This window comes from Lepidochelys olivacea (assembly GCF_965140295.1).
Source record: "Lepidochelys olivacea isolate rLepOli2 genome assembly, chromosome: 12".
NCBI lineage: Eukaryota > Metazoa > Chordata > Testudines > Cheloniidae > Lepidochelys > Lepidochelys olivacea.
In genome coordinates this window covers 34,680,495-34,752,583 of record NC_140422.1, presented here as the reverse complement: position 1 = coordinate 34,752,583, position 72,089 = coordinate 34,680,495, and the positions used below count along the sequence as shown (strand labels likewise).

General features: G+C 42.5%; 1 protein-coding gene across 2 annotated transcripts; it reads left to right on the top strand.

Annotated features, from left to right (window-relative positions):
- Positions 1-40,845: 40,845 nt before the first annotated feature.
- On the top strand, positions 40,846-70,236 carry KCNG4 (potassium voltage-gated channel modifier subfamily G member 4). 2 transcript variants are annotated; one of them, XM_084644595.1, is made up of 3 exons: positions 40,846-40,913; positions 42,841-43,649; positions 69,265-70,236. In XM_084644595.1, the coding sequence occupies exons 2-3, from the start codon at positions 42,900-42,902 to the stop codon at positions 70,048-70,050; spliced, it is 1,536 nt and encodes a 511-aa protein (XP_084500721.1). In that variant the 5' UTR covers positions 40,846-40,913; positions 42,841-42,899; the 3' UTR covers positions 70,051-70,236. The 2 variants fall into 2 exon arrangements, with proteins under 2 accessions (XP_084500721.1, XP_084500720.1); XM_084644594.1 differs by lacking the exon at positions 40,846-40,913 and adding an exon at positions 41,667-42,005.
- Positions 70,237-72,089: the final 1,853 nt, after the last annotated feature.

Below are 72,089 nucleotides of genomic sequence, written 5' to 3'. Positions count from 1 at the left end.
GAGCCCCTACTGCATGAGCTAAAAGCCACATGACTCTTAGCTAAAGCTGTGACACACTCATTAATCTCTAGCTGGGCAAGGCGCCACTAGAGGGAGACAGAGCGCCACACCAAGCAAGCATGGATTACACATATGTAACCCCCTGGGGTTTAGAGAGCATGGCGCTAAAGTTACACATACAGATTACATGAAAGCAAATTTTATATAATTGGGGCTCCTAGGGGCTACTGCAATACAAATGTACACCTAGGAATGTCTTCCTGACCCATTTATCATGGGAGATGTAGTTCCTGAGGAGGGATTTCAATATGGACAGGCTGGCAGCCTCACAAGACCATGTCCAGGAAGTTATTCCATGCATTAGAGGTGGCATGGGGAACCGAAAAACAATGGCTGTGGAAGAAGCAGACAAAATTGCCCTCATTGGCAGAGAAGAGGAGATGGAAAGCGATATAAGAGGAGATTTGGTAAGCAGGTGGGGAGAGAATTGAGCAGGAGTGTGCTATAATGACACATATTTACAGATTTCCACAGGAGACCGCTTCCTTGCTTTCATGAGCAAAGCACTTTCTTGTACATTTCAAGTCCCCAGATATTCCAGCCCAAGAAAGAGTGAAGTCTGGAAGTCAAACCTACAAATAATATGGCAATATTAAACCAGAAGCAGGGCACTAGTTATCAATGGCTGGAAATGTGGTTTTTTAGTTCCAGAGGCTCCAGTGTGTGCAGGCTTCCCACTTTTCATTAACATTTGGGAGAATTCATGCTGATTCCAGCATGATTAGAAGAGGAAACTAGTAAATGTAACTAGGATTATGAGATTATTGTCTGGATTTAGCTGTCCAGAGAATTACTGCAACCTTGCATTTTCATGAAATACACAGGCTGGCATTGGGAACTTAGATAACTGAACAGCACAGATGTCACAGCTATAGTATATTGTTCAGGAATATTTTCCCCTAGGTTTGTTTATCATAAAAAACAATATGACTGAGATGATCTAGGGCCCACATGGCCTGGTTCTCATGAGCTCTGATATGCTTCAATATGGTCATGAGCTTTGCCACTTGCACATGGTTTTAAGCCCCAAATCCTTGGTGATTTGGAATATAGATGTTTCCGGCTCACAAATCACACCTAATTCATAGAACTGTCTCCAAAAGCCACTGAAGGCAGTGCAGTCCTGTTGACCTCAATGCATTTTGTATCACACTCTTAGTCGTTTCATCTTTTCAAACACTAGAAAGCAAATCCAGAAAGGAGAATTTTGCAAATACTGTTCCTCTGTGACATAGATCCAATCCTTAATACATTTTATACTGCATTACCATCCCTCAAACGGTCTCTGCTCCTTTTGTGTGAGTGTGAAATGTAAGGGTCTTGTTTCAGTTCTCACTATAGATCGGTCAATGTCAAGTTCCCAACCTGGTTGCTGTTATTTAAAACCATAATGAACAATTATGACCATACGCTACCTCTTGCTCTCATAATAAGATCAGATGGCTCGGACATATCAGAAATGACACTTGTATAAACACTATATAATTCCTAATTCTAATCCCAGGACAGCACAGTTTCAGCCATACCAAGATGCAACTGCTAATACAAATATCAATTACAGATTCTCCAGGAAGAAACTAGACATCATGAAAAAAAAAAACAAAAAAACTTTACGTACATTCTCAGCCACTGCCAGCCACCTTTTGTCTTAACTACCTGTTATTAGCACTGGATAACATAGACCACAGAATCTTGATAATAATAATTGGCCCTTTTCTTTTTACAGAGCACTTTATTTAATTAGCTAATTAATTAGTAGAGGTAAGAAGTTCATATCTCATTTCTCAATGTAGAGCACAAGGAGTTATGTTCAAACTGTTTCTTAGACAACTGGAATCTTTAGAAAACAAGAAGCATCTTCATTTCATGACACATGACTGAATAACCTCAGCTAACCCAATCTGGGTTAAATGTGATCAAACTGTATTGTTATATAGATCAAACTGGTTACTAGGATCAGCTATTGTGAAGAAAGGATACTGCAAACGGCCTTACCTATTATTTCCTTATACTCATGTAGGGCTTGACTTTGCAAGGTGCTGTGTGATTCCCAGAAGTGCCTTGTACCCTCTGTCTCCAGGGATTTACCTGAAGGTGTGTCTACACTGCAGCTGAAAGTGAGTCTCCCATCCTGGGCAGACAGTCTTGCACTAGCTCAGCTCAAGTTAGCATGCTGAGGCCTAGGAGACAGCTTGGGCTCTCAAGCCCACCTGTCTCCCCGAGTCTGAGCTTGGGTGGCTAGCCTGAGTCGCCACCAGAGCTATAGTGTCCACACTGCTATTTTTTAGCCCACTAGCCCGGCTCAAGCTAGTGTGAGTCTGTCTACTTGGGCTGGGAGCCACACTCCCAGCTGCAGTGTAGACATATGCCACTTTATGCTGCTCATGATGTGGAAATGGACAACTGAGGAGGCTTTCTGTGTACCCTAGCTAGGGTAGAGCTAATATCAGGGATTTTCAGCAGCCCAACTCCAAGCCGCAATATAGGAGTGTTGTGAGTGTACAAACCCCACACAGGAGAGGACGGGGTTAAGGAGCTGCTCTGGGCCCAAGCAGCTCCACGCCATGCACAGGCTGGAGGAGGAGCTTAACAGGGGTGCAGCATAGTTACTGGAGGGGAGCAGACCAAAGCTCTGCAGAAGGAGCCCTGTGAGAGGCCCAGCTGCCGGGACCCGTGACTATTGCTGGTCTGTCCGACCTGCTGGGGGAACAGGACTCTGGACATCTGCAAGGTTAGAGAGCTCATTTATTTTGTTTATATGTCTTCGCCATTTCCTCTTGAGTGGGGAGGCTGGTCAGCAGAGATGTAGGGAGGCAGTCGCGTAGCGCTCCAGGGGACAGGACTCCGCTACCTACCTTTGGGCCCTGAATCAGAACCCAGGGGAAAAGGTGGGCCTGGGTTCCCCTACTCACCCCCTGTTGGGGCTGGAGGCAAAAAGTCTGATACTAGACACTCAAGACTAGGAAGACCCCATATCTTAGAAAATCTGACTCTGGGACTTTGGCCAGGTGAAGCCTGAAGCCCCCTGCTGGGCAGCAGAACGTGACATACCCTGGCAGGAGTGGACGTAGCTTTTGGCCCAGCTGGAGGGCTGAGCCGCAGAAGGGGACAGACCGCTGCAGCACTGGGGCAGCTATAAGCAGGGGGCGCCAAGACAGGCAAGCGCCTGTCTTGCCCTCATCTGACCACTAGGGCGTGCCCATGTGAAGCAGACCCCTTCTCAAGGAGGCAGACGGGGGCGTGTTGAGGACATGGCCAGGGTACACTGTGGCTAGTCTCTGCTTCTCAATGCCCATGAGGCCTCTGGGAAGTGTCATTTACACTGTGCTCTTGTCAGACCCCATAATACAGCAAAGCCAAAGTCACCTTAAAGCCACCTCTGCCTTTCCTTCCATTTCTGCCCCAGGCTGGGCTGCTGAAAATCAGGTGGTATTAGTTTTGCTGAGTGCCTTCAAGGATCAAGGCCTGAGAGCAGTGATTCATGGGACAAATGTGCCCCTCCAGCTATGCAGCAAGGAGTCTGAAATTCCACTGCTCATTTCTCCCTTCTCCTGAGACTCTTTCGCTCTAGGATAATATATGACCCTTTTTCCGATTTATTTTTCGGCTTTTAATTTCTAAGACAATGAGCTCCTGCTCTCATTGAAGTTGATGGTAAAACTCCCATTGACTTCCCTGGCATCAGGATCAAGTCTGAAGACCACAAATTCATCCTAAACTGCCCCCCTTCTTAATTTCTAATAAATCCCTTCCATTATGCTGAATTAGATCATGGGAAAGAAAGCATTAATATTCCTGGAGATAAGAAACAAACTGCACTTAGATAAGGCAACCTCTATTCATTATATCTTCACAAGCAATGATGATGGGTTTATAAGATGCAGGCTTGATTTGTTTTTGCCTATTTACATATTTCAGATAAACTGTGAGAGGCTGGAGATGCAGATTATTAGAGTAATGAGAAAAAGCCTGATGCAACAGAGCCGACGCCGAACATGGACTGAAGAATATTATATAACGATGACACGTTTCCAAAATGCAAGCTCTCTAGATGAAGAGAGGCCTGAATTTGTGCAGATGACCTCACCGCCTGACTTAATTCCCACAGATCCAGTGTATTTTATTATTTACAGGGGAAGCACTGAACTAGATTCCTTCCAAATTGCATGCTGAGATAGCGATTAGCTGTAGGAAATGCTGCTGCATGTAAGAGTCTCAATAATTGGGTTTGTGAGCTTTTGTTTGTTTTTTTGTTGGTGACTAGCTGAGATGTGGAACTCATTCTCATCCACCTATTTCGGGGAATCAAAAAATGTTTAACCTCTGTTTGTCCCGAACTACAGTAATCTGTCACGAGCAAGCACTTGTATAGCAACATTTCCTTAAATGCTGTTTCCAAATCATAGATACTTACCCTCAAAGTACAGAGAGAAAAGTGCATTTTTGATACTCAAGTATGTGCAGAGATGGTTTGGACAACTGTCAACACGGACTAACAGCCAACCACAGTTAAAGCTGTATCTATGTAGTTATCCGGTGGCAAACTACCCCGTGCAACAATAATTAAGTCATTGCATGAATCTGCATTTCTAACGTAGTAGGTCTATAGTCAGTCCTAGCATGTGCAGTTAAAGTAATGGTCCATGAGTTCTCTGTATACACGTGGTTGGGCTGCATCTTTGCTTTGCCCTTAATTAGAATGGCTCGACAAGAAGTCGGGTATTCTCTCAACCATTAGAATTAGGTAGAAGTGAACAAACAATCTGTAACCATTTCTTTGATTAATGTAACCTTTTTTCCTGTTTGCAAGAACTGATTGCTGCTTTCCTGAATGTGTTTGTTATTCCTAATTGTTTGTCATGTCATTTGTCTGAGTAAATTACAGCCTCTGGATTGTGTGGAAATAAATCACTATGATTATTCATTATGTGAGATTAGTCACATACGACACATGGTATTCTGTTCTCTGACTGAACATTGTTTCTGTTCCTTGATTGGATGAATAAAACTTCCATTTATCCAGCAACTAGTGAATATCAATGTTCACTCTCAATTATGGGTTTTCCTACAAATAACAGTAGCTCCACAAACAATTGTGCAGAAGAAATGCACGTCTGAATGTGCAGAGATAATGAACAAAGATAAATTAATCCCACCAGTTTGAACCTTGAGTTGGATTTTACAATTATGTTCACTTTTCTTCCCGTTAATCAGCCAGCTCTTTTACTGAGAGGTTTTCATGTTGAGATCTTTAATTCTGGCCTATGAAATTTAGCCACTGGTTTTACTCAGCCCAATTTGCCCAGAAATCTCTGGATAATATGTAGCTCTTTCCTCAGTTACTGTTCCTGGCAGGTAAAAAGACCTACAATCTTTCTATTACTTCTGTAATTTCAACAAACTTTGTAAATCTCTAGACACAAAGGGGAAGAGGCTCAGAGCATAAGGTAGGAAGATCATATTAATAATTTACATCTGTACCATGTGAGATACATAAATCTCTGAGGGATCAATTCTGTGCCTAGCTATGGCTTAGCCTATGTCTACACTAGGACTTTAGGTCGAATTTAGCAGTGTTAAATCAATGTAAACCTGCACCCGTCCACACGATGAAGCCCTTTATTTCGACTTAAAGGGCTCTTAAAATCGATTTCCTTACTCCACCCCTGACAAGTGGATTAGCGCTTAAATCGACATTGCTGGCTCGAATTTGGGGTACTGTGGACACAATTCGATGGTATTGGCCTCCGGGAGCTATCCCAGAATGCTCCATTGTGACCGCTCTGGACAGCACTCTCAACTCAGATGCACTGGCCAGGTAGACAGGAAGAGAACCGCGAACTTTTGAATCTCATTTCCTGTTTGGCCAGTGTGGCAAGCTGCAGGTGACCATGCAGAGCTCATCAGCACAGGTGACCATGATGGAGTCCCAGAATCGCAAAAGAGCTCCAGCATGGACCGAACGGGAGGTACGGGATCTGATCGCTGTTTGGGGAGAGGAATCCGTGCTATCAGAACTCCGTTCCAGTTTTCAAAATGCCAAAACCTCTGTCAAAATCTCCCAGGGCATGAAGGACAGAGGCCATAACAGGGACCCGAAGCAGTGCCGTGTGAAACTGAAGGAGCTGAGGCAAGCCTACCAGAAAACCAGAGAGGCGAACGGCCGCTCCAGGTCAGAGACCCAAACATGCTTCTATGATGAGCTGCATGCCATTTTAGGGGGTTCAGCCACCACTACCCCAGCCGTGTTATTTGACTCCTTCAATGGAGATGGAGGCAACACGGAAGCAGGTTTTGGGGACGAAGAAGATGATGATGATGGTGATGATGAGGTTGTACATAGCTCACAGCAAGCAAGCGGAGAAACCGGTTTTCCCGACAGCCAGGAACTGTTTCTCACCCTGGACCTGGAGCCAGTACCCCCTGAACCCCCCCAAGGCTGCTTCCTGGACCCGGCAGGTGGAGAAGGGACCTCTGGTGAGTGTACCTTTTAAAATACTATGGTTTAAAAGCAAGCATGTGAAAGGATTACTTTGCCCTGGCATTCGCGGCTCTCCTGGATGTACTCCCAAAGCCTTTGCAAAAGGTTTCTGGGGAGGGCAGCCTTATTGCGTCCTTCATGGTAGGACACTTTACCACTCCAGACCAGTAACACGTACTCGGGAATCATTGAACAACAAAGCATTGCAGTGTATGTTTGCTGGCGTTCAAACAACATCCGTTCTTTCTCTCTCTGTGTTATCCTCAGGAGAGTGAGATATAATTCATGGTCACCTGGTTGAAATAGAGTGCTTTTCTTCAGGGGACACTCAGAGGAGCCCGTTCCTGCTGGGCTGTTTGCCTGTGGCTAAACAGAAATGTTCCCCGCTGTTAGTCACGGGGAGGGGGGAGGGTTGAGGGGGTAGCCATGCGGTGGGGGGAGGCAAAATGCAACCTTGTAATGAAAGCACATGTGCTATGTATGTAATGTTAACAGCAAGGTTTACCCTGAAAGAGTGTAACCACTGTTTTATAAAATGTGTCTTTTTAAATACCACTGTCCCTTTTTTTTTCTCCACCAGCTGCATGTGTTTCAATGATCACAGGATCTTCTCCTTCCCAGAGGCTAGTGAAGCTTAGAAAGAAAAAAAAAACGCACTCGCGATGAAATGTTCTCCGAGCTCATGCTGTCCTCCCGCACTGACAGAGCACAGACGAATGCATGGAGGCAAATAATGTCAGAGTGCAGAAAAGCACAAAATGACCGGGAGGAGAGGTGGTGGGCTGAAGAGAGTAAGTGGCGGGCTGAAGACAGAGCTGAAGCTCAAATGTGGTGGCAGCGTGATGAGAGGAGGCAGGATTCAATGCTGAGGCTGCTGCAGGACCAAACCAGTATGCTCCAGTGTATGGCTGAGCTGCAGCAAAGGCAGCTGGAGCACAGACTGCCACTACAGCCCCTGTGTAACCAACCGCCCTCCTCCCCAAGTTCCATAGCCTCCACACCCAGATGCCCAAGAACGCGGTGGGGAGGCCACCGGCCAACCAGCCACTCCGCCACAGAGGATTGCCCAAAAAAAAAGAAGGCTGGCATTCAATAAATTTTAAAGTTGTAAACTTTTAAAGTGCTGTGTGGCATTTTCCTTCCTCCTCCACCACCCCTCCTGGGCTACCTTGGTAGTCATCCCCCTATTTGTGTGATGAATGAATAAAGAATGCATGAATGTGAAGCAACAATGACCTTATTGCCTCTGCAAGCGGTGATCGAAGGGAGGAGGGGAGGGTGGTTAGCTTACAGGGAAGTAGAGTGAACTAAGGGGCGGGCGGTTTGATCAAGGAGAAACAAACAGAAGTTCACACCGTAGCCTGGACAGTCATGAAACTGGTTTTCAAAGCTTCTCTGATGCGTACCGTGCCCTCCTGTGCTCTTCTAACTGCCCTGGTGTCTGTAACCAGCAGCCAGGCGATTTGCCTCAACCTCCCACCCCGCCATAAACGTCTCCCCCTTACTCTCACAGATATTGTGGAGCACACAGCAAGCAGTAATAACAGTGGGAATATTGGTTTCGCTGAGGTCTAAGCGAGTCAGTAAACTGCGCCAGCGCGCCTTTAAACATCCAAATGCACATTCTTCCACCATTCTGCACTTGCTCAGCCTGTAGTTGAACAGCTCCTGACTACTGTCCAGGCTGCCTGTGTACGGCTTCATGAGCCATGGCATTAAGGGGTAGGCTGGGTCCCCAAGGATGCATATAGGCATTTCAACATCCCCAACAGTTATTTTCTGGTCTGGGAAGAAAGTCCCTTCCTGCAGCTTTTGAAACAGACCAGAGTTCCTGAAGATGTGAACGTCATGTACCTTTCCCAGCCATCGCACGTTGATGTTGGTGAAATGTCCCTTGTGATCCACCAGAGCTTGCAGCACTATTGAAAAGTACCCCTTGCGGTTTATGTACTCGGCGGCTTGGTGCTCCGGTGCCAAGATAGGGATATGGGTTCCGTCTATGGCCCCACCACAGTTAGGGAATCCCATTGCAGCAAAGCCATCCACTATGACCTGCACATTTCCCAGGGTCACTACCCTTGATATCAGCAGATCTTTGATTGCGTGGGCTACTTGCATCACAGCAGCCCCAACAGTAGATTTGCCCACTCCAAATTGATTCCCAACTGACCGGTAGCTGTCTGGCGTTGCAAGCTTCCACAGGGCTATCGCCACTCGCTTCTCAGCTGTGAGGGCTGCTCTCATCTTGGTATTCATGCGCCTCAGGGCAGGGGAAAGCAAGTCACAAAGTTCCATGAAAGTGCCCTTATGCATGCGAAAGTTTCGCAGCCACTGGGAATCGTCCCAGACCTGCAACACTATGTGGTCCCACCAGTCTGTGCTTGTTTCCCGAGCCCAGAATCAGCGTTTCACAGCATGAACCTGCCCCATTAGCACCATGATGCATGCATTGGCAGGGCCCATGCTTTCAGAGAAATCTGTGTCCATGTCCTGATCACTCACGTGACCGCGCTGACATCGCCTCCTCACCCGGTATTGCTTTGCCAGGTTCTGGTGCTGCATATACTGCTGGATAATGAGTGTGGTGTTTAATGTGCTCCTAATTGCCAAAGTGAGCTGAGCGGCCTCCATGCTTGCCTTGGTATGGCGTCTGCACAGAAAAAAGGCGCGGAACGATTGTCTGCCGTTGCTCTGACGGAGGTAGGGGCGACTGACGACATGGCTTACAGAGTTGGCTTCAGGGAGCTAAAATCAATAAAGGGGGTTTCTTTACATCAAGAAGTATTTCAGGCAGGACTTCACGGAGGGTTCCAATAAGAAATGGTGCACCTAAGTTATTGTTCTTATTGGAACAAGGAGGTTAGTCTGGCCTCTGGTTGATACATGGCTAGATTTACCTCGCTGCACCTTCTCTGTGAGTGTCTACAGTGTGACCTAGAGAAATGAGTCCCCTAGACAGGGGAGGGGGGGAAGCAAATGAGTACAAAACAAATCTGGTCTATTTCTTGTTTAGATCCACTCCATCTATCTTTTACATCTTTGGCTGGCAACAGACGGTGCAGAAGGACTGCATGCCATCCACATCTCATGGCTGCTCGGCAGAAGATGGTACAATACGACTGCTAGCCATCCTCATCTCTTGCCTGCCCGGCAGAAGATGGTACAGTACGACTGCTAGCAATCCGTATCGCCTGCCTGCTCACCATAAGACGGTTCAATAGGACTGATTGCAGGACTAAAGAGAATGACCTGGTCAAGTTACTCCAAATTTAGTCCCTGCGCCCATGGCTGCCCAGGCGCTCCTGGCCGATGCGGCCAAGAGCACCTCGGACATGACGATGACGGCTACCAGTCATATTGCACCGTTTGCTGCCACAAGGCAAGGGGTTGCTGCTACTGTGTAGCAATGCTGTGCCGCGTCTGCCAGCACCCAGAACCACCCGCGACAATGTTTTAGCCCCATCAGGCATTGGGATCTCAACCCAGAATTCCAATGGGAAGCGGAGACTGCGGGAACTGTGGGATAGCTACCCACAGTGCAACGCTCCGGAAGTCGACTCTAGCCTCGGTACTGTGGAAGCACTCCGCCGAGTTAATGCACTTAGAGCATTTTCTGTGGGGACACACACACTCGAATATATAAAACCAATTTCTAAAAAACCGACTTCTATAAATTTGACCTTATTCCATAGTGTAGACATACCCTTAGACATCACTACACAAAGGAGAAGGATATAAGAGAAGAAGCCATAAATTCAGATGAGAGTAAGCTAGATGGAACATCCCTTTCATCACTGCACTACAATTACTGCTTTTCTCTCCCCTTCAGTGAACTCTGGCCACACAATCAATTTCTGTCTGAACCCTGGAGAAGTCTGAGCATTCCCTGCCTCCGGTGATAAAGGTCTTTTGTGCAGCTGCAGGAGAAAAAAACGGACCAACAGAATGTTGCATGTCTCTAATCTTGCAAATCAGGTCCAATAATCATCTTAGCTGTTCTGCAGATCTATTTTTAATGAATGCTCCCTCTACCCCCACCTGATTTCTGACTCCAGATGTGAAGCTCTTGGCTAATACTGTACTTTGCCTAGGATTTTATAATCCAGCTTTAAGTGAGATATTTCTCTCTAGTTCTTACATAACCAAGGGGACCTTCTTTATTTACCCTCTGTGACCAAGTCTTTTCTACGTTCAGGGCATAGAAGCCATATTCAAAACCCATTCACTGTGTATCAACATGTATCCATTGCTAAAATATATTAAATTCTGACAAGCAGCCTCTTCATATGTAGTGATTTTCTGCAATTAATCCTCCAATCAAAACATCACTAAATGTAATTTGTCCATATTATAAAAAAATATGTTAATAATTAAACCCCCCATGCCTGATTTAACTTCTCAGGATATGGACTATGTTGCATTTAAATGGACATTTGCATGTGTCATTTAACACTGTGTCCACTCTTTGAGTATATGCCTGTATAGGTAGATATTTCAGAGCATTGGAGGTTAATCTGCTAGAATCACCATTGTATTTAGATCCTATACCCACATCTTATAATTTCTCTGCATTCTTTCTATCAGCCTCAGGAAATATCTCTAACTGCAGTGGTTTATAAAGCTCAATGCTGAATAGCCAGAGTCATCCTTGTTCTTAATAGTTATGACTCTCAACCGCAACACAGCTAATGGCATGGAAAGTTTGGTTTCATAGATTCCAAGAACGGAAGGGACTATTGTGATCATCCAGTCTCACCTCCTCTATAACACAGGTCATAGATCTTCCCCAAAATAATTCCTAAAGCAGATCTTTCAGGAAAACATCCAATCTGGATTTTAAAATGGTCAATTACGGAGAATCCACCACAACCCTTGGTAAATTGCGCTACTGGTTAATTACACTGACTGTTAAAAATTTACACCTTATTTCCAGTCTGAATTTGTCTAGCTTCAACTACCAGTCATTGGATTGTGTTATACCTTTCTCTGCTAGATTGAAGAGCCCATTATTAAATATTTGTTACCCTTTCAAGTACATACAGACCGTAATCAACTCACCTCTTAACACTCTCTTTGTTAAGCTAAAGAGATCGAGCTCTTTGAGTCTATCACGATAAGGTCTGTTTTCTAGTCCCTCATTTATTCTCTTGGCTCTTCTCCCAATTTAACAATATTCTTCTTGAATAGTGGACGCCAGAACTGGACACAGGATTCCAGCAGCAGTTGCACCAATGCCAAATACAGAGGTCAAATAACCCCTCTTCTCTTACGTGAGAGTCCCCTGTTTATGCGTCCCGAGATTGAATTAGCCCTTTTGGCCCCAACATCTCACTGGGAGCTCATTTTCAGCTGATTCGCCATTATGACCCCCAAGACTTTTTCAGAGTCACTGCTTCACAACATAGAGTCCTCCCGTTGTAGAAGTATGGCCTACCTTCTTTGCTCCTAAATATACACATTTAGCAATATTAAACCACATATTGCTTTCTTGTTTGAAAATGGAAGCCATTTTCTTTGAAGAACTATTCAGGATGTTTAAATGCTTATGGCAGTAACTTTTCAAAAAATTTGGAAAGTGAACTGAAAAAATTGAAATTAATCCAACTACACACAGAGAGAAAGCAAGAGAGAGAGTTCGTGCACAGTCTTGCACTTTGTATCTGGGGGACAATGAGGATTCTCTCTGTCAGCATCGACTTACCCATGCCTAGAGATGAGCTGAAGTGCTGCAAAGTTTGTTTATTAAAATAAGTTGTAAGTATGTGTGAAAGTTGCCGTAGTTTATCCACAGGACTCATACAGCACAGACAATAGCAGTGTCATCTTTCATGGTCTCCTGCAATGGTGTCTCAACCTGGACTTGAAGAGAGGATCTCTGAGATTGGCTGGGCCCATCCTCCTTGATCCTCATACCGTCCACTCCTTCTCTGTTGAAGTTGCTCACAAGGGTGTCAGTTTTGACATGGTTTACTCTCTTATATGGACAACAAAGGCTAGATCCTAGTTTAAGGGCACTGATCACTTTGGGGTAACAGGGGTGAGGTGGAACCTCTGAAGGAATAATTGTTTCAGGGACTTTGGCGGTGGTAGAGCTCCACCCCCACTCTTTCAGAGTGAGCAGTGGTTGCTCCCTCTCATCCTCCTCCATTTCCCCATCCTCACTGGAACAGCTAGCACAGCCAGTGCATTCCCTGCACTTCCCACCTGGACTGCAATTGGCCCCTGACACAGCACCACATGGAAAAGAGGAGAGAAGTCTCCTGGAGCCATCTTCTCCTCCCACTTGCACAGGGCCAGGTAAGAGCTGGCTGCCAGACAGGACTGGAGTGAGCGTGGTAACATTTTTTACAGTCCATGGGCCAAATAAAAATGAGAGACCTTGAAGAGAAATGCCTCATTGCCCCCAACCAAACCCCAGTCACCTCTGGAGTTACATTTTCCTTCTTACCTCTTTGCTTTTACTTCCTCTTTTCCTATGGAGTCGATGGTTCAGGCTGTCTGTCATGTTGAATATTAATATGACTATAGTTGGTCCATCCTCAGGCAGCAATTTCTGAAGGTAACAACACTTTTCCGGAATCATATGCTTTGTGGGAACCAGTTACGCAGCTACATCACCATTAAAAGAATCAACATCACAATGAGCTAACAAGAATTCTCTATTCCAAATACAGGGATATAGTACAAAATACAGAATGGGTTGGGGCCAGAGTTATCTATTTACCTAGGTATATAAATTGTCCCTTCACCATAGTATCTGAGTGCCTCACCCATATTGAAGATTTTATCATCACAATATGCCTCAGAGTTAAGAGAGTACAATTACCTCAGTTTTACAGGTGGAGAACTGAAATATAAAGAGGTTATGTGACTTGCCCATGGCGACACGAGATGTTCATATCTGAGCGAGAAACTGAACCAAGATCTCTATGTAAGAGAGATAGCCACAACACCATCCTGGGATTAGTTTTTATTAACTTCAAATAATTATTTTTCTAGACTCCATGGTCCTAGCTGGGAGGTTCCTTCCTGTGCTTTATTTGTGTTTTATTTACAATTATTGCATTTTAATTATTGTAAATTACCCAGAAGATACAGCGCACACATAGATATGTATATGATACCATAGCCTGGTACTTTCTGATAAATGCTAGCTTCTTCATGGTAACTATAATACAGGCTTTGGTCTTGGCTCAGCTCTAAAATTTGGAGGTTTATTTTTCTTTTAGTCTCCAAGTTGTGGGTTCTTTTTTTTTTTTGGTTGGTTAATTTTGAAAGGTCAATTCAAATGTTATTTGGTTTAATGCCATTGGAACACGTGCTGGAACAAACAATAACGAAATGTAGCAGGAGATTATGGATCTGCGATTAGTGTTTGCATATCCTGCCTGGCTTGGGAAGTGCTAAAGGCAGATGCCGTGACACCTGTTGTTATGGTGCTGTCTGAACATGGTCTCACATGCCATCTCCTTTGTCACTGTACAGCAATCCCGAATAGACTGAACCACTACAGTGCTGTAATCTGATTTAAAAAGAGAAATTGTCGCAAACATCTGCTGCAGTGCTGTCTAGTTTGTCCTCATCCAATTGCTAGATGGCACTGAGCTCCATCACTCTGCAACAACTTGGAAGTTTCCTCCTCCAGGCCCTTTATAAAGATCCCTAAGAGTAATAATATTGTAGACTAACTGTGCCTCACAATGGGACTGACACCAGATCATACCAAGGTATTTGAGAATATGGCCCGGGTTAGCATAACATGTTCTGAGAGAGAGAGAATCTTAGCAATGGAATCACTTCATAACCAGCACAGCCCCGCTTGTGAAAGAGCACAGAGATGAGAGAGGGTCACACTGGAAGAATAGTGGGGTGTGGGGGTGAGATGAATGATGTTTGGCAGGTGGAACCAGAACGGTTGGGGAGGAAACAGCTCATAAATCTGTGGTATTGTGCAGATATAAAAGGATGTGTACGTACCTTCTTCAAGCTCTTTATCAAGAAAAAAATGGTAATTTCTAGCATTTTTTAAATTATTATTTAAAGTGAAACTTAACAGAATTAAAGCATATTTTTTCTAGTAAAGAGATACAGTTAACAATACTGTGTCATTGTTTTTATGTAATGTTCATTTTCTAAGGCTGTCCGTCCCAGAGAAGTGTAGAACACTCATCATCAGCATTTTCTGTGTGCTTTGGATTGCATGGTTATAAATGTAACGGATTTGGAGAGGGCATGGTATTTCAAAACTCTGACAGTCACATTGTAACCACTGGTAGAACTCTGAGTTATAGTGTAAATTTGCATTTTAGGGTATAGAAGCTCACAAAAGATCCTTTGTGGTTAGGGGGCAAATGGTTTTGTCCAGGTATGGCTTTAGTAGAGGCGAGTCCAAGCTGAAAAGTTCAAAGCTGGATCTGAATGTCCCCCATATTTGAACACCACCGGGATCAGCTGGTTGCAATACAGTAGGCAGTAATTCTTTGGTTGTTTTTGTTGTTTTAAGCAGTTTTCACACACTGTACATTAAACAGAACACACACACACACACAGAGATGTAGGGACATATAATGATTCACTTGCCTTAATGGCCTGGCTTCTGTGTTGATTGTACTGTACGAACCATAATATTAAATCCCATTTGACAAAATTTCAGGTGTATAAAGCTAACGACTTTAGGATTTCAACAGATAGTTCTCAGTGTACAATCAGAGGCTTGCTTCTCTCTCAAAAGTTATGTAAGTAACCTGCTAAGTAAAGTTATGTAATTTTAGTGAGATATTGGTCTGCTAGTGTGTAGGAAGAAATAAAATACATGTCAGAAAATCCCAGCATCCATGCAGTTTTACTCACTGAGGAAACCAGTACAATCCTTAGTTTACACAGAGCATGTCAATAAATGTCAGTTATGGACTGACCTATAACAAAGAGCAGTTTGATTGCAATGCCCAGTGCATGCTTGGTTTGTTTGTCTGCTTGGATTTTTGCTTTCTCTCTACCCTCTGTGGACATGGAAGAAGAAAAGGCAGCACACAAAAAAAATCTTGAGGATTGGTTTAAGGGTGAATGGTCACTGCTCTGCTGAAATAATAAAACAGTAACTGGTTAACCGTGATCAAGAATTGGTTGGGGGCAGGGGGGATTTTTCACGTTAGTTTTTTTAGGGCCAGATTCTCATTTACAGTAAAGCCCCTTTACACCACTCTGGCTGTTACCTTAAGGCCCATTCACACTGTGAGATCAGTGTAAGAGTGGCTTTGTGTCAATGAGATCCAGACCTTTCAAACAATAGGAGTTTTCATATCCCAGAACTCAGCTTCCTATTTCACCAGTCTCTCCAAATTCTAACATGTGATGAGGCTTCAGAAGGAATGGGATAGCATGTAGATATCTAGACAAAGGTACTGGAACAGCCTTTTCCTCTACAGAAGTGACTGGCGGTACCCTCGAGACAGGATACCTCTTTCTTCCTTCTTTTATCCAGGAAAGCTACCATGAGGTAGATGTTAACAGACCTGCGGTGCAACTGACTATTCACTGTAAGGTTCTAGGGTGAAATCTTGGCTCAGTGGCAAAACAATCATTTACTTAAGTGGGGCTAGGATTTCACCTCAGTGCATTGCTTTGCAAGCGTGGAGCTATACCACTTGTCCTGTAGACTGTTTGACAGAAAGGTACTATTACCGTTATACAGGATGCAAAATATGGGCCATAAAAGCATGATCCTTCTAAACAAGGAGACAAGAAATTTGGCCATCGTGGTAAAATAGATTGAGTTTATCTGGGTAGGAACTTTTTCTCCTAGTTACATAACAGTCCAGCAAACATTTTGCCACACGGTGTTTCTTAACTACTTACTTGTCACAATGACTATCGGTCTGTGTCTTTTGTCTTATACTTTGATTGTAAGCTCACTGGAACATGGAACATCTCTTTGTTACTTGTCTGCACAGCGCCAAGCACAAAGGGGTCTTGGTGAATGATCAGGGCTCCTAGGTACAACCTATATATAATATATAATAATAACACTGCAAAGTGATGTGGGGTATGGGGTGAAAAGCACACTGAAGAACAGTCATTGTAAATAAGTGTCAACTATATTGGGAAAAAAAACCCCAGCCATCATCAAATTCACAGCAAGGATGTGGACATTGACATATTGGGCCCAGTACAATGTCCTGAGAGTCAAAATGGTTGCACAGCAGCTGTTTAGTACTGGACAGGATCAGACCTATCGTTCCTTAAAGAAGCTAAATGAAAATGTTCCCCTCTGGCAACATTTGATATACATGCTCAAACGCACTCTCCTCCCCAAGCCCAGCTCACGTGCTGTTGCACAATGGTGCAGTTTGGCTGCTCTCTTTCCTCAGTGAACCAGGATGGCCTTAGTAAAATTGCAGCCTTAAGCAAACTTCAGAATATAGTTGTCTCCCCTGCTCCCTCCGTTTCAGTCAATCTACTTTTTAATGACCTTTTAATTGGGTTATTTTTCCTAATGCTATAGCATTACGTTTTCTCTTAGGCAATAACATATATCTGAACTGGATTTGTCTCCTTTGCACTGGTCCTTCAGCCTCTGTCTTCTCTGATTTCTTCTTCAGTGTTTCTTTCTTTCTACCATGTATCTAGGAGGTCTCTTTTCCACTCGCTTCTGCAATGTAAGTCGCCCCTCATCCTCCTTTCTCTGTCTTTGTCTCTTCCTCCCTCTCAGTCCTTCCCTCTGTTCCTCTCTCTCTTTTGCTGCAGCTAGGAAAGCCTGGCACATATCAGGGACTGGTAGGGTTCTAGATAGAGGAGGAATAAAAGCAGCAGGGGAGTTTGACTGGGGGCTGGCGAGGGCAAGGAGCCAGGAGAAATGAAACATATCTCAAGTAACAACGCCACTGAGAAACACAACTAAAATTAAGGCTGGGATAATCAAAGGGGCCTATGCGAAGTAAGGGTCCAAATCTCATTGTGATTACATGGGAATTATAAGCCTAACTCCTTTAGACACTTTTGAATTTGGCTCAACGCCTGCAGTCCTTGCTCAGGCAAAGGTCCCATTGTTTCCTACTGGGAGTTTTGCTGGTGTGGGCACTGAAGGAAGCATCAGGCTCCATTTCTGCAAATTACAGAAGAATTAATTATGCCAGGCTGATGGATACAGATCAGTTTAGAAACTAACCCCCAAACCCCTCTTATACCTTCTCTTCTGGTGTGTTTGAAGCAGCTGGCATGGTGCTCGTAGCCAGGAGAATAAATGGCGTGGGCCTGACAAAAAGCAGGCATTTGATTAAATTAAAAAGAATTTTCCACTGAGAGAGGTAACAAATTAAATAGCCAGCTGGGATATTAAATAATTAGCCCTTTTATGATGGTATGGCTTGGCATCCCTGGCTTACTCGTTAGGAGCTGAAACCTGCAAGTTACTGAATACGTTAATCCTGATCCAGCAACTGGACCATATTCTGATCTCAGTATGTCCTGAGTAGCTCCCTAGGAGTCACTCTAGATCTACACCATCATGACTGAAACCAGTATTCTGCTCACAGAATGTATAGTCTGAGCTTATTACTTTGCAGCTGTTAATTTTAAACCTGAGGCAATAAAATTACGGTAAATCAGAGAAAAGACTGAACATGAATTTAAAATAAGACGATTTTAGCAATGCCCACAAGAAATTTTCTATTTAAGTGTCATTAAACGTTTCAGGGGGCTATAAACTCTGGGGTAAACATTTGCTTGGAGTAGAAACTTGTTTGAAGAAGCTTTCAGTTCTGGAACGATGTTCTACTTACTATTTTTTCACAAAAATTGATGAGAGACTGTAGAGATGCCCTGCTTCTTCCAAGGGAACCATCTTTGCACGATAAGGCTTCAATTAAAGTTGTTGCTGCTAAAGAAAACCAAAACCAAACCCCAGAGGCATAAAATTCAACTTGTCTTGCAGAGGAGGGTCTTGGTTACAGCAATTCAGTGTTGTTCAATGGAATTCAGTCTTTAGGGCCCTGATTCAACAACATACATGCTTAACTTTAATAGTATTGTCAACCTTTGCAATGTTGGTGCAAGTCTCACGATATTTGGTTCTTTTCTTGACGTTCCAAGTCCTGGAGGCAATTAATTTATGTGAGAATCTCAGTTTTCATTAAATATAAAAGTGAATTTCTACGCTTTAGGGTTGCAGAGAAAAGCTGAAAACATGACCGGAATGGACCATAAAGGCAAGAAAGAAGCAGGCGAATAAAAGTATTGCCAATTTAAAAAAAAAAAATCTCATGAGTTTTGAGTCAATCCCATGACTTTGGGTGGTGGTGGTGTTGACTCATATTTTTTAATGTTCCTTGTTGGAAATACTTCTTTAAACACGTTTTTAAATCCAAGTGAAGTGAATTGGACTTCAGCATGTGCTTAAAGTGAAGCACATACTTAATTTGCTAAATTAGGGCACAGGGTAGAAAATCTCCATATTAAATTTTAGCGCCCTGGATCTCCAGATTGCTCCATTTTTGTTCTTTCATTGCACCAGAATTCAAAATAGAAAATAACATTTGCAAATCAGAAAGGATTAAAAGCATTAGGTGATTTTTAGTCTTTATTTCAAGCTTTAAAAAGGAGATTGCAAACAACAGGGGATAAAGACTCAATACAACCAAAAATATTCATTTTTTCTTTTCATTGGCAATGTGTTCTACTCACTTAATGGCCATATAAAACCAAGCATTAACCATAAATGTTTTAAGACAGTGCAAATGTGATGCTGAAAAGCAGTGCCGGGGGTAGCCATCTTGCCCAGTATATTCATATGGCAGATGTTTAATTTATTAGGAGAACGTGACATAAAAGATCAAGGGAGAACCATGCTAAGTGCTGATGCTGGTTGCTTGCAGTGCCTGTGTATGCTGCCTCAAAAATATTTGTGTAGTGAAGCTGCAGACAACAGGGAAAGTGTTATTCATGTTTGAGTAAGAAAGACGCTATATAAAAATAGGGAAGGGCTGAATTCTGACCACTCTGACATTAGGGTCACATGGATTGGCGCCTCACACTGAGAGAAGTCTCACTGAAATACATCGGAACTACTCACAAAGCAAGGCACTCCTCAGTGTGAGTAAACGGGGGCAGGATGAGTGCCATACATTCTACTGTGCGCATTGGGTATGGTTCTGAATCGGCATTCTTTTTCCTTCACATTAGACCTGTTTTCCTTCTCCCTTGCTACAAGCTTCTGTAGCTTCCACAGACTCACCACTGATGTATGTTATTATTTAACACATAACACATCTCTATTGCTTCTCATCCTCAAGGCACTTTCCAAATATGAATCAATTAATCCTTACAGCCCATCCGTGCTGCTATTCTCATTGACCAGATGAAGAACCCGAGGAAAAGTGACAGTGAGTGAATGGCAGGTCCAGACTGAAACTTCTTGGTTCCATACTCAGCCCACTAGATTATGCTGATTTCTCTACACCTGCACCGTACTCTTGGCCCAGAGAGTGAGCTGTAAACTTTGTTCGACTGGCTTTGTGTTGCTCATCTTGCAGGTTTCTCCCATTGATTTACCTCCAGTAAAATTGGGACATGTGAGAGAGGAATCAGGCCCATAGATTTGTGCATATACAATGAGTTATTTAAACAGGGTTGAATTCTGCTCTTGGTTACACTGGTGCATATCCAGAGTAAACACCTTGACTTTGATGGAGTAGCTATAGCTTTACACCACTGTAAATAAGAGCAGAATTTGGCCCAAAGCTTTTACCTTTTCACTTGCTTGAAATATAAGAACCAGACTGCCTTGGATGTAGGCTACAAAAGGAAACCCCTCTCCTGGATTGATTCATCAGAAAGCTAACATACAGCTAATGTAATATTTATTACTCTATTAAAGGAGATGGAAGATTCCAGTGAACGCTGTAGCACGTGTACATCACACAGCTGATATCAGCATTGTCTTTTTCCTTTTTGTTGACTCCATCTCATTTCTTATTGATGGCCACCCATTCCATATGTTACTGAAATTGGAGTGGCTGAATCTAATACTCCTTACCACAGGCATTGTGTATGTTGAGTAGATGGCCATTCCTATAGCCTTGCATGCACATCTACCTTATGTGCGTGGTGGAAACTGCACTGAAGCGAAAGCTATTGGGATCTTTATCGGGTATCTGATATTTTGCTGGAAGAAGGTCAGGCTATTTCTGGCTGCCATGTGTGCCGCATTTCATCACCTGATATGGGGAGAAAATTGTGAAAAAGAAATTGAAACGGTCACGATCCACCAGACAAGGGGAAGGATGAAAGCCACCAGCTTTGACAGGTCAGGCTACAGCTACATGTTTTGACATATAATAGTTAAGGACATTTCTTTCAGACTTTGGCAGGGAGTGGACTGGGCACATTTTGCTCAGAGCTAGGTTGTATAATTTGCTATGGCAAGAGGAACTGATGTTATAAAAGTTGCAACCAATTAACAAACAGGAAAAAATACAAGAAACTTGCTAGCACTCTCTGAACCTAACTGGGTGGGTGAAACATTTGAGCTCCAAGAGCATCTGATGAAATAATATGTGCCAGACAAGGAATCCTCTGTCAGGGTTTTAGTTCATTGGTGCGTATAGTCAAATGCAGGCTTACAGCGAAATTCTGCCCTGACTTTCACCCCATGCCACCCATTGAAATAAAAAGAGAGAAAGACTAGAGGATCAATTCTGTCGTGACTTAGCTTGTCCCCTTCTGCATAGCCAACAGTTTTGAACAGGATAGTTTTGAGGTGTCTGCTTATAGGGCACCTTGCAACTAGGGTTGAATCAGTATATTCTATGACTTCTTACGCATCTCTCTATCTTCATACGTAATGCTACAAATACCTCTCCCATACTGCCCAGGAGAGTTGCTGGAAGCAGGGGCACTTTCACACGAGGCAGGATAATTTCCACACCTGAGGCATTGCATTGTGTATAGAGCTATAAGGACCAGCTAAACTTGCTGCTGCATTGTTTGTGTCTTCTTGTGCATGCTGGGGGAAAAAAACGATTGTAGTCTGCTCTGGTTCCGGGAGACCTGAGCTAATGACCCCACCTCAACTTTTAACCAATAACTTCAGGGTGTAGGAAAGTGGACATTCATTCTTCTTACCTGTTTTCTCCTACCACCTGGCCTTTTTGACTTAACTTACACCTATTATTATATAGCTCAATAATAGATTGAGTTTCTCCAGCAAATGGTCTTCTATTCTAAATGTTATCCTTTCATTAATATGTACTGTTGGAAGAACCTGATCATTCCAGTGAGAGAGAATCATTTTCTCTACAATCCTCCACAAACGTGCTTTCATGGAGCCTACCTCATTTCTTGTTGTGTCAAGAGGTTTCATATAGTGTAGTTCTGTGACACAGTAACATTAGAGTGCAATAATATCATCATTTCTATCAGGCACATTAGTCCAGAATCTTTTTAATTAACCTCAAAGGACTATAACATGTGTTCCTAAGTGCTCTGGTGTACATCTACACAAATTATTACTCATATTAAACCACGATTTATCATTCCTGCAGGCTTCTACTGTCGTTAATTCATAATGACCTTCACTGTGTACATTTTGAACTAGAATCTTTAGCTACATTATAGTTAGAAGTTAGCAAATCATTGTATTTCACTTCTAAGCCGGTGGAATCTAAATCTTGCTCTGATGCTCATTTTAAATTATGTTGAATTTTAGTGTTTAAATCTAGAAATCAGCTTTAAATGATTCATCCCTTATGTTGTCTTCCATATAAATATTTGGCATTAAATGTCAGTTGGTGTCCGTAAGGCATGGCAAGAGTTCTTTTGTAAATGTTTCCAGAAATATTCATAGCATACATTCTCAATAGGACCTAAATCAGTAATTTTATAAAGAGCTGAGAGTAATTAGCCATTGGAACAATTTACCAAGGGACCTGGTAGATTCTCCCTCACTGACAATTTTTACATCAAGATTGGGTGTTTTTCCAAAAGATCTGCTCTAGGAATTATTTTGGGGAAGTTCTATGGCCTGCACTATGCCGGTGAGACTAGATGATCATGGTAGTCCCTTCTGGCCTTAGAATCAATGAATTATTCACAGTCCAGCATATTTTTGTTTATCACTTTTTGTTACAGCGGTATTGTAGTTATGTCTAGCCTTAATAGCCTTGGTCTATAATACAACCTAGTCCACATAGTACATGCTCAGCATATTATTGGGTTGCTGAAACTGTCATAAAGAAACAAAACAAAAAACAAATATAATTCTCTCCTGGGCCTCAATACTGTTCCAAATCAGTGGCAAAACTTCTGTTACTTCAATCATGCAGAATCAGAACCTGGTTGATTATTATTATTATTTGTATTATTGTAATGCCGAGAAGCCTCAACCAAGCTTGTTGCGTTAGGTGCTGTACAAACACAGGACAAGAGCCAGTTCCTGCGCCAAAGAGTTTGCAATAGAAGATGCCCTGGTATCCTTTAAAATAATAATAAAAAATGTAACGGTGGAGCTGTAAATAGTATAATTACACACTACTATTGAATGATTTCCATATTCCCTTTAGGCGTAGAGGATTCTGGGAGTGAGCTTTCCTCTCTGGGTAAAAAGCAACCCTATTCCCCTAAGCAAAATCTTGTCAGACAGTGGGGGATGTATAGGATCTACTAAATTAGTGGTATCTGCACCAATGCAGAAATTGATTTAATATGCTGCATTACTTTTTTTAATTTTATTTTTTTAGATAGCTGCTGTCACTCATGTAGATTGTGAGGAATCCAGAGGTCTTTGGGACATCCTATGACAAATGAATAGTTACTAGGCCTACCTGCTACTTATTCCTTTGTGCAACCCTTCCTGATATCAATAACCTAAGACCTAAAATTAGCAGTTGGCTTTACTGTAATGAAAATCTGTGCGTGAGCACGCACAATTTGTGAATTGGCTAAAAGGCTGTTGAACAGGAATCAGATTTCCTCTTGTTCTGTGCCTTTGAGATACCTCGGTTATGGTATAGGAGGTATAGCTTTCATGCAGGTATTTTATTCTGCTCTATTACATCCCCGTTATTTTACCATGAGAATCTAAGAAAGAGGAGAAACAGAAAAGTAAACAGCTAATATTTTAGCATGGAAACATATCACAGTATTATACAGTATACACTTTGCATCTATCATCATTTTACAGAGATCTATCAGTTCTTTCTTTGGTCTTGCATAGGTTCACTATTTTTTCTGAATTTATTAAAAGAAAATACATGGATAGACATAATGAGAATGAATGGCAATTTTTTAACAGGAAGAGTAAGTAATCACTGGAGAAAACTATCAAAGGAAGTGGTGGATTCTCCATTGCTTGAAGCCTTGAAATCAAGAGTAGATGCCTTTCTGGAAGATTTGCTCTAGCCAAACACAAATTATTGGGTTCAATGCAAGAAAAATTGGCAGAAATTCTATGGCTTGTGTCACGCAGGAGTGTGCAGTGTTGTTGTAGCCGTGCTGGTCCCAGGAGAGAGACAAGGTAGGTGAGCTAATACCTTTTATTGGACCAACTTCTGTTGGTGGAAGGTACAAACTTTCGAGCTGCCCAGAGCTCTTCTTCAAGTCTGGGGAAGGAAATCAGAGAGTCTGTCAGACTAGATAGGCTAATGGTCTCTTCTGGCCTTATATGTACACCTGTGCACATACACACACTTTACCATTGACTTCTATGGAAGCAAGATTAGGCTTCATATGTAATTCTTAAAAATATAAGGAGTTGTTCAAGAATCAAGCAGCATGAACATTCTCTACTGTATTTTGTTATGCTTAATGCTGGTGCGTTTTCCCGTGCCATGTATTTACAAATATTTCAGTTCTAGTAAGGCCAAGTATTTTGTAACAAGGAGATGTTAGCTGAACCCCGTTAGCTCTACAGAAGATTGTTAAGAGGCAGTCAGGTGAATGGCATAATACTGTATCAAATTTAGTTGTAACGCTTAGAATGAGTACCTAATCCATGTGATCTCAGAAACTTTGGTAACAGTTTCCTGTAGCTATATTGAATTGCGAATGAATGCATGAGTATCAGTTGTTCTTTCTGGCCATTGTAAGAAATGCTCTTATATTTAATTACGGCAGAGACCTGACAGCTGGATGTGTCAAACACAGAGCCAGTATTAGCTTCCTCTGCTTATTGAAAACACCGCATCCCTGGTGTCCAGAAAATGAGTGAAGAGAGGAGCGCCTCCAAAGTACAATAAGAGTTACCAGAGATTAACAAAAAGTAACCTGAAGACAGCTTGCTTTCAGGTAAAGATAGGCCTGAACCAAGTGCTTTTAATATCTATTGATGTCATCACAGACTGTGTGGAGCTCTCTTAAGTACTTAAAGACTGCCAGAAATTCTGTATTCCTTTTCTCTTTTATTATTTTTTTTCTTTTAAAAAGCTAGGGTAACAAAATGCAAAAAACTGGCATTACAGCACCATTAAGGTTGAGAAATGAAGTACCCAAAGTCAAATCATTCAAAAGTCGAAGGCTTCTAATTATTAATTATTATTATTATTATCTGTACTGTAGTAATGCCTAGAGGCCCCAATTAGAAAGGGTCCGCATTGTTGCCCGCTTATAAAATATAGGTGATGGAGTTATCCAGGTGATAAAATGCAGAGAAATTTGGTAAACTGCATTTATCAGTCAGCCTTGACCATTTCACCTACACTTTCCCCACTATTGGGTTGCTGCTGGAACAGCTTCTAACATTCTAAATCTCTGAGCACATCAAAGAGAATGAACCTACTCCCAAAAAGTTTGCTTCTTTCTTCCCAGATCATGGACTCCCAGCTAAGGTAACAACAGCCCGTGGTGCAGCATGGAGAGTGTTGAGGCCTGGAATACTGAGCTGTCAGAAGTCTATCATATTTCAACCCTACATGGCTAGAATTGAAGCTTGATACAAATTTAGAAAAGGAGATTAGCAAGCTTTCCAGTGGGATACACAACAGCAGATTTCCTTTTAGCCCTGAGGGTGCTGAGACAGCAGATTATACAACTGAATTTTTATACAGAGGCTATTTTAGACAAGCACTTTTAGATTTTAAAACTTTGTTTTATTTCTTCTTTCCTTCAATGGTCTGGATAGTTTGCTTTCTGTCTTTAGAGATGGATGGATGCATGTAACAAAAAATATTACTAATAAAATTTTTAGAAACTTTCTAAGCATTTGCAAAATATTATTTTCTGTTAAAAAGTTGTATATGCAGTAGATGATGATGTGACACAGTACAGAGGTGCTACTGGGACTCATTTGTGGGGACCTGCACAATTTCCTTTTGCTTTTACTCTGTGCAAACTCACACCCATAAAATAACATAACTGCCCTGTTCTTGATGGGACTGATCCAAAACGCATTGAAGTCAATGGGAGCCTTTTTACTGATATTAATGGGCTTTGAATCAGGCCATAGATATTTATTTTTAAAATTGTATTTGTTTATATGTACCTATATCTATCTCCCCAACACATACTGTGCATAGATGGATAGATAGAGAGAGAGAGAGCGAGAGAGCTAGAGATAGATAGATAGATACAGATATAGATATAGCTATTATAAAAATAGTTGCAGACATTAACTCAGACCTGGGTAATGGAGATCACCCCAAATTAAACAGTGTCATCTCATTCTGTAGTTATTAAAATCTAGTGGCCATCTTGCTAAACACATCTGCAAATGCTGAACCCAGTCTTCTACAGCCTAAGAAATATTTCTTAGAAAGAAATTTCTTTTTGTCCATCTCCATTCAAACATAATCCTTAACGACTTGTAGGTGTCCTACATCCTGTTGTATTGGATTCCTCTACGCTCTGTAAGAAGGAAAGAATTACAACATGCATGAAAAACTAAACAAGCAGATGCATGCTCAGTCTATTTTACTGGAGCAGGTGAGATTGTAATGCTACTCAAATGGTTATTACACTTGTCACGCTTCAGAGCAACTGCACCTGTATTCCCCCTTCATGGTCTCTCAAGGGCACCCACTCTAGGCTCACCCATCATGTCCTTTGGGAAGAGACCTGTGTCTCTGTCCGTTCTCACCGGGGTTTTTTCAGGCTGCACAGTTCCCTCCCAACACTTGATATTCCCAGCAGGCTAATCTGACTCATCAGGTCAGCATCTGTGCTTTGCTTTCTCTCCAAAGGCTATGAACAGTGTAATTGCCAGCAGCTATAAGTTACCACACAGCTGGGCAATAAAATGGCAGATGAAATTTAATGTTGATAAATGCAAAGTAATGCACATTGGAAAACATAATCCCAACTAAATATACAAAATGATGGGGTCTAAATTAGCTGTTACCACTCAAAAGGAGATCGTAGAGTCATTGTGGATAGTTCTTTGACAACATCTGTGCAATGTGTAGCAGTGGTCAAGAAAGCGAACCGAATGTCAGGAAGCATTAGGAAAGGGATAGATAAGAAGATAGTAAATATCATAATGCCCTATATAAATCCATGGTACGCTCACACCTTGAATACTGTGGGCAGTTCTGGTCATTCCATCTAAACAAGAGACATTAGAATTGGAAAATGTACAAAGAAGCGTAACAAAAATGATTAGGGGTCTGGTACAGCTTGCATATGAGGAGAGATGAAAAAGTCTGAGACTGTTCAGCTTGGAAAAGAGACGACTAAGGGGGGAATACGATAGAAGTCTATAAAATCAAGAATGGTGCGGAGAAAGTGAATAAGAAAGTGTTATTTACCCCTTCACTTAACACAAGAATCAAGGGTCTCCCAATGAAATTAATAGTCAGCAGGTTTAAAACAAACAAAAGGAAGTACTTCTTCACACAACACATAGTCAACCTGTAGAATTTGTTGCCAGGAGATGTGAAGGCCAAAAGTATAACTGGATTCAAAAAAGACATAGTTAAGTTCATAGAGGATACATCAATGGCTATTAGCCAAGATGGTCAAGGACACAACTCCATGCTCTAGCTGTCCCTATGTCTCTGACTGCCAGAGGATGACAGGGGATGGATCACTGAAAAATTGATCTGTTCTGGTCAGTCCCTCTAAAGCAACTGGTCCTGGCCACTGTTGGAAGACGGGATACTGGGCTAGATGGACCCTCTTTGGCCATTCTTATGTTCTGATGAATATTCAAGAGTTGGGAACTGTTACATGCATGGCAGGCATTAGCACAACATGCTCATTTCGGCAGGAGGGAGGTGATTTTCAACTTTTACTAAAGGGCAGTCCTTCCAAAAGGGATAAAAGAGCAATTCCTTAATATGAGATGCTATCAGATGACTTTTCCCTCTTCTTTAACATGTGACCTATCCATGCGAAAGGGAGAAGGAAGAAGGGAGTTTCATTAAAATATTTTACAGGGGAAAATTCAAATGTTAAAAATCCCTCTATCAAGTTATTGAAAGTTCCAAAATAAGCCTGAGCTTTGGTGAATGAAACATATTCTTCCTAGTTGTTATCGTAAAACCTTCCCCCTGGATGTAGGAATGTATGAGTGTGTGTGCGTGTGCACAGGGGGATCAGAGGAATATTTCTTCATCTCCCTCCCCCCCCCAAATGCAAATGTTATTGTGTATTTTAATGTCAGTTTAATATAAGAAGTACAGGGTCACATTATACAGTGACACATTTTCTTTACATACCCAACTAAACATGTTTGTCTCCCTCCCATTGCAAGGTTAATTAACTGTAAAAGGGGCAAAAAAAGTTTTTAAACCTTCACGATCGGCTTGGGGATTTTGCTTACCATTTAATCCCTTCCACTCGCTGTTTCTCATGCTATTTTTCTCTCCCCTCCCACCTCATTTTACACTTTCATTCTGCAAAAAGTCAGCAGCATGAGAAAGCAGGCCCCACTCATGACTTTGGGGATCAAATAAATGAAAGCAGAAGGTTTCAGACAGGCTCTACTTTCTAAGCTCAGTCTAAACCCAGGAAAAGAAAGATGCTACCGAGTTCGCTCCTCTTATATTTCCTCCTGATTAAGGCATTCACTCCAGCTGAGCTCAGCCTTCTTTCACCCAGGGTTGGGTGCTTGGCCATCTTTTCAAAGAAGGCATACACCTGTGATAGACCTTCTGTTCAGGGAGAGAGCATTAACCCTTTCTTTGACAGCCACTACAGCCTACCACTAACCAATATTGTTCCCTCATATCTATTTCCCTTTATTCTGACCTTATTATTCATTTTGTTTTATTTTCCTTTGATTCTTTCCTTCTGATCTTTTCTTTGATCCTCTTTCTCATTTGTCTCCCAACTGCTGCTTTCCCTTCATTTCCCCCCATCTCTTCTCCTGTACCCGTTTCCAGCTCACTTATCTTTCAATCAAATTCAGTTTCCATTTTCTCTCTGCCTGGCTGCCTCATGCCTTTCCTTGCGGTGTCATCTTCTCCATCTCTCATCTACTTATCTCCCCTCACCACACATGCTGTCAGACACACATGGGGGCTGTCTCTGAAGCTTGATAATGACAAGCCTTTGAACTGCTTCTTTTCTGAGCACGACAGCTCAGAAACCTGTCATTTTCAAACTACTTTAGACTCTGTATGGTTTTTTTTTTGTTTTTCAGCAGTGGTGCATAGTGGTACGTGGACACAGACAATCTGTCCTCCTATCCTGGTTAAACCACTTTTGCCTCCACAGACAGAGGGCATTCTGTTGCATTCTGGCTCTTTGTCAAACCCAACTGCCCTAGACGTGATATTTCAGACATAAACACCTCAATTCTGGCCTTCGCCATGCTCCCCTATGTTGTCAGGCCTGTAATAATGGAGCCACAAAATCTTTGAAACCCTTGAACATCCCTGGCTTTAGGAGGGCTCCCAGCTGGTGTTAAACTAGCACTAGGCTTCCCCCCACCCCAGCTTGCATTCTCTGGAAAAGGGGGTGTGGCAAGAGTGGATGGCTCCAGGTTTGCAGTGGGGCAACCCAATGAAATGTGTGTTCCAAGCCCGAATACAGCTAGCAGTTGTGCGGATTCCAAAAGCTTCAGTGGAGCAATAAGATCACAAGCGATGGACACAAATTGAATACGCAGCCAGACCATGTTAAGGACCTAGCTACAGACTGATCCAAGTGGTGCTCAGTCTGCAAAGAGGCTACGTCCCTTTTGGATTTGCCATGATGATGCACAAAAGTGAGCTGAATTTAGCCATCCACAGCTCAGAGTCAGGGCCAAAAACTTTGTAACCTAACGTCAGGTGCTGAAAATGATTTCTACAATATTCATAATTAATTACTGGCACCTTCATCCTTCAAGTACTTCAGTTTAGTTGGACGTAGAACCAAAAGCAGTCTGTCACGCATCACTTTCACCCTGTTCTGCAAAGGAATCTTACCAATAGTTAACCACAGTATTTAACCATTTGGAGATCTTTCTTCGGAAGGCTTGATTTCTCCAGAAATAAAACTATGGAGTCAGATCCCCAGCAGGTGTAGTCCATGAAGTCAATGGACTATGCTGATTTACCACAGGTGAGGGGCTGGCTCACGATATCTAAATTGACTTCTATTTGGTATAACCAAGTCATAAAAGAGCAACAAGAAACCATTCTGCTTAGGACACCGGCTCACGTATTGACTGATATATTTGATGGCTACCTGATTTTCTGAATTACATCCTAAACCAAAAATATCCCCACCACAACTCTTCAAAAATGGTTTAGGCTACAGGTTTGTGCTACAGTAAAACGTTCTAGAAAGCTCAGGTTCTATAACCTGCATGGATCTGGAACCAATCAGCCATAACAAGTATGCAAAAGGCTGGAGCTCATTAAAGTTAAAGCAACTGCTTGGTTCATGTTTTATTTCACAAAGGGCAGTTTGGTTATTAGGATCCATTATGGCCTGCTCTTTGGATACTTATTTGTTCTGCCACACAGATATGATCTGACATTTGCTTTGTGATAATCTCCATTTATGCTACATACTATCTAGAGATGTGAGTGCGAATAACCCTCAACTGCCTGAAAATGATTTAAAACAGCAGCACAATGACTATGAAAACCGAAACATAACCCCTGCCATCTAGATATATTATTAAAACCAGAGCAACATAGTCAAGGTGAAAGATATAGATACACAAGCCAACAAAATAAGGATCTAGTTTAACCTTGTTGGTATTACTTTCAAATACAAAATCATGACAGTAAAGAAAGAATAGTTCATTCCTTCCATTTCCAGTCATGTGGACAAGGCTGAATTAACATATAGGTCATACTTGAAAGGGCATACTCTAACTTTGGGCCTTTGAAAATGGTTTTCTGTGCTTAATTTATTCCCTCGCTTCAGTTCTGTATAATCCTGGTATTTTTCACTATACTTTTCATCTGCTGTCTTTTTATGTCCCAAAACATTTGTAACCTCTACTCTGGCTCATCTTATTGTAATAGCAATGTCTTCTATTGTTACTTCGTACACTACATGAATAACAACAATAATGCAAGGTTCATGATAAAGCAGAGGTGGGCAAACTATGGCCTGTGGGCCACATCTGGCCTGCAGGACTGTCCTGCCCGGCCCCTGGGCTCCTGGCCGGGGAGGCTAGCCCCTGGCCCCTCCCCTGCTGTTCCCCTTTCCCCACAGCCACGCTGGCAGCGCTCTGTGCGGCGGGGCTGCGCGCTCATGCAGGGCAGAGTGTTTGGCTCCAGCTGGGCGGCGCGGCTCCAGACATTCTGTTCTGAGCGGCATGGTAAGGGGGCCAGGGCCAGGGGTTGGATATGGGGCAGGAGGTCCTGGGGGCAGTCAGGGGACAGGGAACAGGGGGCGGTTGGATAAGGCAGAGGTTTGGGGTGGGCAGGCGACTGGGAACAGGGGGGATTGGATAGGGGATGGGGTTCGGGGGGGCCTGCCAGGGAGTGGGGGTCCCTGGAGGGGGAGGGGATAAGGGTCAGGTGGATAGGGGTCAGAGCAGTCAGGGGATAGGAGCAGGGGGGGTTGGATAGGGGCGGGGGGGTCCCAGGAGGGGATGGTTAGGGGCGGGGGTCCCGGGAGGGGGCATTCAGGGACAAGGAGCGGGGGGGGGGTTGGATGAGTGGGGGATTTTGAGGGGGGCAGTCAGGGTGAGGGAAGTGGGAGGGGTCGGATGGGGGGTGGGGCCAGGCTGTTTGGGGGGCACAGCCTTCCCTACCCAGCCCTCCATACCGTTTCTCACCCCGATGTGGCCCTCAGGCCAAAAAGTTTGCCCACCCCTGTGATAAAGCATTAACGCTGGGATGAGATTTTCAAAAGTTCCTCTGTGGTTTAGGAGTACACCTCCTGGGATTTGAACTTGTTTGGGGGAGGGCGGGGGGGAATGAAAAATTTTGAAACTTCAAAGTTGTTTCCGTTTTGCAGTGGTCAAAACTGACCCAATTTACAATGTTTTAATTATTTTACAGAACTTTGTAATCCAGCTTTTTATCAATTGTTTTTATTGCCAATGCTTTCGAAACCACTATCAAACTAGTTATGGACATTTTTCGTTTGTTGAAAAATGGGGTTTCAGGTAATGAAAAACTTAATCATTAGAAATGTTTCTTTTTTTTTTTTTGCAAAAAGTAAAAGTTGTAGAAAAGCCACCAGCTTCACAGCATTTTCCATTTTCCATAAAAGCCCATTTTTCATTTAAAAATAAATCCCTTTTCATTCTAAAACTTTCAATAAGTTGTACTGACCATACAGATTTTTAAACAATGTACCATGCCCTGAAATAGGCAAAACTCCATTAACTCCAGTGAGAGTTCTGCCTTCGTAAGGACTGAGTAAGACCTTCAGGATTTGGGCTGTTGTGAGGGGAAAAAATATGAAGGAATGAAACAGCATCAGTTCTTGATAACTGTTTCTTGTGGCTGTCTACCGTCTTGGCCTGGGCAGCCTGCTATTTAATGCGCCTCCTCCTGGGTCCTCCCACAGAACTACTTTTGGTTCTGACCACATTCTCCACACAGTCAAAGGGCTGTGAATATGTTTTGCATGGATGCCACTTTCCTTTACATAGCAACTTTCTCTCTCTGTGCAGCCCCACTGTGGCATCTTCTTCATATGTGGGAGAGCACTGGAGAGTACACCTGGGTCTGAGATCACTCATACCGATGTGCAGTTTTTTGTTCTATGGCTTAATTTCTCCTGCCAGAAAACTCTGTTTTGACTAATAAGAAGCAGGCAGGAAATCAGCTTTTACAGATCTGCAGATTGAGATTTGAAAAAGCTGACAGGATAAGTATCTCAAAAACCAGCTCTCACCTTGGCAAGCTGCCACACTTTCAACTCTGAACCCAATTAAAACACTTTGGCATCAGTACTCTGAAAGAAAAGGACACAGCTTTGTTTCACAGCACCCCAAACTCTTACAAATACTATTATTATCAATAATCAAATTAACTATAAAAGCCCGCTATTTTCATCCTCTTTTTTCAGTTCTCTCTGAAACATGTTTACTCATTTTACCTTGGCAGCTGAACTCACTTATTTTATGGTTTACTAAAGTACCAATCAAGATGGACCAAGTCCTTTACAGACAGCTCTTGAACTGAGTGGGTTAAAGTCATCCCTGGTGTGCAGTGTAGTTATGCAAGGTTTGAATTTGGACCAGTCTCTCATCCCGGAGAGTGTTGTACCAATTCATAAACCAGAACCTAGTTAAAAAGCTAATCATATTTTTTTTTACTGAAATGTTTTTCACTGGAAAATGGCTTTCTGAAGAAACACATTTTTGTAAAAGACAAAAATTCTGTTTTTGTAAAACATGTTTAGGTTTTTGACAAAAAGAACCTGGAAACATGAAAACCAAAAATTTATCACTTTTCAGCAACCCAAAACCATACATTTAAAACCTCTTTTTTTGTTTGGTACCAAGACCCAAACAAGATTCAGTTTTCAATGTATTGGTTTTTCAACAATCGTCCAAAAATTATGAAGAAGTTTTTTGCCAAAACCGTTTTCATTGATTTTTTCCACTGGAAAAAAAAACCCTCATAAAATCTATCTAGATTCCATTCTCTCATAAGAAGCAGCCTTCTCAAATCCCACTCCCACTGGAAAATTTTGACATATGGACAGAAATATTTTGAGAGAGTTAGGACGTGGGTCAACACTTCAGTCAGCTTCCAGATTCTGGTGAGGTTCTAATTGCTGCATACCATGTACTACATTCCACGGAGAGAAATACACAGAAACATTTGCAAAACTTCATGTTATCCCCACAAGCTCATAAATGGTAAGGGATTTCTCCTCATTTTAGAAGGCCACTGTACTAGGGTAAGAAGCAGCATGGAAAAGGGGATGGTGTAGTCAGTAGGGTGCTAGTTTGGGCCTTAGGAGACCAGGGTTAAATACCCTAACCTACCATAGACTTCTTACGTGAATTTGAGCAGGCTGCTTAGTCACTCTATGCCTCAGTTCCCCATCTGTAAAGTGGGGAAAATAGCACTGACCTACCTCACAGAGGTGTTGTGAGGAAAATACATTAAAAAAAATGTATTTTTCAACAAAGGTACTCAACTCCACTGTCAATTTTTTCTCCTAGCTGGGCCCCACAGGGCCCCAAACTTTGACTATCCACTCTGGCTGAAAAGGGAATCCATACTATCCCGATTTATGGCATCTTGTGTTGTTCCCTCCGAGCCAGGGTCCTTTGATATTCATAATCATTACACAAGTTTAAATACATCCTATTGGAAGATGCACGCCCCCACACAAAGTGCTGCTATTCATTTATTCTTCTTTTTAGCCTTCCCAAAAGACACTTGAAGTCAGAGCAAATCCCCAGTGTAGACAAAGGCTACAACTGAATAATTTAAGTAGAGAGATTCCAGCACTTCCCTTCCAAAGTCTAATAGAACTTTTTGGTAGGATATTTTTCTTGTCTAGTCTAAACCTTCAAATTGTCAAGTTTTGCCAAGTATTCCACCCTGAACCACTCTGAAGAATTCTTCACTTTCCTTAACGTTGACACCCTTTAATATCTACAGACAGTTTTCATATAACCCATAAACAATCTTCTAGCTGTTATTCTTTTTGCCTCTTTTCGTCAGTCAGTACTTCCAAGTCCTTAGTCAACTTTGTCAATCTCCCCTGGAGCCACCTCCATATTTTTAATATTTTTTTTGAGCTATGAAAATCCAACGTGGGACATAGAAATGGAACAAACCCAACTCTACATAAAGAAAATCCATGACATTATGCGTACACGTACCAGTATATTCTGATTTGTTGGTTGTCTGTGTGTGCGGGCGGTAGTTTTTTTCTCTCTTGTTTGATGCTACTATATTACATTACAAGCTCTTTCAGCATTACTGCTTTCTAGACACCTCTCTTCCATTATACACCTCTCCCGCCCTATCATATAGCCTTGTTTCCTTCAGATTATTCCGCCCACACACCAGACTGTAATAGCTTTCCAGGTTCAATCTAATTTTATTAAAGCCTGCCATTTTCTTTAATCTTACTAAGTCCATTTATGGTTCTCTCTCTATCCTCCTGGGCACTTCCCTGGGCTTTAGTATTCATTAAAATGCCTTTTTAGTATTTGAGACATCTGCTGTTATACAAGTGCATGGGGTATTCTTCTACCCCACAAAAGTCAGACCTTTTCAAAATCAGTGTGATGACTGTTCTAAGATCAAAAAGAAATCAAACAGTGTTTGAATGAGCATGTTTTCCCTTAGGTATGACATCACTGATAGATGGTGATACCTTCTGACTTTACAGGGCAGGAGGTAAAGGTACAGGTTGAGACTAGAGGGAACGGTTTGCAAGAATGGACTAGCTCTTCTGCTGTGGCTGAGGACTGCACAGTAGAGGGGCATAGACTCGTAGAGATGGACCTTGCGCTACCCCAATATATCTTAGAGCAACCTGAAGGCTCCTGCATGTTATGCCAGTACCAACAGCGCCATTTTGCTTGCTCCCAGGGACCATTTTCCAGCTCTTTCAGTAGGCCTGCTCTCAGTGTGACTGCATAGGTGTAACTGGAGGGACAAAATGTAGGCCACACAATTGATTTTCATAATATCCAAGGTAATAATTAATATTAATGAATAATGTTGTCAACAAATTTTGCCTCTTATTCTGCTCATGAATGGCCAGATTTTCCAGACTGAGGACCAGTATTTTCCATTGTTTTCAATGAGAACTGTTGAGTCCTACTGAGAAACTGGTCCCAGGTGGATAGTCATTATTCATTATTTAAAATTCTTCATCTGTTCTTATCCCGTAGCTTATTTAAATAGTTTTGTTGTCCACTGTTCAAAACTAAAGCTGTTTAGGTGGGACATAAAGGTTACTTGGTATGTTCCAGTTGAATGTCACTCTTAGAATTCCATTGTGAATACTCATGATCGGTCATTTGACATTTGCTTTCATCGAATACAGTCAATTATTCACTTAAAATTCGCTTTTTTGGAGAACAAACCTACCTGTCAACTCATTTTCTGGAAGATCCATGGAAAATGAGCACATAAAAGGTGCAAATAAAACTGAAGCAAATTCCCTGTTCTGTTCTAGTCTTCTTGCCCCACATATAGTGAAAATATTGGGGAAAAGAGAGAGAGAATATATAGATTTGGTCCATACTGCATACCATTGACCCAGTGCTGCAGATATTTGCATAAATGAGTAACATTATGTGTGTGAATAATCCACTGACTTCAATGGAGTCATGGCTGCCAAGAATTTGACCCGATCAGTTCATTCATCCAATCCAAAAAAGAAAATAAACAGTTTTCACAAAAGACAGTGAGTGACAAGAATAAAATACAATGAAGATGTGACTCAATATTTTAAAATGTCAGCTGTCTAGTGGTTTAAATGGGGTGCCTTGTCATACTGTGTAACAAAGCAGCAGTACACATTGCCTAATCTACCACTGGATAATTCTAGGTTTATACTGGCATAATTCTAATGGACTCCATGGAGCTACAATGGTGTCAAACTGGAGTAATGCAGTAGCTGGCCAAAGTGTATTCAATTTAATTATGCATACAAAATAGGCATTTATCAAGAAAAAATATTTCTGTTGTGTAGTAAAAACAAATCCTGGGGAGAGACATCATAGCGTGAAGCTAATACTGCTGAATTGAATCAAATGTTGGTGTAAATCCTAAAAGTTTACTTGGAAATTTATGTCATAATTAAGCTTGGAAAGAAAACTAAGCTCTCTACCTATGTCCAAATATTAAGATGGGGATCTGAAAGCACACTGAATTTCCACGTAACAAGGCTATCTAAATTCAATTAATGCTGTAACTGTTAACCAACTGGAAACACAATGGAAAGATTTAAATTCATTCTCGATTGTTAAAATACTCCTTTGGACTCTGCGTCTTATTTATTCTGCAAATGGAATTGAGAATCATTTTATTTATCTCAGGAATTCATGTGGTATGAGCAACAAGAACCAGAAGGCAGGATGAATACATTTATGGACAAGCTGAGCTAGAGAGAAGAATTCTTAGTAGACAAAGGACCAGATCTGCAGCTGGTGTAAATGAGCACAACACTATTGTCTTCAGTGGAATTACACCTATGGGCCCAAGATCTTTTCTAAACCAATGAAGAAAGATTACAGGTGGATTATTTTTTGCTGTGTGTGCTGGTTTTTCTTTTTTCAGAATGGGGTTTGTGGGTGCTTACATTTTTGCTCTTACTGTGCATTTATATTTCTCTATATAATTAATTCCATTCACACTTTTATTTTCTCTCACTTTGGAAGCATGAAATGCCTCTGCTGGCTATAGATGCCAGGGAAAGCGTTATCTTCATATTAGATTTAAGCATTACAAAGAGGCTGGGAGGGAGGGGAAGACTGACAATAGCGCCATTATGAAATTACATGGCTGCTCATTGCAGAAGGATTGGAAGCCTCAAAAGAATGTAAATTTTCAGAATGTAAAATCTATGTTCCATGAGATTGTCTGTTACAAACAAGTAACATTAGCAATGAATGATAAATAATCTGGCCCTGATTCCAGCAGCTTGGTGCTGCTCTGGCAATGCAACAAATCCAGAAACTGGAGTGCGGCCAACTAGCAACTCCCAGGACACTTTTTGCCCATATCTTATGTAGTGACATGCCTGGAGAAGAGAGAATATTCCAAATGGATCAAACAAATTTTACAAGCTAGAATGGTAAATGCATACAGCAATGATGCTCAGAAGATTATGGTCTCTGCGTGAATCTGGAAAATGGCCATGCACCGCCTGGAAAGTTGAATCCTTTGAGGAACATGGGACTTTACTGTGTGCTCAGAAAACAAGATACACCAAGAAATACCAGAGCCCCTGTTCATTCTGTACTGGGAAGGCAGAAATTTTGAATCAATATGGGATCCTGGCATAACTGGAGGTGAAGGTAAAGGAAAAGAAAATGATCATTAAATCTTCACAATGAAGAAGACTCAAATGGAGTCAACGTCCACTGTTTCTCCTCATATTCTGCAGAATCTATATACTGATAAAAAAACTTAATGAGCAACTATGTTAATTGTGTCAGTGTCGAACTATGGAAATCCAGAAAATCTGTGTTGCCACTGCAGTTAGATATGGCCTATTGTTCCTTAAAAAGCCACTGCCAGACTCACGTATGTTCCAGTTTGTTTGGCCACTGGAAAAGACCCACACATAACCAGACTCACCCACCACCTGGGTGGATTCATGTTGGATATACATAGTTGAATTGTCATTTCTAACGTTATATACCTGCTCCTTTGGAAGTCAGTGGGAGTTTTGCCATTGATTTTCACGGAACCAGGATTGAAACTTTTACTTAGGTTCACACATGGCTAGATTGAGTCTTTAGCCTTGGTTCTGAGTAAGGGGAAATATGCAACTGCTTTGCCCCAGGAGCAGAGTCATACTTCCTCACCTGCTCCACTCTTACTCAGGAAAGGGGGAATTCTGAGAATTACACCCCTCAAAAGGAGGCAGCTAACATCCCAAGTCTGGTCAGCAAATAGATGGGGAAACCACCTCTCTCCAGACATTTACTCCCAGGTGATGTATCTGGAGAGCAAGGACTGGGCTTCACCCCATTCTTAAGAAGCACATGGGCCAAACAAGAGTACATGAGTCCTTACTCACTCCTATTCCCCTGCTCGGCTGAGTAAGCGATGGGGACCATTTAGCCCATTATGAGCATTATTACTTATAGTCCGGTGCAACTCAACCAGCTTGTGTCACATTAACAATTATTGCATGTGGCAGCATTTGGGCCTTTTAGAGTTTTCAATATTTGTTTTCCCACTGCAGAAAACAGAAAGACACCTACAATTTCCCAGAGAGTTCTTCCTGCTTTCGTCCTCAGGGTGTCCTCACTATTAATCATAGGCTGGCTGGGTACAAAGGAGACGCACTAGGCATCCATAAAAGCAAGTTACAGTAGAATAGCAAAAACATCCATGAACAAAAGAAAGGGAGATAGGGACATCGTCATCACTTAGCAGGTAAAAATAATCAGGAGGCTGGGGCTGAATTTATGGTAGCAGAAAGATAACAGGAGTTGATATGACTGAGGGGGTGGGTAATAAAGGAAGGAGGGATGAGAAGAATTAGAGAGACTGCAAGAGAAATCGAACGAGAGGGAGGAAAAGGGAGAGAGGGATAGCGAGTTTCAAACTGAGTGAGTGAGGGAAATTTACAGTGAAAGAAAATTACCTGGGAACCATCTGGAGTGAGCTTGAAAAAAGACCGGTAACTAAAAGACAAGGAAAGGTAACAGAAGTGCAACTATAAGAAGAGAGAGATGAATTGGGTAGAGGGGATACAGTGACGTGTCCTTAAAAGCACAAAATAGGAGAAACAGAAAGCAAGAATTGGATACAGTGGAAGGATGGTCTGAGGGTTAAGAGTGGGATGCAGGAGATCTGGTTCAGTTCAGTTCCTGGCCCCATCACAGACTTCCATGTGTGACCTTGGGAAAGCTATTTAGGGCTTGTCTAAGTGAACAGTTAGTGCATGGCAAGTGGACTAGCATGACATTCACTCTCTTATGTGGATTCTGCTACCGTGCACTAAAAATTCCCTAGTGTACTTTGATCTACTCTGCTTTGAAATGGGAGTAGGTCAGTGTGCACGAGGGAACTTTCAGTGCGTGATACCAAGATCCACATGGACAGTTAGTGCACAGCATACTAGTGTGCTGTAGATTTATTCCCCAGCTTGTCATCGCTGTCTAGACAAGCCCTGAGTCTCTCTGTGCCCCAGTCCCTATCTGCAAAATGGGGATAATGATATTTCCACCTTGTCTATGTAGACTGTGAACTCTTCAGGACTGTCTAATGCTAATACTGCTTAGCACAATGGGGCCCTGATTTCAGCTGGGGGCGCTACTGTAAAACAAATAATAAGATTCCTAATACCAGGGATGAGGCATTAAATAGTCATAAACACACATTTTTTGGTGAACACTGATAAAATTTTATTATTCATCGTAGTGCAATTTTGCGCATTGCTGTTGGACACATTCTTGTCTCAATACACTTCAGAAACATTACCTTTAAATATACCAGACCGGGGGGAAGGAGGGGGGGGGGCGGGCGCAGAGGTAACTCGGCGATGCTGATTGATTTGCCATTTTATGAAATAATTTATCCAAAGTTAATTAGAATGGGATTGTTTTTTCTTTGCACAGAAATCCATGGGAATGGCTGATATGAAGAGTAAACAGCTACATTTTTTAATGTGCTAGGATTTAGTGATTTTGAACTACATTCCCAGGGGTCTGTTGACTAAAGGCATCTATCTCGTCTTCTCAGTAGATGGCATGATTAGCACCTGTGTGTAAACTCCAGTGCGGGAACTGGATAAGAAGTTCATCATCTGGGCACCACGTGGGCCAAAGGAGATGTGCCAAAGTGACCAATTAGAACTAGTTGCCTTCCTGTCCTAAACGGTGCCCAAGCATAACTGTACATTGATCAACAGCTGCACCATTCTGCTTCAAAGGGGCTGCAATTCGGTGGTAGGTGATTCCTCCAAAAGTTAAGTGTGGAAGTGGGGCAAAATGAGCCAAGGGAACAAAGGCCCAGATCCTAAAAGATATTTAGGCTTGATTTCAATGGAAGGTAGGAGCCACCATCCCTTTGAGGATCTGGGCCAAAGTGCACAGTACATTGACTGTGTGAATGAGAGAGGCACTCAAACCAAAACCCAAAGAGCCAATGAAATCCAAACTCTGAGGAACACTTTTGCAAATAGCCCTTATCCATGCAATGGGCCAAAGAACACCTTTGGGTCTGAACACCCTGTGTTAAAATCCAGCTCTGGATCTGAGCTCTGACTTTGGACAACCCAGGTACTATACATCCTAAGGCTGTTGCCTGGGCAGAGCTAGCTCACCATTTGGGAGCACAAGCCTTTGGGGATCTGCTGATCAGCTCATTGATCCTACTGTGGCACGGTGAGTGGAATACTGATCTAATCCATGCCTCCTTTCTTACACTCCCATCATTCAACCCCAAGTCCCAGTAGCATTGCAGCCACCAGGTATATCCAATCCCCCTTGATCAAATGTGGAAGAAAGGGAGAGAAGGAATATATGGAATATCCTCCTGCCTCAACTACTTGTGTAATAAAAAGATGAGAATACTCTCCCTGCCCTGGGGGGCGGGGGGTGGGGGTGGGGGCTGAGAGTCTTCTGGGCAGCTCTGTGGGAAATGGAAGGTTCCGACCCCACGCCCAGGTCTCAGGGGGCAGGTGGGTAGGGAGACCCACTGTGCCGGGGAATGTCTTCTCCCAGCAACCAGGAGGGAGGCGGGATACATCCTCCCAGCAACCAAGCAACTTACCTTTCCCCGTAAAATCCCATTAGTCAGTCCCTATTTCAGAAGATGGCCAGCGGTGCTGTGAATGGAAGCTGCTCCCAAAGTACTCAGCTGGTGTCTCCAAAGCAAACAACTCTATGAAGATTCATATAGGTAGCAGGTGTTAATGGGGACAGGGGTTGTTTTATTAACTCTGTTTGCCAGAATTTATTTATTACTGCACATGATTACAGGGGATGCCTCTTTCACTGCAGACTGCTACTGAGTTGCTGCTGCTGCCTGCTGGATGGATGGATGCTGGAGAGATTATTTCTAAGCCCTTCCTCCTTCTCCCTCCCTGCTCTTTCAGGACCACACTGACAATCCCCAAGGGAAGCAGAGGACAGATGGGGAAGAGGGCAGGCTCCACCAGCTCTCCCTCAGTTGATTTCACCATGTCGCCCCAGGAGTCCAGATAAGGAGCTGCCTCCTGAGTCTCTGATAGCCTATGAGGATGCCCTTTTGCAAAGGGACTGCTGGTCAATATATGGATATATTCCTTCCACAGGGGATAGAGTGAGAGAGAGGGGAGGGACTGAGATTTACTGGGTGCAATAGAGATTCTCCATGTAATCACTACTCTTAAAATATGCCCAAGTCTCTCTGCTAACTGGTACCAGAGGAAAGTCTTCAGTTTGCAGCATGTGTGCAGGGGAGCAGGATACCCGGAAGCAGCCTATGTCAGGGTGGTAAGTAACTTTGGGGAAGTTGCTTTGGGATTTTTATTGTTGTGGTGGGTTCAGGAGATTAGTTGCTAATGATTGTTACAGATCAAGGACAAAAAGAGAGTTTTGTTCTTTATTAGGAGACTATAAATCAGCCCATAAACTGGGATAATATTTTGCTCTCTGGGATTGTGCATACTCCAAAGTTTTCTCTGGCTGGGCAAATTTTACTTATGTCCTCTCAGTAATTTGCAATGAACAGCGGTAGATAAATAAGGCTACTCATAATTTATATAGCCCTTTCTATCTTCAAAAGTACTGTACAAATGCCCAGGAGAGGTTGGTAAGGAGGGAGCATAGTGAAAAAGAGAAGGAGGAATTTCAATCTGTGTACATTTCAAGTTAAAACAATTTAGAAGAACCATGCATCCAGCTGATGATGGGTAATTGACCAGTCTAACTTTAGTAACTATTAAGCAGCTTCCTTTAGCTGGTACATATTTAAGTGTTTATAGAAATAGCAGAGGCATGAGACAAGCAAATGCTAGCAAATACAAAGACATGCTTGTGACGAAAACGAGCTCCAAATGGAAGAGACCGATCTGTTCACTTTATGACTTGCAGTCATCCAGTGCGCTGCAATAATAATGAACAAGGCTTCATTTTTTCTGTGTGTGTATATGTGTGTGTGTTACCAGAAAATTAATGACAGGGGATTCACAGGCTGCAGATTTCAAAAAGAGGTGCAGTATGACTTATATACACACGCGCTTTGTGAATGTCTTGGGAAAGTAGCCCGTGATGCCTTTTAACTCATAATAACCTTTACTATGTTTCTCTCCTCCACCCCCATCTTTAGGGTGAAGAGTTAACCCTGCTCTGGTGCCATTTCGGATGTCCCAGTAAGAGCTCTCAGAAATGCCTATTGTCTCGGGAGGCAGCAACCAGGACTATAGTAATGTTAGCTTCGGTTCTTGTAGTTCCTTGAACCATCTCTTCCCTATCTCTGTTGACACCCCTTCTGTCAAAGGGGTCCACTATCAAAGGGCCAGCAGGATTTACCACCCTGATCAGCTCTGTACTGTTGATGTGAAGAGGGAGATCATAATAAATGTTGGAGGAATCAAATACCTACTGCCTTGGAGCACTTTAGACGAATTCCCACTGACCCGGCTAAGCAAGCTAAAGTTTTGCAGCAGCTACGATGAAATTATTCAGCTGTGTGATGATTATGATGAAGACACCCATGAGTTCTTCTTCGACCGGAATCCCAAAGCTTTTGGGATGATCGTCAGCTTTCTAGCAGCAGGGAAGCTGATGCTCTTCCAAGACATGTGTGCCTTGTCATTCCAGGAGGAGCTGAGATACTGGGGAATTGAGGAATCCAACCTGGAGAAATGCTGCTTCCGAAAACTGTTTCAAAAACTGCAGGAGCTGGCAGAGATGCACAAGGAGGAAGAGATGCAAATGAGCAAGGAGACCACATGTGTCCTGGTTGAGGAAACACAGTTTGGACAATTTATGAATAAACTCAGGGATATGGTCGAAAATCCCCAGTCAGGACTCCCAGGAAAAGTCTTTGCTTGTCTCTCCATCCTCTTTGTGGCCACCACAGCTATAAGCCTTTGTGTTAGCACAATGCCGGACTTAAGAGCCGAAGAAGACAGGGTAAGTAAGTCCCCTTTCAGCTGGTATTACAACCCCCTATAAACCTACTATAGTGTTACAAGAAACAAACCTGCCATTGTTAAACATGCATCACAAAAAGATATAAAACAATCCTCAGAGAAAATCCTCAGGAAACAATATCAAAATTTGCCTATGTATATTATTTATTATAAATAGAAATAACTCCTGAAACTGACTTTGTATCAGTTTCAAAGTCATATTCAGTCACAAAGAATTAAACAAAGTTTTGTAGTGCTTGTCAGCCAGAGATATAGAAAAGGCTTTCTGAATGGAATCAAAGAAGTAAGATCATACAGTTAGCAAATACGCATGCAATTAGCAAATACCGAGTATTCAACATTGTAACACAGCATTCCCCCCACCTTACCCACAGCTTAGGAAAGCGTTGTTAACAAAAGTTATTTTATTTGCTGCTAGCAGGAGTCTCACACTCCGTCATAGCAGAGTTTCATCTACCACATGCTTTATCCTACCATAGGATCCACTCTGGTTATCAGCAATATTTCAACCGGACTTAGTGAAAGAAATATTTTCCCCTGCATCTTTATTTTTAAAAATAGCAAGTTGTCTTCTGATGTGATAACTAGATCAACTCTGATGTAGTTATTATTTTAGGAGACTTGAAATAATTTTTCCAGAACAATATTGTGTTACATTTTGTGCAATGATAACACAGTATGATATACAAACAAACAACACCACAGAAGCGGAGTTTCAAAGTTTGCCTCCAAAATGGATGCACAAGTTTTGTGTCTGTAATACCCTGCATTTGGCACACACACAAATTGCAGAAACACTATTAAAGTGTTGCTGAAATTTTAACCCATTCAGTACATATAAACCCTCTCAAAACACTTCTCCAAAATAATTAAGGGCAAATAAAATCAAACTTATATCATATGTAGGAGAAACTTTCAATGTTTTAAAGATCAGTCATTCTAATAAGAAAAGAAATGGAGATAAGAATGTAATGTGATTTTAGGTATAATAACATCCAAACTACCACTGAATTCTTCCGCATGCTATTCCACAAATTGATTCTGAAAGTAACATGACACTTTTCAAAATACTGACACCAAGATTAAAGAAACAAGCCACATTCATTTTTCCCCACTGATGCCATAGATAAGTTTATCAGTTTATTGTGCATGGCTTAATTTAACCATTTTCACATTTATTGCACAATATGCTGTGTCATTTTATTGTCAAAGTAGTAATTCAGAAAGGCACAGAATGCAATCACATCAAAGATATGTCATGATATTTGATGTCTTTCAATAAGGCTAAGGATTGCACAGAAGACTGGGATTTAAAGAGATCATTTTCTGTTCTATATAACCTTGAATTTCTACTTACATTTATATAAAAAGTTTGAATCCCTTCAGTAATATCTCTGAGTATCTAAGAGCCTCCCAAAGCTATTGCATTTTGAAGTCAAAATTGTTAAGATGTTTCAGTGCCTTTTCCAAGACGCAGCTTAAACACAGAGCATGTTTTTATGGCTATAAGCAAAATGAACACAAAGACTTCTATGGGAAATATTGCTTCCTATTAACTTTGTTCCTAAAAAAGAGCATGATGCATATTTTATCTCAAATTTAAAACATAAAACAAGAGAACTCTTGTCTAACTATTTTTAAAGAAAAATAAAAAACACATAATTGGTGTATCAGATCTCAACGAGGTCTAATTTGCTGCATTTTTAAAAATTAACCCTATCTTTAGAAGGCAAGAATTTTGAGCAGAGGGGTACAAATGTAGCTGGTAGTAAGATGCAGCAGCCTCACTGCAGCCAGAGTGTTCTGTAAAATAGAGCTGTGTGAATGAGCATAGGTTTTTTCATATATAGTCAGGTTTTTAATGTCTAGACACTTTAAAAAGCTGGGATTAAGACATAAATAATATAGAATCATAGAATTCTATCCATTCAGAGATGCTGCAGTATTTGAGAAAGAGTCTGCAGGGGAAGTGGGAGTAATGGGGTGAAGTTGAGCAAAGGATAAAGTTAGGGCTGGTCTACACTGGGAACTTACATTGGTAGAACTATGTCTCTTAGGGATTTGAAATATCCACACCTTGAAAGATTTAGCTATACCAACATAATCCTCGGTGTAGACAGCGCTAGGTCAATGGAAGAATTCTTCTCATCAACCTAGCTACAGCCTCTCAGAGAGGTGGATTACCTACTCTGACGGGAGAACGTCTCCTGTCAGTGTAAATAGTGTCTACATTCAAGCACTATAGCATTTCCCGTCTCAATATCAGAATCTATTAGACTGTGTAATAGCATTCTAGGGACCACGTACAAAGTTATAATAATCCCATTGTTTGACTCAATTTAAACCAAGATTGGCAAAGCACTTGAGAATGTATGGTGGTGAACTGACCTGGCTTGTGGAGGGACAGACTACAGGATTTATTTAATAAGTATTTTCCTTCTGTCATTTCTATGAGGCTGTGAACTGACCCTATATGCCTAAAGCGCTGCAGCACCGAAGGTCTCCTTTCTGGGGGGCCTCAGAACAGTGTCTTATCTAGAGCTTGGCAAGTAACTCATAGCAAGTAATGTAGTCAAGAAATGTAGCTTCTTGGTTGTCGCTGTGACTCATCCACCCATAATCTACAATTTTCTTGAATGTATTTGTTATTCAAAAGTATTCCCCGCATGACTTCAAGTAAAGGGTGCCTAGCAGGGGGTATGTTCACCAGCAGCTTCAGATGAGCATTCAGAATGTGAAATTCTTGCTGCTCGGACTAGACACAAAGGTCATGTGATTTGCTTCTTTCCACTGACTACATGAGTGCAGCTCTTTGAATCAGGTTTCCGGTGTTAACCAGCAGCAACGTTCAGATCCAGATCTGAATTCAAAACAGTCCAAAGTTGAGGGCTGTTCAGTTCTGGGGTTTTGGCTTGGACCCACCTCTGACCAGAACTTTGCTGAAAGGTATTGTAAGGGTCAATTCCCCCATGTCAGGAAGGAGGGTGTATTGCTTCCAAGATAGCAATAAGAAAGATTTTACCTCTGTTGCCACATGTATCTCTCCGGGCTCCTTTCAGCATCCCAGCCACACTCCATAGTGTCAGAATTGGCTGCTCTCCAGTGCCTGAAGAAGGAAGAAAGCAAAAAGAGAAGGGGGAATAATACAAGGTGAGCTTGACTTCTGTCGGAGGGTTTGGCTGTCTCCGCACTGCATGCTCTGCAGTAACATTCCCTTCTCGCTCCAGCTAAGCATCCCAGAAACGGGCTGCCTGGGCAAGCAGAAGAACAACAAACAGAACAACTTGCCACCAAAGGGAAAGCGAAAACTCGGGCTCTGCTGAGAGATGTGGCACTCAGCCAAGTAACAAGCATCTGCATCAGGGAAGCCCAGCTGCCATAGTAACAGGAGAGAGGAAAGGAAGGAAGGTGGCCATTTCTACAGAAATGTAGCAATAGGGAGGGGAGGACTTCAGGAAAGCAGACTTCGACTCCCTCAGGGAACGGATGGGTAGGATCCCCTGGGGGACTAACATGAAGGGGAAAGGAGTCCAGGAGAGCTGGCTGTATTTCAAGGAATCCCTGTTGAGGTTACAGGGACAAACCATCCTGATGAGTCGAAAGAATAGTAAATATGGCAGGCAACCAGCTTGGCTTAACGGTGAAATCCTAGCGGATCTTAAACATAAAAAAGAAGCTTACAAGAAGTGGAAGGTTGGACATATGACCAGGGAAGAGTATAAAAATATTGCTCGGGCATGTAGGAATGAAATCAGGAGGGCCAAATCGCACCTGGAGCTGCAGCTAGCAAGAGATGTCAAGAGTAACAAGAAGGGTTTCTTCAGGTATGTTGGCAACAAGAAGAAAGCCAAGGAAAGTGTGGGGCCCTTAATGAATGAGGGAGGCAACCTAGTGACAGAGGATGTGGAAAAAGCTAATGTACTCAATGCTTTTTTTGCCTCTGTCTTCACTAACAAGGTCAGCTCCCAGACTGCTGCGCTTGGCATCACAACATGGGGAATAGATGGCCAGCCCTCTGTGGAGAAAGAGGTGGTTAGGGACTATTTAGAAAAGCTGGACGTGCACAAGTCCATGGGGCCGGACAAGTTGCATCCGAGAGTGCTAAAGGAATTGGCGGCTGTGATTGCAGAGCCATTGGCCATTATCTTTGAAAACTCGTGGCGAACGGGGGAAGTCCCAGATGACTGGAAAAAGGCTAATGTAGTGCCAATCTTTAAAAAAAGGAAGAAGGAGGATCCTGGCAACTACAGGCCAGTCAGCCTCACCTCAGTCCCCGGAAAAATCATGGAGCAGGTCCTCAAAGAATCAATCCTGAAGCACTTGCATGAGAGGAAAGTGATCAGGAACAGTCAGCATGGATTCACCAGGGAAGGTCATGCCTGACTAATCTAATCGCCTTCTATGATGAGATTACTGGTTCTGTGGATGAAGGGAAAGCAGTGGATGTATTGTTTCTTGACTTTAGCAAAGTTTTTGAAACGGTCTCCCACAGTATTCTTGTCAGCAAGTTAAGGAAGTATGGGCTGGATGAATGCACTATAAGGTGGGTAGAAAGCTGGCTAGATTGTCGGGCTCAACGGGTAGTGATCAATGGCTCCATGTCTAGTTGGCAGCCAGTGTCAAGTGGAGTGCCCCAGGGGTTGGTCCTGGGGCCGGTTTTGTTCAATATCTTCATAAATGATCTGGAGGATGGTGTGGATTGCACTCTCAGCAAATTTGTGGATGATACTAAACTGGGAGGAGTGGTAGATATGCTGGAGGGCAGGGATAGGATACAGAGGGACCTAGACAAATTGGAGGATTGGGCCAAAAGAAATCTGATGAGGTTCAATAAGGACAAGTGCAGGGTCCTGCACTTAGGACGGAAGAACCCAGTGCACAGCTACAGACTAGGGACCGAATGGCTAGGCAGCAGTTCTGCAGAAAAGGACCTAGGGGTGACAGTGGACGAGAAGCTGGATATGAGTCAGCAGTGTGCCCTTGTTGCCAAGAAGGCCAATGGCATTACGGGATGTATAAGTAGGGGCATAGCGAGCAGATCGAGGTACGTGATCGTCCCCCTCTATTCGACATTGGTGAGGCCTCATCTGGAGTACTGTGTCCAGTTTTGGGCCCCACACTACAAGAAGGATGTGGATAAATTGGAGAGAATCCAGCGAAGGGCAACAAAAATGATTAGGGGTCTGGAACACATGAGTTATGAGGAGAGGCTGAGGGAACTGGGATTGTTTAGTCTGCAGAAGAGAAGAATGAGGGGGGATTTGATAGCTGCTTTCAACTACCTGAGAGGTGGTTCCAGAGAGGATGGTTCTAGACTATTCTCAGTGGTAGAAGAGGACAGGACAAGGAGTAATGGTCTCAAGTTGCAGTGGGGGAGGTTTAGGTTGGATATTAGGAAAAACTTTTTCACTAGGAGGGTGGTGAAACACCGGAATGCATTACCTAGGGAGGTGGTAGAATCTCCTTCCTTAGAAGTTTTTAAGGTCAGGCTTGACAAAGCCCTGGCTGGGATGATTTAATTGGGGATTGGTCCTGCTTTGAGCAGTGGGTTGGACTAGATGACCTCCTGAGGTCCCTTCCAACCCTGATATTCTATGATTCTATGACTGTTGTAAAGGCACAGATCCCACTTAAAGGCAAATGAGGAAGAGAAAATTAGGAGTCTGTGTTTCCTGTAATCCCCTTCTGAGGCATGGCCAAAATGAAGACCCTGATTCATTCTGTGTTAGGGCTTGCCCACAAGAACAATAAATGCCATGTAAATTCCCATGGGTATTTCAAGCAATACTTAGACCCCCAGTTATAAGCACCTTGGAAATATGAAAGACACAGAGAGAAGGACATACAATTTGTATATACTTTATGTAACCCACTGGTTAGTGTTATGAGTCCCCCAGTGTACCCAGACCACAAAGGATATGAGTCTGTTAGAGTCCCCCAGTACAGAGAACTGGATCTTTAGTTCAAGAAGTAGAGACACAAGCTTATTGCTCTAGACTCGAAGTTCCTGGCTTAATCCATGGTTTATTTGGCAAGATGGTAGCTGTCACAATTGGTCTTAATTTATAATCAGAAGAAAGAGTATAAAATGGCCCAAGGACAAATTGGATCATTTGTGCAAACAGTTAATACAAGTGCATATGCAGTTATGGAAAAGGCACTCATAGGCATGCAAATATCTGTATTTTTATCTGCACTTTGATCATGCAGGCTTCTGGAAATTTGTCCCATAATGTCATCTATGAGTGTACAAAATGAAATAATCCCAACAGAGGTGCACAGATGTAGATGTGGCACTTCCTTACAAGAGTTGGGAAGAAAGAGAACTGTGCTGCAGATAAGTAGATGATGTAGAGCAGGCAGACACAAGCCATAAAATCCAGATTCAAAATTTCCCAAGTGAGCAGTGGCTGTTCAGATAAAGGGGGTTAGCTCAATCCATTATAGACAAGTAAAGGGTTCTGCTCCAGGGTTATAATTCAAACACAAAGACCTGAGAGGCAGAAAAGTCACCATAATGGTCATTGCACAGTTTTCAGCAGGCTGCAGAGATAAAGAGTGTAGCTAATCCGAAGATAAAAGAGGTGACCAGAATGGAATCCAACCACTATAGAAGTGCTTGATTAGGGAAAGGATCTGCTTTGAACTGGACACCAGTGGAAGTTTCTTTTGAAGAGTCGGGGGAGATTTGGGATGACTAAGCAGAAAAGATGCAGCAAAGCCTTTTCCTCAGAAAAGAAAACTAAAGTTAACAAAAGCAGGCAACACAGCCCCCAAACATGGACTCCACCCTAGTCCTATGGTCCTGGATGTGGAGTCCAAGCTTTTTCAAGGTAGTCTGCCTTTTCCCAAGTTGTGCAGCATAAAGACCCCCAAACCAGAGGGCAAATAAAAAGAGCCTCTAAACCATTATTTGGTAAAATCTAATGATTTTGAAACCTATCAAGTATTTTGGGGCCCTGGTTTGTGATATTTGAATGCTGTATGAATCATACTGAAAATGTCCCTAGACTCTAGAGGAAACTACAGAGAAAAAAACATCTTGAGCAGTTGAAGTATTTTTACCACACAGGTGAAAAGACAATTTATTGACCTTATTGGGAAGGGAAAGAGGAAAATCAAAGACCAACTATTTGTATTGTCAGGGTTAATAACTCCACTACTCAGTCTCTTGCCTATAAACGCACTGCACCTTCTTACACTGAAATAGCCCAGGCTACTCAGGCCAGTAGTACAGGTCCAATATTCAGGAGGAACAATTATTAGTTTGCCTTACACTAGTCCAGTCTTGGCTATTTCCCAACAGTATTACAGTAGTCCCTTGGCTTCTCACTCGACTCCAGTGGATCACACAGCTGTTATTAGCACCCAATCAGTTCAAATTCTGTATGCTATCACATGCATTCTATTTGGATAAATATGCTTTATAGGGGACCTTTTTTGTGTTTTTGAAGTTGCAGATACCTACAGTAGGACCAAATCATAGAATCATAGAATATCAGGGTTGGAAGGGACCCCAGAAGGTCATCTAGTCCAACCCCCTGCTTGAAGCAGGACCAATTCCCAGTTAAATCATCCCAGCCAGGGCTTTGTCAAGCCTGACCTTAAAAACCTCTAAGGAAGGAAATCCAGTTCACTTTACTCACACAAGTAGTCTGAGTAATTTCAACAGGAATAACTGTGTAATGGCTACCTCCTTTGGAGTGATAGGCATCTCCTCTTGCGTTTTAGACCTTTCCAAAAACAGAGGTCAACAGTAGCCAGCACAAACTTTAATTTTATGACAATAATGCCTCTGTGTAACAAACCCCTTAATCTTACACCCGTGAAATTCCTTCTCCATTATGATATATTGTTTTCGAAAGTTCTCAATCCATTGATTTCAGTGAAGTTAAGTCCAGATTTAGCCTGGTGTACCTGAGATCAGAATCCGGCCTTTCATTGCTAATGAGATTTTACAGTTCTATCTCAGGCATGCTAAAGATACTGCTTAGACTATGGATGGATTATGAAATTGTGCATGGAATGTTAACATCCTTTTTTAGCAGTATTATTTTAACTTACAGTGTTATCTCGAAGTCTCGATCATGTTTAGGGGTCCCATTGGTCTGTGCACTGCACAAACATATAATAAGAGACAACCACTACCCTGAAGAACTGACAATCTAAGTAGACAAGAAATAGGAGGAGAAATGGTGGGGAGAAAGTGACTTGTCCCAGGTCTAACAGCAATCACATGAGCCCCACTCCAGGCCTCTATCCACTTGACTATGCTGCTTCTCATGTTTAAAAAGTGAGTTCCACTAAGCTTGCTCCTTGAAATACAATAATTCCTGCATAGCGACCTCCCATCCTTCATATTCTGGGCCCAGAAACAGAAGGGCCAACTTTCAGCTGGTGTAAGTCAGATTCATACCTTCAAGTCATCATCTTTCTTAGGTACTTATATGTCCCCCAATCATCATAGTGTCTGAGCACTGAAAACTTTTAACATATTTATTCTTATACTCTGCCAGCTATGGGCAGTGGTATCACAGTTCCATTGAACAGCTGCGGGACTCAGTGTTTCCGTGCATAAGTGACTTGCCCAAGTTTATGCAGCAAGTCTGTAGCAAAGCAGGTCTGTCAAGACTTTTACTCAGGACTCAAGATTATGAATTAGTTAATATAACATAATAAAGATCATGAATACAATAATATAGAAACACAATAATATAATAAAGATTATAAATTAATATAAAATAATAAAGTATTACTTTTCCATTTTAATATTTTGTTCCCAATAAAAGACAGTGTACTGTGTACATATGCAAACATAATATCTCGATTTATTTGCTAATGCCCATGTTACTACAAACCCAATATTAACACTATTATTATTTATTATGTATACTACTTGAGTGCATTGGAGCCCTGCTAAAGGACCTGAAGCCTGTACTAGTTTTAACAGTAGTTTTCAGATGTCTGGATTATTTTTTTTCAAGCTGAATTGGGTGGGAGATCGCTGTGTGACTAGAGTACACAATGTTTTTAACAGCTAGCGGTCCTGCAAATAGGTTATAGTCTTTCTTTCCACAGGCATCCAACCTTTTCATTTCACTGCATCCATAACAGGGAGTTTTCAAGTTCTCCCAGAGTGTCGTTTGATTTAACGGAGCGTAGTTTAATTATTCAAACAGCAGCAGCAATGCCGGCATGGTGACTCAGCGGCAGTGCAGTCAGATTCCTGCTGCTCCAAATCAGAAACAGAATCAGAATGGTGCATATGCTGAATCTCCAAATTCTGATTTTCCAGTCGAAAGGTCTCAGTTCTCTCCTGCATCTGAGCTCTGCTTAGCACACGGAGAAGGGGGGGAAAGGGCCTGGTTATGGCTCTCTGATTCTGCAATGGCCCAATCCAGGCATGAACTAGAGCAAGTTAGGGGCTGCTATAATATATGCCATTGATGTATATTCCCTAATGGTCCTTACACCACTGAAGGGTTGGCAGAAGCAGGCCACAGTGCTGGTCCATCTCTTCCCACACACAACACACCTCCTTCCTCTGACATGTCCCCTATACACAGGTTGCTGGAACACCTGGTGCAGGAGCTGATTTTCCCAGCTTTACCCTACTGGAGAAGTTTCACTCCACCTGGGGAATACTTTGCTGTCAAGTTATGGCCAGAATCCAGCCCTTTGTGCTGTCTCAGAGGGGACGGGGCTGGATGGTGATGCTGAATCTGGCCCAAGAAGCAAGTTGCCTGGGGAAATGAGGTGGCAAGTTCCTATGGTTGCTTACGAGAGATACTTCTGAATCCTCTAAATACAGGCCTGAATAATTTCCATCTGAGTGGACCACAGTGCTGTGCAAATGAACCCTGCTAGGATAATGATCAATCTGTGCAAGCAGGCAGAAGGCAGGTTCTATTCTACTATAACTCGAATAGCCTACAGCAACAACGCTGTCTGCTCCCATCTGTCGGTGTCTTAGTGGACACTGACCTCAATCCATATAATTGCGTGTAAGGCTGAAGGGAGGAAATGGGCAGTAATAGGCCACATTTGAATCTGCCAAACAAAATCTGCATGTGCCAAGATAAGTTTAGCAGATGTTTGAGTTGTGACCTTGCTTCACCACACTGCAGTGCTGTGTTGATCTGTTGCCGGGGACCATATTCCAGCAGCCCATGTTAAAAGCACATGCTGCAAAGCAAAGCCAACCATTTTCTAATACACTCATCCAGGCAGACCCCCTTATGCTTCAGTATGAGTTTGAATTTGGGCTACTGTAAACAGTCAAACACAAACTCTTCTGGGTTCACTTACCACTGATTTTGTGCTATTTCAAAGCACATCTGGTTGGATTATGGTATTCTGCAGGATACTAATGAATCTTGTGCCTACCGCATTTCACAAAAAGCAAAGCCCTATAACTCTGACTGTGGAATACTAATAACCCTATTAACTGAGGAGGGACAGGTCTGATACCTACATCATCTGTGTGGGTTGTGTGAGTTCTGGGTTCAGTTCCTGACTTTGCCACTGACTTGCTGTGTGATGATGAGCAAGTCGTATCCCTGTCTGTAATACTGGAATAACAATATTTTGCACACTGGGTGTTCTGATTAATTCATTCTTTGTAAAGCACTCGAGGCTCCAGCACTTGAGGCTGGATTCTAAAATAACAATATTGTTAATCTTCTTTGTAGGTCACAGTTTCAAAGCCTTGATTAAGCTATTTGTATACATTCGGCTAATGCAGGATTTGAATCTCCAATATATGGCTTGGAAATAGGGTCACCGAGGACTATATTCTAGCAGCTCATGTTAAGAGCACATGCTCTTTCAACCGGAATGTCCAGTCAAAAAGGAAACCTCGTTGCTCTCTCCACCATCCTCTGTGAGGGGGAGGAAAGGGGACAGGGGCAGGACCTCAGGGGAAGAGGCAGAACAGGGGGCGGGGGGAGGTTCTGGCTCTCAGTGTCTGGTTTTCACAAATGAGAAAGTTGGCCACCCTACTTGAAAAATATTATTTTCTGTAATGGTGGACAGGCTGTTGAAATAATCCACACACCAACATATGCTACCAAAATACTCTACAAGTAATAGTATATCCTGGCCCATGTGATATCTGAAAATATACACCTGGTCAGGTGTTCATTGCTTAAACCACCTAAAGCCACTGTCCTCAACATGAGCAAGGCTGATGAGACAAAACAAGGAGGGAGGCAGGATAAATAATAGAGATTTGCTCTTCTTGTACTTCAGAAAATCAGAAATTTGTCTTGTTTATTTTGTCTTGCAAGTGGCTCATTTCACCCCACTTCATTCAGCATGAAAACTATTAGTGATTACCAGGATCTCTTCTGTAAATCTGCCTCTGGTTTGAGGCACTTCACTCAGTTGGAGTCCATTATCAATATTCATTTCTACCCTGGCGCGGTATGGTCTTCTTAAGTTAGCTGACATGGTGGTGCACTCTATGTCGTTTGAACAGACAAGATGAATTGTAACTACAGTTGCAGTAAAACTACTCACGAGAGGAGCAAAGTTTTCCTATAGCAATTGAACTCTACATGCTATTCCCTCACAGAAAAACCTGATTGCACCAATTAAGTTTTCATAAGGCGTGAACACAATTAAAAGGCAGAATATCACACCACAGATGCAACACAAACCTCTCCAAGCTCGTTACTAAAAAGAAGAGCAGTGTTCAAAATTAGATCAGTGTATGTCACACTAAAGAGGTCATGTGTCCGAAGGCTGGACCAGCATGGAATAGTAAGAGAAGAGAACTTGTGCAAGTGAATATAAAAATACTGTCAGCAACCCTTCTAACTAATTAAAGCCTCAGTAAAGAATCAAAGAAACATAGACAAAGAGATCATCATAGGACTTTAGAGACCATCAGGAGTTCTTAGCGCGTCTCCTCCAACTTCAAGTGTCCAAGACTAAGTAATATAGTAATAGATTGTCATACACTTTGCCGGTCCTTCTCTTGTATAACATCATGCAGCTCTTTCCCTATGGTGGAAGGTCATAACAAAATTGAAGAAGTCTTCAATCAAGTTTTATAGACATGGGAAAAATTCAGCCACTTATGTAATATACCTGGATGTTCAGAAAGGCTTTGACCAGGTCCCTCACCAAAGGCTCTTTTGCAAACTAAGCTGTCATGGGAAAGAGGGAAGTTCCTCTCATGGATCTGTAACTGGTTAAAAGGAAGGAACAAAAGGGTAGGATTGGATAGTCAGTTTTCACAATAGCGAGAGGTGAATAGCGGAGTCTCCCAAGGCTCTGTACTGGGACCTGTGCTGTACAATATATTCATAAATGATCTGGAAAAGGGAATGAACAGTGAGGTGGCAAAATTTGCAGATGAAACAAAATTACTCAGTGGAGTTAAGTCCAAAGCTGACTGCAAAGAGCTACAAAAGTAATCTCACTAAACTGGGTGACAAAATGGCAGATGGAATTTGATGTTCATAAGTGCAAAGTTGTGCACACTGGAAAAATAATCCCAACTACACATCCATAATTATGGGATCTAAATTAGCTGTTACTACTCAAGAAAGAGATTTTACAGTCATCATGGATTGTTCTCTGAAAACATCTGCTCAATGTGTAGTAGCAGTTAAAAAAGTTAACAAAATGTTAGGAACCATGAGGAAAAGAACAGATAAAACAGAAAATATCATAATGCCGCTGTATAAATCCATGGTACACCCACACCATGAACACTGCATGCAGTTCTGGCTGCCCCATCTCAAAAAAGATATATTGGAAAGGGTGCAGATAAGGGCAACAAAATGATTAGGGGTACAGAAATACTTCCATACAAGCAGAGATTAAAAAGACTGGAAATGGTCAGCTTAGAAAAGAGACGACTAAAGGGGATATGATAAAAGTCTATAAAATCATGAATGGTGTGGAGAAAGTGAATAAGGAAGTATTACCCCTTTACATAACAGAAGAAACAAGGGTCACCCAATGAAATTAATGGGCAGCAAGTTTAAAACAAACAAAAGGAAGTACTTCTTCACACAACTCATAATCAACCTGTAGAACTCATTGCCAGGGGATGCTGTGAAGGACAAAAGTATAACTGGGTTCAGAAAAAGAATTAGATAAGTTCATGGAAGATAGGTCCATCAATGGTCATTAGCCAAGATGGTCAGGGATGCAACCATACTCACAGTGTCTCTAAACCTCCATCTGCCAGAATCTGGGACTCGGACAACAGGGGATGGCTCACCTGTTTTGTTCATTCCCTTTCAAGAATCTGGCACTGGTGACTGTCAGACGACAGAATACTGGGCTAGATGGACCACTGGGTTGACCCAGTATGGCCATTCTTGTGTTCTTAAGAAAAGTTCTGAATAAAAATGTAGGCCGATGGATAAAACCATGAGCCTGGAAAGAAAAATACTGCTCTCAACAGCAGCAGAGTTTCAGTGTCTTTTCTCAGGCCACTCAACTACTCAGAACAGGGAGCCCCAATTGCTAAAGACCTTTCCAGTTTCTCAACAGTTTCTCCAACACCACTTTCTCCTCACCTTCCTAGCCCCACCCCGAACACCCAGGTGAAAGACAAAGGTCTGGGTTAACCCCTTAGGTACTGGGCTTGTGAAACATCTTTCTACCTTATCACAAAACAAAGAAATTGATGGCCATGATAAATAACGTAACAAGTGACATCCTCTTTAACATAAAGAAACTTTGCAAGGAATGACTATTTCATGTGGAATTAGGAAGCTGCTCCTCCATACATTACATGCACACACACACTGCTGCACAAATTCTTGTCATACTGGTCAGACCAATGGTCAATTTAGTCCAGTAGCCCATCGTCAACCAGGCGAGTACCTGATGCTTCAGAGGAATGTGTAAGAAGCCCTGCAGTGAGCAGTTATGGAATAACCTGCCCATAGAAAAAAAATTCTTCCTAGTCCCCATTAGTTAGAGTTTGGTTTATGTTCTGAAGCAGGAGAGTTTATAACTCTTCCAAAACTCCTGTTTATTATTTTAGTATTTTCTGTTATAACTCTCTCTCCTTATCTATGGGAATGTTCATTAATTGTACATATTGGAAGTATATTTTTTAACTTTCTTTCAACAGTGCCCTACAAAGCACTGGAGAAACTAGGAATTTATCATCATTTCCCTTGTCCCGTGCTACCAGACAACTGACATTTTACTTAATCTACACTACAGGAGACTTATATCTGCGCACATGTTATCATTTCATAGTGCAGGACCATTGGGATGTGCCATTTTCCATGCTCTCTGGGTAACAATCATAAGCAGAATATGAGATGCTTTGAGAAAGTCACTGGGAGGAGCTGAAATTGGCTTTGATACTTAATTCCTATTTTTTTCCTCTGACATTTGCTACTTTAGAGTTTTGATGTTAGTCTTGTTCTAATGAGAAGCTCAGGAATAGGACTGTCATCTACTGAACCCTAGAAAGATTGATGGTAGGGAGGAATATTATATCCAAAACATAATATATATAGGCTAATATATAAAAATAGTCCTAATATATAAAACACACATATGGAGTCCCTGGGTGAAATTATTTTCCCACTGAAGTCAATGGGAGTGTTTTTATTGACTTCAATAGGACCAGGGTTTCATCCTGTGTTTCTAGATAGCCAACTAGACAGATTTTATTTTCAGGAAGCATATAATGTGTATGTATTTTAATATTTTTTGAGCATTTGCTTAGAGGTTGGGTTTTTTTTGCAGATATACTATATAAATTGGCTGAATAAGTAAACAATAAATCTTTTATTTCAATAGACTGTTTGAAGCAGGGAAAGGTGTGCTTTCAACACTGTGATGGAGAGTGTGGAATTATTATTTTATATTATTTGTCTTTTTTTTTGTTCTACTCAAGAGAAAGTTTTATGTCCAATAAGTCTCAGATAAGTCGTGGCAGAAATAAAAAAAGCAGAGTAAGATTTCCTAGTATGTGCAAGTAGAAGGTTATTTCTCACTGAAATTGGTAATAGTGCGTTTGGGAAGATGATCATTCAGCTTTCAAAGGACGAAAGCAGACGTAAGTTATCTACCTCTGGATGGCTGGGGGGGGGGGGGGCTGGGGAAGAGAGAAGAGGGTAACAAAAGGTGTGGGGTGAAATAAACTAATCAGTTCTGAAGAAATTGTACCTGAAAATTTCACCAGGAGGCAGCTTAGACCGTTTTGTTTTATGGCTAAAATTCTTGGCAAAAAGACTTCTTTTCCTGTGGTTTCCTGGTAGAGGAGACTCATGAAGGCTGAGGGGCCTGACAGAGAGATGTGGAATCTCAAAACAAGCACCCTGCTGGAAGGCTTTATTGTATCTTAGGTAATATTCCTCCATTTGGCACACAAGCCCAAATGTACAAAGCTAAATGAAGTAGCTGATGTACTTGTAATTCAGCCCAGATACCAAAAATTTTAAATCACGCCTGAAAATAATGAATAATTCACAAGTCATTAGAGTGACCACAGGCAGACAAAGTACAGGCTGTGCTGAAAGAATAATTTCCATCTTGGAGAAAGAGAACTCTGCATACTGTGACTGCTGATTATAAGCAATTACATCAAGCTAAGTCAGCAAACTCTCCATACATAATGCGCAGCCCATTGAAGTCCATGGCACTGACTTCAATGAGGCTAAAATCTGATCCCCTATGAATAAAACAAAGGATGCAGATTCCTCATTATCTTTTGAGGTGCTTGCTTTCAAGCCTAAATCTTGAAGCTAGAGATAAAACCCAAACTGCTTATTCTAGAGCCAAGCATCAGGACACCTCCTTTAAGGGCAATCTCAGAGCAGGCAGCTCAGGGGAGGAAAGTTCTGTGATCTTATTCTCACTAAGTTTCCTCCAAACTCAAACCACATTGTTAGGGAAAAAGGTTTCCCCTCCTGTCTAGGGTTAGGAGGGTAGCCTTCCCTGGACTTCTGTATTAGCCAAACAAAACACAGAGTTGTGGCTCTTGGATAAAGTGAGGCACTTTAATGCTAGCAAGTACGACAGCTGAAGGGCTCACCAATTCCTTCACAGAGGAAAATGGCAAAGCCCCGAACAAAGAACAGAGATGAGCTTTTATAGCCTGGTTCAACATACATTGTGATATCTCTTCCAGTTCAAACCGGTTAACCCAGTCTGTTTGAAGTTCTGGGGTAGGTATGAACATGGAGGCTTATCTGTATAAGGAATTCTTTCCCCAAAACGGGGAGTACAGGTTACACACAATTCACATTCTTTCTACCCATAACTTTAGAGAGAAAACAGATAAGCATAGAAAAAAGACAGAAGCCTAGCTTTACATGATTATAGGGTTGTCTTCTGGTTTTTTTCTTTAGCAACATGGTGAGCTCTTAAGCTTGGAATCACTGTCCCACTCTGGCCAGACTGTGTCTTGAAGTCACAGGTTCACATGCTACACCTCCCCTGAGAGTGCTCTGGGATTGGGCTCCGTTCCTCCTCTTTCTCACTGGCCCACAAAAGAATCATGGCCACTGTGCTACCCATTAGACAGGTACAGCTCATGATCCTCTCTGTAGATGGTCCTCCTACCTCTCCATGATCTTTTAGGGGTGTTACCAAGGAGCTATGTTTGAGCACAGAGCATGCAATTGTAGCTGGCCCTTGTGCAGCAGGTGCAAAGGAAAATAAGATTCTTTGGACTTTCTCCATGCCTTTCTGCACCCACAAAATGGCAGCCACAATCTAGCCCTGAGCAGCAGATATTTCAGTCTCATTTTCAAGCCTCTTAACAACATTAGCTGAAATTATTGCTCCCTAGCATCCCCTTGCTACTCCCCTGGGCCCGTAATTACAGCCTCCCTGGCAATCTAATTAGTGTAATCCCAGCATGAAATTTCAACTGATGATGACAACAGTATTTTACTAACCCATTACTCCTGTTCTCATATAGAAAACCATCCTGGATTTATGGGGAAATAATAGAATTCTTATCCCCCCAAGGACTGCACGGCTAATGCATTTGAGATGCCTTCATTTTGAATATCTATTCAGTAACAAAAAATGTATGGGCCCTGCTTCAAAACCCATTGCTGACTTGACTGGGATTTGGATCAGGCCTATAATGCATCAAAGCATGTGTTCCTTAACAGTTATAGCATCCTGCTGTGGAAATATTATGCAGTTACCTGTGTCTTTTGAGTCTTTGTCACAATGGTGGTTTTCCAGAGGTTTATTCACAATATTTAAATGAACATTTCAGTTTTAGTCAAACATCAGGAGCAGGTTTCATATTAATTTACTATCCCAAGGTGTAGGATTTTAATGTGTTAATCTATTGGACAGGTGGACCATATTTTAAGGCAAGAGCAAATGATGGGTACTATGGAGCATTCGGGAGAGAGAGAGAGCAATATGGACTCAGATCCTCAAAGATATTTAGGCACCTAACTCCAATGGAAATATCTTTGAGGATCTAAGTCATGCTGATTATTATCGAGTTTAGTGTCAATTTGCTATGGCCCAGTGAATTCTTCTAATTACATAGACACTGGGGGACCTGAAGGTAATGGAACTATGCTGATTTACACCAGCTGAGGTCTGACGCACTGTGACCACTGGATGGTTTTCTGATCATCTGGACTTTGCCAGAAGACCCAGTGTTTGACTCTCTTATCACTGAGGTGAAGTGCTCAATGTAGTTTCTCATGTACGTGACATTTTCTAAAGTTTATCCAATTCCTAAGTGACTGAGGGGATGGGGGAGGCAAGTTGTGTTTGACTCTTGCCTTCAGGTTGAACAAATAACATTTTTAGGCTCAGCCAGGGACAAGGGAAATAGTGAATCCATCACAGCCCATGGCAGTTGACGTTTGCAAAACTGTCTTGATGTAGCGGCTCAGAAGATAGCACTGGTATCATGTGATGTCATAAATATAAAGGGAAGGGGTAAACCCCTTTAAAATCCCTCCTGGCCAGAGGAAAACTCCTCTCACCTGTAAAGGGTTAAGAAGCTAAAGGTAACCTCGCTCGCACCTGACCAAAATGACCAATGAGGAGACAAGATACTTTCAAAAGCTGGGAGGAGGGAGAGAAACAAAGGGTCTGTCTATATGCTGCTTTTGTTGGGGATAGAACAGGAATGGAGTCTTAGAACTTCTAGTAAGTAATCTAGCTAGGTACGTGTTAGATTATGATTTCTTTAAATGGCTGAGAAAAGAATTGTGCTGAATAGAATAACTATTTCTGTCTGTGTATCTTTTTTGTAACTTAAGGTTTTGCCTAGAGGGATTCTCTATGTTTTGAATCTAATTACCCTGTAAGGTATCTACCATCCTGATTTTACAGAGGGGATTTCCTTACTTCTATTTACTCCTATTTCTATTAAAAGTCTTCTTGTAAGAAAACTGAATGCTTTTTCATTGTTCTCAGATCCAAGGGTTTGGGTCTGTGGTCACCTACGCAAATTGGTGAGGCTTTTTACCAAACCTTGTCCAGGAAGTGGGGTGCAAGGTTTTGGGAAGCATTTGGGGGGAAAGATGTTTCCAAACAGCTCTTCCCCAGTAGCCAGTATTTGTTTGGTGGTGGTAGCGGCCAATCCAAGGACAAAGGGTGGAATATTTTGTATCTTGGGGAAGTTTTGATCTAAGCTGGTAAAGATACGCTTAGGAGGTTTTCATGCAGGTCCCCACATCTGTACCCTAGCGTTCAGAGTGGGGGAGGAACCTTGACATGGTGGCAGAGTGGTGGGATTAATCTGAAATCATTTTGAGATCCAGTTGAGATTTTTTGAACTAGAAATACAGATTTTAAAAAGGAAATTTTTTTGCCTTTAGAAAGGAAGTCCAGAAAGCAGCTGAAACTGAAAGCAGCTTGTTTTTTCTCTGTTTTGTGGCCAAGCAGAGACAAAAGGGGATTATCTTTGTGAATTGCAGGTTTTCTTTGCCTGGAGGCAGGGTACTTAACTCCTGCAGGGAAATTCACAGTCTTCCAACCCAGAGTTTTTTTTTTCCCCTAAAAGTAAACAAGGGGGGGGGGGGAAGTGTTCTACCGATTTGCCTGGAGACAAAAGTGGCAGGGTTTTTTTTTTTTTTTTTAGGATTTTGATTTTTTACAAGGAGCACAAGTTTGAAAAGGAATTTTTTTTTTCCTTTAGGCTGCTGGTAAGCAGGTTTCCAAGTAGTTGGAGGTTTTTTGCTTTGATTTGGGCCCAGAGCAGAGACAAGGGAATTGTCTTTTTCTGTAGGCTGACAAGTGAGCTGTAGCTCACGAAAGCTCATGCTCAAATAAATTGGTTAGTCTCTAAGGTGCCACAAGTACTCCTTTTCTTTTTGCAAATACAGACTAACACGGCTGTTACTCTGAAACCTATCAGAGAATAGGTATTCTATTCCAGCACAGCAAAATTTTACAGCCAAGTTTTGTTTGTTTATTTCTAAACCTTGGGTGTAAAGTTAGTTAAAAACAGAGAGGTTAGAATGACAAAATCCACGGCTCAACAAAAGCTGGAATTAGCCAGATTTCAGGCTGAGGAAAAACAAAGGGAACATGAAAGACAGATAGAACTCATGCGGCTGAAGAAGGAGGAGAGGGAAAAAGAGAGGAAGCATGCACTGGAGATGGAGAAGGTAAAGGCTCAGCAGAATATACCAACAAACCCTAGCAATCCTTCTCCAGGTACCACTCCTCATCCCAGAAAGTTCCCCACCTACAAGGCAGGCGATGATACTGAGGCCTTCCTAGAAAACTTCGAAAGGGCCTGCCTTGGGTACAACATCTCTACTGACCAATACATGGTAGAGCTGAGGCCGCAGCTCAGTGGACCCTTAGCTGAGGTGGCAGCTGAAATGCCTAAAGAACACATGAACAAGTATGAACTGTTTAAATCCAAGGCGAGAGTCAGAATGGGGACAACACCCGAGCATTCTCGTCGGAGGTTCAGAGCCCTAAGGTGGAAACCAGACATGTCATTTACCCAACATGCCTACCACATTGTGAAACATTGGAATGCCTGGATATCAGGAGCAAGTGTTGAATCTCCAGTAAATTTGCCCTTCCTAATGCAAATGGAACAATTCTTAGAGGGAGTTCCTGAGGAAATAGAAAGATACATCCTAGATGGGAAGCCCAAAACTGTAATCGAGGCAGGAGAGATTGGAGCCAGATGGGTGGAGGTGGCAGAGAAGAAGAAAACTGGTCGCAGTTGGAGCGGAGACCAGAAGGGACAACCCCAAACCACACCCTATTACCGGGGGCTGCCCAAGGCCCCACCTACCTCCCAAAGAACCCTCCAGACACCTTATCGTCCCACCACCCCATTCTCCAGCAACCCACCTCGCCCCAGTGACCTGTCAGCTGGACGATGTTTTAAATGTAACGAGCTGGGGCATGTAAAGGCCAACTGCCCCAAGAACCCCAACAGGTTACAGTTCATTGCACCGGAATCACACCAGAGGTCCGCAGGCCCAGATACCTCCCAGATACCCTTGGAGCGGAGGGAAACTGTGAGTGTGGGCGGGAAGAAGGTCACCGCGTGGAGGGACACCGGAGCACAAGTGTCAGCTATCCATGCTTCCTTAGTGGACCCCAATTTAATCAACCCAGAGATCCAAGTGGCGATTCAACCCTCCAAGTCCAACTCTTTCAATTTGCATACAGCCAAGTTGCCTGTCCAGTACAAGGGCTGGTCAGGAACGTGGACTTTTGCAGTCTATGATGATTATTCCATCCCCATGCTGTTGGGGGAGGACTTGGCCAATCATGTGAAGCAGGCCAAGAGGGTGGGAACGGTCACCCGCAGCCAGGCTAAAGAAGCCGTGAGGCCTAGCTCTGTTCCGGAAACTTCTATCAGGACCCGGTCAGAGGTGATGGACCCGGACCCCAGGCCAATGTCTGCAACAGCAGTAGTGGATCCAGTCCCAGAGATCCAGATGGAACCAGTCCCAGAACCGGAACCAGCCAAACAACCAACACCAGACCCATTGCCAGCACTGAATCCAGTACTTGCAACCTCAACACCAGAGGGCCCCACCAAACCTGAACTGGCAGCAGCCGATAATCCTACACAAGAGGCTCATCCGGAGCCTGAATCCCAACACAGTGCACCTGCGGAGAGCGGTTCACCGTCAACAGAAACAGCTCCATCCCCTACATCGCTTCCAGAGGGACCAAGCATAGGTCCACAATCCCATGAGGAACTGATGTCTCCAACATCAAGGGAACAGTTTTAGACCGAACAGGAAGCAGATGAAAGCCTCCAGAGAGCTTGGACGGCGGCATGGAGCAACCCACCGCCTCTCAGCTCTTCTAATCGATCCAGGTTTGTTGTAGAAAGAGGACTTTTATACAAGGAAACTCTTTCTGGTGGACACCAGGAAGACTGGCATCCTCAGAGACAGTTGGTAGTTCCAACTAAATACCAGGCCAAGCTCTTGAGCTTAGCCCATGATCACCCTAGTGGCCATGCTGGGGTGAACAGGACCAAAGACCGTTTGGGGGGGGTCATTTCACTGGGAGGGAATGGGCAAGGATGTTTCTACCTATATCCGGTCTTGTGAGGTGTGCCAAAGAGTGGGAAAACCCCAAGACCAGGTCAAAGCCCTTCTCCAGCCACTCCCCATCATTGAAGTTCCATTTCAGAAAGTAGCTGTGGATATTCTGGGTCCTTTTCCAAAAAAGACAGCCAGAGGAAAGCAGTACATACTGACTTTCATGGATTTTGCCACCCGATGGCCGGAAGCAGTAGCTCTAAGCAACACCAGGGCTAAAAGTGTGTGCCAGGCACTAGCAGACATTTTTGCCAGGGTAGGTTGGCCCTCCGACATCCTCACAGATGCAGGGACTAATTTCCTGGCAGGAACTATGGAAAACCTTTGGGAAGCTCATGGGGTAAATCACTTGGTTGCCACTCCTTACCACCATCAAACAAATGGCATGGTGGAGAAGTTTAATGGGACTTTGGGGGTCATGATACGTAAATTCGTAAATGAGCACTCCAATGATTGGGACCTAGTGTTGCAGCAGTTGCTCTTTGCCTACAGAGCTGTACCACATCCCAGTTTAGGGTTTTCCCCATTTGAACTTGTATATGGCAGTGAGGTTAAGGGGCCATTGCAGTTGGTGAAGCAGCAATGGGAGGGATTTACACCTTCTCCAGGAACTAACATTCTGGACTTTGTAACCAACCTACAAAACACCCTCCAAACCTCTTTAGCCCTTGCTGAAGAAAACTTACAGGATGCTCAAAAAGAGCAAAAAGCCTGGTATGATAAACATGCCAGACAGCGTTCCTTCAAAGTAGGAGACCAGGTCATGGTCTTAAAGGCGCTCCAGGCCCATAAAATGGAAGCATCGTGGGAAGGGCCATTCACGGTCCAGGAGCGCCTGGGAGCTGTTAATTATCTCATAGCATTCCCCACCTCCAACCAAAAGCCTAAGGTGTACCATATTAATTCTCTAAAGCCCTTTTATTCCAGAGAATTAAAGGTTTGTCAGTTTACAGCCCAGGGAGGAGACGATGCTGAGTGGCCTGAAGGTGTCTACTACGAAGGGAAAAGGTGAACCTCTCCATTACCCTTGGGCGTATGCAGCGACAGCAGATCAAGGAGCTGTGCACTAGGTACGCGCCAACGTTCTCAGCCACCCCAGGACTGACTGAACGGGCATACCACTCCATTGACACAGGTAATGCTCACCCAATTAGAGTCCAACCTTACCGGGTGTCTCCTCAAGCTAAAACTGCTATAGAACGGGAGATCCAGGATATGTTACAGATGGGTGTAATCCGCCCCTCTGGAAGTGCATGGGCATCTCCAGTGGTTTTAGTTCCCAAACCAGATGGGGAAATACGTTTTTGCGTGGACTACCGTCAGCTAAATGCTGTAACTCGCCCAGGCAACTATCCAATGCCATGCACAGATGAACTATTAGAGAAACTGGGATGGGCCAGTTTCATCTGGTAGAGATGACATCATCTAAGTCATCTCTACCTTGGACTTAACCAAGGGGTATTGGCAGGTACCGCTAGATGAATCTGCCAAGGAAAGGTCAGCCTTCACCACACATCTCGGGCTGTATGAATTTAATGTACTCCCTTTCGGGCTCCGAAATGCACCTGCCACCTTCCAAAGACTTGTAGATGGTCTCCTAGTGGGATTAGGAGAATATGCAGTCGCCTACCTTGATGCTGTGGCCATATTTTCAGATTCCTGGGCAAACCACCTGGAACATCTACAAAAAGTCCTTGAGCGCATAAGGGAGGCAGGACTAACTGTTAAGGCTAAGAAGTGTCAAATAGGCCTAAACAGAGTGACTTACCTTGGACACCAGGTGGGTCAAGGAACTATCAGCCCCCTACAGGCCAAAGTGGATGCTATCCAAAAGTGGCCTGTCCCAAAGTCAAAGAAACAGGTTCAATCCTTCTTAGGTTTGGCCGGTTATTACAGACGATTTGTACCACAATACAGCCAAATCGCCGCCCCACTGACCTAACCAAACAGACCTAACCAAACAGAAACAACCAAATGCTGTTCAGTGGACCAAAAAGTGTCAGAAGGCCTTTAACAAGCTTAAAGCGACACCCATGTCTGACCCTGTACTAAGGGCCCCAGACTTTGACAAACCGTTCCTAGTAACCACAGATGCGTCCGAGCGTGGTGTGGGAGCAGTTTTAATGCAGAAAGGACCTGATCAAGAATTCCACCCTGTAGTGTTTCTCAGCAAAAAACTGTGAGAGGGAAAGCAACTGGTCAGTCACTGAAAAAGAATGTTACGCCATTGTCTAGGCTCTGGAAAAGCTACGCCCATATGTTTGGGGACGGCGTTTCCACCTGCAAACCGACCATGCTGCACTGAAGTGGCTTCACACTGTCAAAGAAACTAACAAAAAACTTCTTTGGTGGAGTTTAGCTCTCCAAGATTTTGATTTCGACATCCAACACATCTCAGGAGCTTCTAACAAAGTGGCTAATGCACTCTCCCGTGAAAGTTTCCCAGAATCAACTGGTTAAAATCGTCCTTGAGATGTGGAAAATATTGTTAGTCTTTATGTACGTGGTAGTATATTTAGAGATGCATGTGTCTTATTACCTCTGTTTTTCCTAGAGCTCCAGGAAGAAATCCCAGCCAGTGTTTCACCCTAGCTGAGATTTGGGGGGCATGTCATAAATATAAAGGGAAGGGTAAACCCCTTTAAAATCCCTCCTGGCCAGAGGAAAACTCCTCTCACCTGTAAAGGGTTAAGAAGCTAAAGGTAACCTCGCTCGCACCTGACCAAAATGACCAATGAGGAGACAAGATACTTTCAAAAGCTGGGAGGAGGGAGAGAAACAAAGGGTCTGTGGGTCTGTCTTTATGCTGCCTTTGCCGGGGATAGACCAGGAATGGAGTCTTAGAACTTTTAGTAAGTAATCTAGCTAGGTACGTGTTAGATTATGATTTCTTTAAATGGCTGAGAAAAGAATTGTGCTGAATAGAATAACTATTTCTGTCTGTGTATCTTTTTTGTAACTTAAGGTTTTCCCAGGGGGATTCTCTATGTTTTGAATCTAATTACCCTGTAAGGTATCTACCATCCTGATTTTACAGAGGGGATTTCTTTACTTCTATTTACTCCTATTTCTATTAAAAGTCTTCTTGTAAGAAAACTGAATGCTTTTTCATTGTTCTCAGATCCAAGGGTTTGGGTCTGTGGTCACCTACGCAAATTGGTGAGGCTTTTTACCAAACCTTGTCCAGGAAGTGGGGTGCAAGGTTTTGGGAAGTATTTGGGGGGAAAGACGTTTCCACACAGCTCTTCCCCAGTAACCAGTATTTGTTTGGTGGTGGTAGCGGCCAATCCAAGGACAAAGGGTGGAATATTTTGTACCTTGGGGAAGTTTTGACCTAAGCTGGTCAAGATAAGCTTAGGAGGTTTTCATGCAGGTCCTCACATCTGTACCCTAGCATTCAGAGTGGGGGAGGAACCTTGACATGTGACCTCAACCCTAGAACAGAAATCTCCATTGGTACGTTGCACCTGCTGGATGAGTGTTTTTTAAAATTTAATCTTCCTTTTGATTTGAATGTTATAGCATACTTGCAGATACTGGAAGAAAAGATGTGGTTCGTACTAGGGCTCAACTAGGGGCAAGGTCTAAATGGCCTAGTAAGTCTTCTACATCTCTGAACTATTTCCCTTCATTACATCAAATTACCTAGTATCTGTGCAGTCACCACAGATTGAATAGTACTTTACACACAGAGCAGAAAGAGAACCAGAACATCCATAAAATAATCCCTCACTTAGGGTTAAATTTACTTCTGTTCAGACTTATGCACCATTTAAGTCTCAATTAATTTCTATTTTCAGGGCTTAAGTGGGATTTAAATAGTCCATATGCCTTGTGCAGGGCCTTTGCACAAAGATAAATTTCATCCATTCAGACTCATAAGAATAATACAATTAAAACAACACCAGTTCACTTGAATAGCTTTTTAACAGAATGTAACATGGCTGCTATAGAAGTAGCTATTTGCTGCGTTTGTTTCCCCCCAATACCAGTACACCCATGAAGATGCACATTTCTTCTTCTTTAATGATTTCTGATGTCAGTTCAGAGATTGCTCATTTATTTGACCTTCTGTTTGTTTTGCGCCAGGGTGAATGTTCTCAGAAGTGCTATTACATCTTTGTCATCGAGACCATCTGCGTGGCTTGGTTCTCGCTGGAGCTCTGCCTCCGATTCATTCAGGCGAAGAGCAAGTGTCACTTCTTCAGAGGCCCCCTAAATATAATTGATTTCTTGGCTATTTCACCCTATTATGTTTCCCTCATAGTGGTAGATGACGAGCCAAGTGAGGAGGCTGAGAGGCCGAGCAGCAACTCATATTTGGAGAAGATTGGACTGGTGCTACGAGTCTTACGTGCCTTGAAGATCTTGTATGTAATGCGCCTTGCCAGGCACTCCTTAGGCCTGCAGACTTTGGGGCTCACGGTTCGAAGGTGCACCCGAGAATTTGGCCTGCTTTTGCTCTTCTTGTGTGTAGCTGTCACCCTGTTTTCTCCCCTGGTCTACTTGGCTGAGAATGAATCTGGGAAGGTCCTTGAATTTACAAGCATTCCTGCCTCATACTGGTGGGCTATCATCTCAATGACCACTGTGGGATATGGAGATATGGTACCAAGAAGTGTCCCAGGCCAGATGGTGGCTCTGAGTAGCATCCTCAGTGGGATTCTAATTATGGCTTTCCCAGCAACCTCGATATTCCACACTTTCTCCCATTCCTATTCAGAGTTGAGACAACAACATGAAAGATTACAGTCCCAGCTAAACAGGATAAAAAGCATCAATCACTCCGATGAAACTGATACCTTCAATGAGACAGACAGTTTGACTTCAGAGGCGCCAATGTCGCCGATTAAGTACATTTACAGAGGAAACTAAGGCTTGCTGCAAAATGTCTTTAAGTACACGAATAAAGCAAAGCAACAACATGTGACTTACCATGTGCAATGCAATTGCTGAAATGGGTATAATAAATTGACCAAGCCAAATGGAGTCTGACAATACATCACTATGGACTTAGTCTTACATCACTTTGACTAAGGAAGTCAAAGGTCAGGGGTTATTCAACAACAGATATTTATTAAGCACTACCATTCTCTTCTTATTGATAAAACTAATGATAAAGTCCAACTTTGTCTATATCATAAAAAATATCCAGCTGAATCCCTAACACTGAATGAGTAGCAAGCAGAATTTTGCTGGCCTAAATAACAATTGTTCTTTTGTTTGCCTTTGAGTTTCCAGTGTTCTTTGCAATTAACACCTGGAGCCAAGCATTAGAATGGATTCTTGTAGGGCTACGCATCATTGCCCTTTTTACAATGCTCATCAATTGGTATATAAAAGAGTCCTTGATATCAATACATATCTATATCCAAAGGCACCAACAAGCTAAAATAAAAGTTTTTAAAGCTCGTTCTGCAGTTACATGATCTATCTATAAGTAAAGAATTGCACTGCTACTGTAAATGATTTACATAATCCCATAAAAGACTTTGGTTAAAATGCAATTTCAATCTGCCATCTGTAAACATTTCACACTAGATACAAAAAGTTTTCAGGCTTTTTTCTTACATGTACTCGACTCAGATAATGACGAAAGAATTAAAAAAGCTTAGTGACTAAAAGAGAGGAATCAATGTTATCCTGTTTATTGGAGTGTGATGGTGTGTCACCATGTAAGAAAGGTTAAAAATAAATCTGGCAGACATGATAGCACTCTGATATTGATGCCCTTTTAATATTTAGAAACAGTGAAATGAATTATTTAGGATGGGACAATGGGTGTAGTTAGGAATGAGGGGATTAAACAGAAAAGGGTTTGGTTGAATATCAGGAAACATTTCCAGAAAGGTATTTGGTTTGGTTTCCTACAGAAAATTGTGGACACGTCACTTGAGACATTTAGATCCAGACAGGTCAAGGCACTAGACAATGTAATAAGCTGCAATGTTACCTCATGGGATAATCTAGATGGCCTAGACAGTTTTTTGCAATTCTAACTTCTTAGATGCTCTGAATTAAATTAATTGGGACCTAATGTAAAGTGTGGGGCCTAACTTTATGAACTAACGCCTGAGTTCAGCATGGTACTTACATGTAGGGCTTGTCTACACAATGAGTTAGTACTCAGCAAGCTGGGGCATAAATTTACAGCACACTAGCATGCCTCACACTAACTGTCCACATAGGCCCTAAAAGTTCCCTAGTGTGTTTGACCTTTTGCTGTTGCACAAAGCACCCGAGGGAACTTTTGGTGCATGGTAGCAGTGTCCACATGGCCAGTACACCCTAGCTTGCTGTGCACTAACTTGTCCTATAGACATTCTCATAGGCTTCAATGGGACTAGTCTCTTAGCTAAAGTTAAGTATATATTTAAGTACCTTGCTGAATCAAAGCCTAAATTAATTAAGTTTCAGACCTGACTGGCAGTCTAAATTATTGTGTTTTTTAAAATCTTACTAAAGTCCCACGAAAGTGAATATTATGGTCCAAATTTTCAAAGGGCTGTGTTATATATGCACCACTGCAAAGCTCCAATCTCACACCGTACTTTGCAGGACAAAGCCCCAATGCATTCACATTCATTGTAAACATATAATTGTTCAGGAAATTGCACATGCAATCACCTTATTTGCACATACAAACGTGCAAATACAGTGTTATGTGACTGCAATGGGTGTTTACACATTTTGTGTGGCTCACCCTTCATATGGATATTTGAGAATTTGTATTTATCCTAACTGCCTCATTGTTTATAAATAGTAAACCACAACCAGGATTACTTATCATTGCAATGAGCTGAGAGAGGGTTACATGACTTGGAATTATGTCCTGTATTGTCTGGCGTTTGACCCTGTGACCTAAAACAAAGAAAACTCAGCAGGTCAGAGATCTGATGCTCCAACATAATCAG

Bases quoted from the DNA above. Each gene is read 5' to 3' on its own strand.
- KCNG4 (XM_084644595.1), top strand. From the start codon at position 42,900: ATGCCTATTGTCTCGGGAGGCAGCAACCAGGACTATAGTAATGTTAGC. The intron at 43,650-69,264 runs GTAAGTAAGTCC...GTTTTGCGCCAG, and splicing joins TAAGAGCCGAAGAAGACAGG to GGTGAATGTTCTCAGAAGTG.